Here is a 71497-nt window from a genome sequence, read left to right as displayed (position 1 = left end):
CCTCGCTGTTCCAGATCATAGCAAATACCATAAGACTGCACGTCACATGTCATACGTGGAGATGTTTACCTGTTGATTATAAGTGACAGCGGCCATTTGACGATGTAATCGAAGGAGAATGCCTCAAGGCCACTGAGAGCCACTTCAGTGGGGTCAGCGTTGATGATGGCTTTTTCCTGCTTGGTCTCTATGGCCAAGACGCGCAGAAGTTGAGTAATGACATCATGAGGCATCAGGTCTATCTGGAAAACAACAGGAACCACATGAACATTTTAATCTATTATAACTCCATACAGGTAGGAAAATGGCCCATTAACCTGACAGTTTGTGAATTTCGCACACTGTTTCCATGGTATATAAAAGCCCTGCAGTCATGTTGATGCCTAATAGTTGATGCTGTTGTGAAGAATATTAAATTACTTAAATTGGGTTTAGGTAGAGCTTTAGGCAGTGATAAATATTCTTAAATAATAGACCTTTAGATCATCTTTGAAGGGATCTGTGTTGGCCGTGCTCGTTCTCAGAGCCAGCTCCAGCAGTGCCTCTAAGCGAGAAGGGATAATGTCATCAACAGGTTTCTTCAGCTCCTCTTCAGTGAGGTCCATGAAGTGCACAAAGAAGTCTCCCTTGTCCATCAGAAAGTAGTGCTTAATGGACCTGAACACACAGACGACTGTTGATTTAGTACATTTAGTACAGCATCATAACATGTTATGGCTACATGTTCAAATTTTATAACAACATAATAAAATAATACGTTTAAACTGGAGCATGTTCACAGTATAGCCAGATGCTTTTTGGACTAAACTAAAAGATAACTAAAATATATGAAGCTCATCAACACGCAGAATGTTTACCTTAGTCGTGACACCAGCTCTTTCTCCTCCATAAGAAAGTTCAGGAGGACCTTACTGGCATAGTTGTAGGCTTTTTCAATTTGTTCCACATACGCCCTCTCTTTTAAAGTGTAGAGAACCTCTTTCGCATCCGGACAGGTCACATCTCGCCCACACTCCCTCACAACGTTCAGGTACTTCCCTGAGACAAGAGATGTGACAAGAAGCTCATATATACAGAAGAACGCTATATCTTGTGTCATTTAACACACAGTGATGTCTATCTCACCTGTACTTAGTATTTTATCTGCCATTTTTTGAAGGAAAGATGGGATTTTGTGCTGCACGATGGTATATCTCTGATCCCAATATTTGTCATTATAGTCCTCTTGGATCTTCTCTTTCTGAAGCTCGTGTTCCTCAACCATGAACTCACTTTAGAAACAATATATTTAGTTTAGTGTTCGATCAAATACTAATTTGACTTTGTATGATCAGCTGAAAAAGTTAGAAAGTGAGGTACAGTTGGATCACTTTAAAAAACAGTGATCCGAGTTGAGGCTGTTTTTATTTTTTGTACCCGTATGGATCTTTGATGATTCCCCGGTAGATCCACTTCTCCAGCATCTCGAAATAAGGGACACTGGCTGCTTTGGTCAGATAGAGGCACAGCTCTTGAGCCTGGCTGTCCCCAGTGAAGTTAAAGGTGCGGTCATGAAGCAGACTTAACGTTGAGCCACCCATGCAGTCTCCTTTATCCACTGAAGTGGCTGGGAAAAAAAAAGGTAGCTTTTAGCTGACACTCTGGACATATCACACACATCAACATACAAATATTATAAGCCAACAGTCTAATGCAAGCAAGTTTTATGGAGTGGCGATCATGCTTCAGAGCTAATCTAGACATTCATCATGACTACTGAACTTCTAATAATACTACAGGGTGTCCCAAAAGTCTCCTTATTTGGAGAAATGAACATTTATTAGCAAAATGTCTACTAATGTTTTTCATAAATAGCTGGATTGGGCAACTGTCAGTGGATCTTTGTGGATGTCCACTTCTCGGGTTGGTCAACAACACTTTCAGTCTTTATTGACAAATCAAAGAAGACTGGAAGTGGTGTTGGCCAACCGATTAGTGAACGTCCAAATAGAGAACGTTCAACCAACAGGGTGCTAGTTTATGGAGACTGGGACACCCCTTAAAAAGTCCACCCCATTTAAAAGACAGCATGAAAAAAAAACACATACTTTAATGACAACTGCATTAATGATGTTTTCAGAGAAGCCAATCCCATAATTATTGTCACCAAATGGTAGCTTAAAAATAACACGAGTGATAAAGTGCCGTTTTTGACTTTTCATATTGAAATGGAGGAACTAAACAGTGCTATATTTGTGATATTATGTTCAGAACTAAGGTCTCAGAATTGTAAATAACATTTTAGCCAAGTTTATTCGAATCGGGTTCAGATTTTAGAAAAGCCTTCATTACAAAGCTAGAATAACTCGATGCAACACATTTTTACCGATGGAGGCGAGAACCTCGATGGTGCGCATGGTGGGCTGGATGTAGAACCAGAGTTTCTGTAGCGACAGCATGCCCTGCCTGTGAAGATGCTCTAGCTGGGTCACCAGGATGAGATACTCTTTCATCAGTGTCCTCATGGCTGCAGTGAGCGCGTGGTTCACCTGTCCATACTCAAAGGAACACTTCTCCTCTGTGAAGCTGCCATCCAAAGCATCCAATTAGACACAATGCAGATCAAGAAATAATAACCAAATTGCTTCATGAGTCAGACTGATATTTTCACTAACCGTGTGACAGTGGAGTAACAGGACGCCACTGGTAATATTCGGTTCACAAGCTCCTTAATGGACATGTCTAGAGAAGGGTCTATTATAAAAGAGCGACTCTGTCTGCCGAGCACAGGTTGTGCTGTGATGTCTCTCCCATCTACTCCAATCAGTACATACAGCAGATCCTCAACCAGGGCTTGCTCCTGCACGGTCAGTGGCATTGTACCTGGAATCATACAGACAGCACATTTCCACATTAATGTAACACTATCAATAAAAACAACGCACTGGTAGCTCTGTGAGTCAGTCGCTAGAAGGTTGTAAGTTAAAGGTTAGGAATGTTAGAGAGTTAGATCTTTGTTCTGTACTATGTTTATTCTCGACACTATATTCAGCCACCCGGCACTGCCAAGCTGCCACTGTTTGGACCCTCTCTACTCTAGGGGGGCTGTATTGTGGTTCACCATGCTCTCTGTCCCCAGCTTCCTACAAAGACATGCAAAGATAAAAAAAAAAAAAAAAAAAAAAAAAAAAAAAGACTGCACTGTTAGCATACAGGGTGTTGGTTGGAAATTGGGCTACTGTTGGTCGAGGAAGGAGAAGGGTTCGTAGGCAGCGACAGAAAAGGAAAGGCAGGAGTATAGATCTGAGAATAGGGACATTTGGTGCAATGACAGGGAAATATAGAGAGCTGGCAGACATGATGAAGAGAAGGAAGGTAGATTTATTGTCTGTGCAGGAGAGCAGGTGGAAGGGGAGCAAAGCATTTAATATTGGAGGGGGATACAAACTGTTTTATTATGATGTAGATAGGAATGAGAAATGGGGTAGGAGTGATCCTGAAGGATGAGTTTGTGAGGAATGTTTTAGATTTAAAAAGAATTTTAGACAGAGTAATCAGTCTGAAGTTAGAAATTCAAGAGGAGGTGAATGTTGTTAGTGGTTATGCTCCACAAGTAGGCTGTAAGTAAGAAGAGAAGGAGAGATTCTGGGCTGAGTTAGATGTAGTGATGGAGCACATTCCCAAATAGGGGAGAGTATTGATTGTAGAAGAATTCAACAAGCATGTTAGTGAGAGAAACAGAGGTGATGAGATAGTGATGGTTAGGTTTGGTGTTAAAGCAAGGACCCTAGAAAGACAGATGAAGGTGGTGGACTTTGCTAAGTGGATGGAAATTTCTGTAGTTAACACGTATTTCCGGAAGCGAGTTGAACATGGTTACATACAAGAGTGGAGGTAGGAGTACGCAGGTAGACTACATTCTATGTAGACAAGGCAATCTGAGAGATTAGTGACTGCAAGGGTGGAGGTAGGACAGGGTGACCAGACAGCATTGGGTGGTGATGTGTAGAATGTCTCTGGTGGTCAGAAGAAGAAAAAAAAGGCGAGGAAAGCAAAAATAAGTGGTGGAAGTTGAAAAAGGAAAAATGTTGTGAGGAATTCAGACAGAGGCTGAGACAGGCTTTGGGTGGTCAGGAATGACCAGATGACTAGGAAACTACAGCAGAAGTGATAAGGGAGTTTCTATCTAGAATGTTTAACAGGTTTTTAGAGAGCGAGAAGATGCCTAAGGATTAGAGGAATATGGTCTGCTCTGGAAAGAAGAGGAATGAAAGTCAGACATAGTAAGACAATGCATGTGTATGAACAAGAGGTAGGGAAGAAGAACAGTGAGGTTACAGGGGGCTGAGGTCAAGAAGGTGCAGGATTTTAAGTATTAACCGTGCAGTGTGACAGGGAGTGTGGAAAAGAGGTGAAGAGGCGAGTGCAGGTGGGTTGGAGTGGGTGGAGAAAAGTGTCATGAGTGATGTGTGACAGTAAAATGTCAGCAAGAATCAAAGGAAAGGTGTAGAAGATAGTAGTGAGAGCAGCTCTGCTGTATGGGTTAGAGACTGTAGCAGTGAGGAAAAGACATGAGCCAGAGATTGAGGTAGCAGAGATGAGGATGTTGAGGTTTTCCTCAAGAGTGATGAGGATGGACAGGATTAGGAATGATCACATCAGAGAGACAGCTCAGGTTGTCTGTTTTGCAGATAAGGACAGAGAGGATAGATTAAGATGGTTTGGACACATACAGAGGAGGGAGATGGTTATATTGGTAGAAGGATGTTAGAGATGGAGCTGCCAGGTAAGAGGTCAAGAGGAAGGACAAAGAGGAGATATATAGATGTGTTGAATGAGGACATGAAGTTAACTGGTGCGAGAGAGGATGCCGAGGACAGAGTTGGAAGTTGGAATCAGATGATTTGCTGTGGTGACCCCTAACGGGAAAAGCCTAAAGTAGAAGATTTGTAATTATCAAAAGACCTATGATAAACATATAAATGAAAAGTGATTAACATGACTTATAATGCAATTAAAATAGTTATTTTCTTAGCTTTTTTATTTATTTATCCCTACCATTTTTACATGTTTTCTGGCCCAGAAATAAGCTCTGCCCCCAGTCAAAACAGGCGCTTGACACGTCACTAAAAGCAGACCCTTGAGACAGGTACAGATGGTTTCAACCCAGAGAGAACGTTTTTGATAGACAGAAATAAGATTAAAATCCCTGAGACCATCCTGCTTCTAATATTTACACAATCACTAGAAGTGTGGCCAACAGTCTTCATTTGTACCCAGCAAAATGTAGTAAATGGAGTAAACGGCCTCTATTAACTGTGCTGACAGACACCACTGTTGGGAAAAGTTGAAAGAATCTAAAATTAGATCTTGCAGTCCTGTTAAACGGTGCAGATTAAAATGGAGAATCCCTGATGGTGATCTTGTACTAATCGGTCTCAAAAGGAGCAAGTATTCTGGCTGGTGCTTTATTGTACGCTAAAATAATCTCCAGGAAAACAAACACAGAATATCCTGAATTTAGTGTTGCATATCAGAGTGTCTGTACAAATCAGACTCTAGCTGTAAAAGTGTCTAAACACAGAGCTTTATGAGATTACAATTCGTACCGATAGCTACGACTGGATCTCCTGTTGGTGCAGAGCTAGTGATGAAATCTCCGATCAGTGCAGGTCTGTCATACACCCAGTTTGGGAAGACGGGAATAGGTTGTGTGGGGTTCTTCTTGCTGTGTCTGTCTCTTAATAGCTTGCGGGTGACCTCAGCAGACTGCACACAGACAAGCAAAAAAATAAATGAATAAAGTAAAAAAAATATACAGTATGAATGAATAAGAAATATTTAAATTTCATGTCACAATAAATTCAAGACTTTATAATCATTTATAAGCAGTTACAGACGGTCTGTTCTTTAAAAGCACACACAAAAAAAGGGAATTATCCTGTTATATCATGACTGTTGCAAATAATAATTGAGACGAGTTTTTGTTATATCCTCATATCACGTTGCCTTTTAGCAAATGGCCAAAAGATTGTGAACAACTGCCTATAATGTATATGCTAAGCTTCCACAAACCACTATCACAAAGTTGGACAAAGAAAGGTTTTATAAAGACACTTTTGGAGTCAAGAGTCCTGGACTGAGCCCTGACCTCAACTCAATGAACACCTTTAGTATGAATAGGAACAACAACTGAACCATAAACCTCCTTCCCTGACAAGTACCTGATCTGACTAAAGATCTTCTAGCTGAATGAACACAAATCTCTTTGGAAAGCCTTCCCTGAAGAGTGGAGCTTATTATAACAGCAATAGGAGGATCAAATTAAAAGTATGTAAAGGGGTGATGGTCAGGTGTCCACAAACATTTAGCCATATAGTGTAGATCTGGTTAAACAGTTCATTATTAAAAGTTAAGGCACACACACTCACCTACAATAATAAGAAAAAAACCCAAAATGGATTTACACAGAAATTTGACGGAGCGATTTTCAATAAAAGCAAGACAGCAACCTCTGAGATCTAAACCTGCAACTGTATCACTGAAGCCATGGGAAAGGGAACAAGTGGCCATGGTGGAAGAAAATATCAGAAAACCTTGTTATTATAATCATCATCAAAGGTGTGGAAGAAGAAACTTCACAACACATTCAGCTTAAAAAAAAGAAAAAAAAGAAAAGGAGAATGAGACAGCATTTATATACAGAGTGCAAGCACTACACTGTAAAGCTCCCTAACTAGGCAACTTCCTTCTGAATGAATGGTCAGAGTATTATATTATAAATAACTACAATAACAATGTGTGTGTGTGTTGCGTATAACAATGAACTGTGTAACTGATTATTGGCACATCCAAAATAGACGACGTCAGTTTTTACAGTGATAAGAAACTGAAACGTATTCTTATTCATCAAAGAAACTTTCCAGAAATAAATATGGCATCACCTGTGGAACATTGGAGCTGGCTGTGACATTCCCGAGCTTTTTGCGCAGTTCCTCTAGCTCCTGCATTGACATCTTGCTACTAGTTGGGGGAATACTGAAAGATGTCGTGCTACTTGATGTCGTGTTCGCTGACGTGTCTGATCTCTCTTTAGCATTCTGCTGCAGAAATTTGAGAGTCTTGGGGGGGGGGGGGGGGAGAGAAAATAAGCAAATGTATAGTTATATGCTATTTTATTAGGCCAGTTTATAGATTATAAATCATTTAGTCAGATCAGCTTTCAAACATACTGTACCTCTTTATCTTCAGTGAGCTTTGAGAGAAGATAAAGCAGAGGATCCAAGTTGCGTGCATTTTTGGATTTTAGCTCTTCGTATTTCCTCAAAAAGTCCTCAGGGGTTTTAGAATGCTCTGCAAGCTTCACCTGCAAAAATGGGTGGGTTTAGTAGTTCCACTATGTGTTGCAGAGTTAAAATGCTCATCAGAGTCAGAATACGGACTGCCGGTGGTTGCTGGTGCTGTACTTTTATTGTTCTTCTGAGAATGTAGTGGTTATGATGCCACGGTCATGTCACAGACTGACACTGCTAATGCATTTACAGTGGAGTTTGAATGGACCATTTTTTTAACGATACCAAACACTCAGGTTTCAGTGTTGGCTCTGAAAAACCAAAAGAGCTTCTTTTCTCACTCAACGTTTAATAAAGGCATGCAAATATTAATGTGGCAAAGACTCAGCTATTCAGCAGGTCATCAAATGTCAGTACTGGTAATATAGAAAATTAAAGTGAAAACAGAGAAACATGAAGGAGAAAGAAGTATAAATTCTAAATAAAATTCATGCACTTAGGAGCTCGATGTTCTGGGGTCTGTGGTCCATTCCTGAGCTTAGGTCACTGGATGTCACATATTCGCCCTGTGTGTTGGATTTCACACGCAACCAAGTCTGGTGTTTGTACACTCACTGGTATGAATGTGTGTATGTATGGTTTTCCTGGCTCACACGCACACTCGCTCTCGCGTGCACACACTCTCTCTCACACGCACACACACTCTCTCTCACACGCACACACACTCTCTCTCACACGCACACACACTCTCTCTCACACGCGCACACACTCTCTCTCACACGCGCACACACTCTCTCTCACACGCACACACACTCTCTCTCACACGCACACACACTCTCTCTCACACGCGCACACACTCTCACCTCACACGCGCACACACTCTCACCTCACACGCGCACACACTCTCACCTCACACGCGCACACACTCTCTCTCACACGCACACACACTCTCTCTCACACGCACACACACTCTCTCTCACACGCACACACACTCTCTCTCACACGCGCACACACTCTCTCTCACACGCACACACACTCTCACACGCACACACACTCTCACACGCACACACACTCTCTCTCACACGCACACACACTCTCTCTCACGCGCACACACTCTCTCTCACACGCGCACACACTCTCTCTCACACGCACACACACTCTCTCTCACACGCACACACACACACACACACATGCAAACACTCACACACTCTCTCTCACATGCGCGCACACACTCTCGCACGCACACACTCGCACGCACGCACACACTCGCACGCACGCACACACTCGCAAACACGCGCGCACTCACTCGCAAGCACTCGTGCACTCTCTCTCACACATGCACTCTCTCTCACGCGCACACGCTCTCTCTCTCACGCACGCACTCTCGGACACGCGCACACACTCACGCGCACACACTCACGCGCACACACTCACGCGCACACACTCACGCGCACACACTCACGCGCACACACTCACGCGCACACACTCACGCAAACACACTCACGCAAACACACTCACGCAAACACACTCACGCAAACACACTCACGCAAACACACTCACGCAAACACGCGCGCACTCTCTGTCCCGCGCGCACTCTCTGTCCCGCGCGCACGCACTCTCTGTCCCGCGCGCACGCACTCTCTGTCCCGCGCGCACGCACTCTCTGTCCCGCGCGCACGCACTCTCTGTCACGCGCGCACGCACTCTCTGTCACGCGCGCACGCACTCTCTGTCACGCGCGCACGCACTCTCTGTCACGCGCGCACGCACTCTCTGTCACGCGCGCACGCACTCTCGGACACGCACTCTCGGACACGCACACACTCGCAAACGCGCACACGCACACTCGCAAACGCGCACACGCACACTCGCAAACGCGCGCACTCTCTCTCACGCGCGCACACTCGCTCACTCACGCGAACACACTGGTTCCCTCACGCGCGCACACTGGCTCACTCACGCGCGCACACTGGCTCACTCACGCGCGCACACTGGCTCACTCACGCGCGCACACTGGCTCACTCACGCGCGCACACTGGCTCACTCACGCGAGCACACTGGCTCACTCACGCGCGCACACTGGCTCACTCACGCGCGCACACTGGCTCACTCACGCGCGCACACTGGCTCACTCACGCGAGCACACTGGTTCACTCACGCGAGCACACTCGCTCACTCACGCGCGCATACTCGCTCACTCACGCGCGCACACTGGCTCACTCACGCGCGCACACTGGCTCACTCACGCGCGCACACTGGCTCACTCACGCGCGCACACTGGCTCACTCACGCGCGCACACTGGCTCACTCACGCGCGCACACTGGCTCACTCACGCGCGCACACTGGCTCACTCACGCGCGCACACTGGCTCACTCACGCGCGCACACTGGCTCACTCACGCGCGCACACTGGCTCACTCACGCGCGCACACTCGCTCACTCACGCGCGCACACTGGCTCACTCACGCGCGCACACTGGCTCACTCACGCGCGCACACTCGCTCACTCACGCGCGCACTCGCTCACTCACGCGCGCACACGCACTCTCGCACACGCACTCTCTCCGACACACTCTCACACACGCACTCTCTCCGACACTCTCTCGCGCGCACTCTCTCTCGCGCACTCTCTCTCGCGCACTCTCTCGCACGCACTCTCTCGCACGCACTCGCACACTCTCTCGCACACTCTCTCGCACGCACTCGCACACTCTCTCGCACGCACGCACACACTCTCTCACACGCACTCTCACACACACTCTCTCACACACTCTCTCACACACTCTCACACACTCTCTCACACACACACTCACACACACACACACTCACACACACACTCACTCACACACACACTCACTCACACACACACTCACTCACACACACACTCACTCACACACACACTCACTCACACACACACTCACTCACACACACACTCACTCACACACACACTCACTCACACACACACTCACTCACACACACACTCACTCACACACACACTCACTCACACACACACTCACTCACACACACACTCACACACACACTCACTCACACACACACTCACTCACACACACACTCACTCACACACACACTCACTCACACACACACTCACTCATATGCACACACTCTTACACACACACTGTCTCTCTCACACACACACACACACACACACACACACACACACACACACACACACACACACACACTCTCTCTCTCTCTCTTTCACACACTCTCTCTCTTTCACACACACACACACGCACGCACTCTCTCAGACACACTCTCGCACACGCACTCTCTCGCACACGCACTCTCTCGCACACACTCTCTCGCACGCACTCACTCTCTCTCTCATACGCACACACACTCTTACACACACACTGTCTCTCTCTCACACACACACACACACTCTCTCTCTTTCACACACTCTCTCTCTTTCATACACTCTCTCTCTCTCTCTTTCACACTCACACACACACACACACACACACACACACACACACACACACACACACACACTCACTCACACACACACACACACACACACACACACACTCTCACTCACTCACTCTCTCATATGCACACACTCTTACACACACACTGTCTCTCACACACACACACACACACTCTCTCTTTCACACACTCTCTCTCTTTCACACACACACACGCACTCTCTCAGACACACTCTCGCACACGCACTCTCTCAGACACACTCTCGCACACGCACTCTCTCAGACACACTCTCGCACACGCACTCTCTCGCACACACTCTCTCGCACGCACTCACTCTCTCTCTCATACGCACACACACTCTTACACACACACTGTCTCTCTCTCTCACACACACACACACACACACACACACACACACACACACACACACACACACTCTCTCTCTCTCTTTCACACACTCTCTCTCTTTCATACACTCTCTCTCTCTCTTTCACACACACACACACACACACACACACACACACACACACACACACACACACACACACTCTCTCTCTCTCTCTCTCTCTCTCTCTCTCTCACGGCAATTTAAGCCTATAAACCATTTGGGGGAAGAAACTGGACAACCCAGAGGAAACCCCGGAACCCTCCACCCCAGAAAGAGGGGGTATCTAAAGAGTTCCTACCTTAGCACTGTGTGAGGACACTGTTGTGGTAACATAAGGAGTTCTGTTCTTCTGCAGTAAGTCGATGTACACTTCAGCCCCATCACCTCCTCTGACATGAAGGAGGCTGAGCAACTCGTTCACATCATGATGTATCCGGAACTCACTCATGGCTTCACGTTATCCTTCCTGGAGTGACATAAAATTAAATAAGAAATTCGCCTACTTTTGTTTTGTTTTAGAAACTATTGCCACTGGCTAGTCGAATAAACACATCATCATAATACATTAACTACATTAGAGCATCAGTAAACTACAAGTTAACTAAGCAAAATCCAAAATAATTTCTGATTGTTTCCCCCCCTAAATTATATATATATATTTATATTCAGGTAATATCGTCGCAGTATTATTACACCGCTAGCTGGTTTGAACGTTACAGAGGCTGTAGCTACTAGCTAAACGGCTCTCTGCTCACTATTTCTGTGCACTACACGAGCATTAGGGCCTACATACTATCTAGTGCACTACATGTCCACTAGACATGCGTTTGGAACTTAACCGTAACCCAGCAACGTTTCCTAGCTACCAACCACCCACAGTACATTAAAGCAGATTTATACTATAACGCTGTGACTAGCAATTTGTAATTATTATTATTATTATGATTATTATTAGCAAAATGTTCATCTAAAGACACACAAAAGTGACGTTACCACAGTTGCGGGTATTTTTAACGACACTAACATAGCTAATGTGAAGTTGGAAACAAACAGCGCGATTTTTTTTAGACGGACGCGCCAAAACAACCCGCGTTACAAAATAAAAGTCTGTCTTCATTATACCGCCATCTCCGGTATATTTTATAATCTCGTAATTTTCCTTTCAAAAGTGACAGTAAGTTAATAAAGCGTCCTTCTCATATATAAACAAATAAAAAACGCTTATTGCTTAGTTGCATTAATATTAGTGATGCTTAGCTTTATCAATTATAGACATCTTCAGTTAAAGCCTATAAATATGTGATGATATACCAGTATGTGCTTGTAAACAGAAGCTGACTGATTATTTATCATCTGAGCAATGTTCTTTTATTTATTGAGCTAACCTGTGCTGAAGTCGGTTCAGGGGGATGTAAAAAAAAACAAAAAACATACCAACTGATAGACCTTTTGCTTGGAATATTCTTTGCACTGTTTTTACTAACAATATATTTTTTTTTTTGCCAACATACAAGTTTACATAGAGATGTTGGTCAAGCCAGGGATCTACTGGTCAGTATTCTGCCCCCGGGCAGGAACTTAAGCACCCCCACCCTGCTAGAAAATGAACCGATACATGCTACACAACACAGGAACAATACAATACAATACAATACAAACAGTACTACATTACATATCCATCATGCGATAATAGGCTCTGTGATAAGCAGAAGGGAGTCAAACTGTAAATGAGTTTCTTTTTTCCTTGCTCTTCACCTCGAAAACTCACACACTCACTCACTCATTTTCTACCGCTTTATCCGAACTACCTCGGGTCACCTCGAAAACTCATTAAGCAAATCATCCAGCTGTTTTCTTAGCTCCAGCTCAGTGACCAGTGCTGATGCCAGGTTGAATCTTATTTGGCCCATTGTAGTTTGGTGAACATTTTAATTCAGACACATTAGCGAAACATTAATCACTGGCCTCTTTTTATAATTGGCTCCTCTTTTCTTTTTATTGCAGCTATATGGGATATATTTTCACCTACATATCCAGCTCCTCTTAAAAACTCCAATTTAGACACCAATAACTTAAAAAAAATATTAATTTATTTTCATTTTGGCACTTTAATAATAAAAAAGTAAAAATAACTAGTTAAGGGTTTCTGGGTGATGACTTGAATGTTGTGTGAGCAATAAAATGCTTTGAATTTGAAGTCAGAGCTTATCGCATTTGTTTAACATCTAATCTGGGTAATCTGACCTAGAGGGCTGAATGAAAATCCACTGAATGATTTCAAGACACTGATTAATCATAATAAAGATGGGTGAAAGCCTGAAGCAGCTAAAATATACCATTGTCTCCACATCTCACCTGGCATTTGGGAAGTTCTCACACAATTAAATGTGTTAAATTTGGCGAGGTTGTTTAAGCTGTGCTGTTTCCATGAAAGTGAAGCAACAGCAGTCTGTGAGTAGAATACATTATAATATCTCTTTTGCAGCTGCCACCAGAGAAACACCTCATTCCTGGATAAATGACTCATAGTCAACGAGAAGAAAATGAAGCATCATGTCACAGATCCCATAAGAGGCCAGCAAATGTGATCGTCTATTCATACACCACTGTTATTTGTCTATAAGAGACTGACAGTAGAAGAAGTATAGTGCTGACAGCTTTGTTACATATCAAACAAATCTCAAGCTATTTGGTTAAAGCTGAATTGATAAAATGTCTGTAATATGGTGACTTGCTTATTTCCTATGATATTTTTATTGTTGCTAAAAATGCTCGATTTTGCAAAAATGTTGTGGAAAAGTACTTGAAATGGTGAAATTGCAAGCACACAAAGACACATAATTTACTTGCTATAAGAACTGTACTCATGTTCAGTGCATGTAAAACAAAGAGGGCTTTGGCTGAATGAGTGTTATGTTGTTGTGCACTATGAACACCTTGATCTGTAGTAACAAAATTTTGTTCTTATCTATACTGTGTATATGGAAAAATGACAATAAATTTGAGTTGACAATAAACTTGAGTTAACATGAATTGAGTTGACTTGAATCAAGTTGACTTGAGTTAGCTTGACTTGACATGAGTTGACTTCACTTGACTTTGCTTGATTTCACTTGAGTTACCTTGACTTGACTTGAGTTGCTGTAACTTGATTTGCGTTGACTTGACTTGAGTTGCCCCAAATCTGCAGAAAATCTGTATTAATTTCGAATTGTTCCAAGATCTTTAGAATATTGTTGAGTTTGCTTGGTTTTGTGTTCATTTCTATGATCGCCAAAACCATAAATCTCAGAGAGACTGACAACAGAATGGAAATGTGATGTAGGCCAATCACTGTAAACTGATAACACTTTTGCTTTTGTTTTAACATAGATAATAATTTAGGGCAACAAGAATGCTCCCTATATATACTGCCTCTATAATATATGTAGACTACCTTTAATAGATGCCTCAAATTATATCTTGGTCAACATTTTATATAACAGATACAGTAGTGTGGGATGTTTTCCTTTCATAGGTCCTGAACCTGTTCATACTAGGTAATTTAGTGCTTCCTTCCTGTTACATTTCCTGTAACATTCCCCCATGTTTTTTGTGTGCTATTAACCAGGAACACTATGAACTATAAGAAATTACTGCTAAAATGTTCCTCATCAATGTTTAAGCTCATATGCAGCACTCAGGATCATACTATGGTAACAATTTACAATAACAGTACATTAATATTCATGAACTAATACTTGAATTAATACTTATTTAATAAGGAACTCATTGTTTCTGTATTTTTCCCCACAGGCTACTACAATTTCATACACAAAGTGAAGTTGTGAGCAGGATTAAATGGGATTGCAAGAGAAGTGGATGAAGAATGACGCAAAACAGATTGGGATGAAATGATTGGAACGATAAGGAGGATCAGTGTAAATTATGAAAGTAATCCAGTGCCATCAAGTGATGTTTGTATGTGCAGCTCCATATGGCAATGTTTAATTCATATGTCCTAAAGGTGGTTGTTATCCATGACTGAATTCATAAGACTCAGGTCATAGGTAAGGTTAGCCCTTTACTAGCTCTTATATGATTAAGCAAGTACAAATCCAGGGATTAGCGTGTAAATGAATATTAATAACTGTTATTGTAAAGAAATATTGAGTGCGGCATATGAGTTTAGACACCAAGTAACACAACATAACATATAAGTGTGTGCAGTAGCTTAGTGGTTAAGGCGTTGGACTACTAGGTCATGAGTTTGAATCCCAGGTCCACCAAGCTGCCACTGCTGGGCCCTTGATCAAGGCCCTTAACCCTCAATTACTCAGTTGTATGTATAAATTGAAATAAAATCTAAGTCACTCTGGATAAGGGGGTCTGCTAAATGCCAGAAATGTAAAATGTAAACATAAGTAAGTACTCCATGATGCTGCACATAAAAAAGCCGTAATTTTTTTTTATCGTATATGAAAACAACATGAATGAATACAGGCTTTAACTCATCATTAGTTTGTAGCTAAATAAGCGTTAATTCAGGGATTAGTCACGTACTGTTGTAAAATGTTACTCATACTATGGAGTATTTTATTTCTGTATCTATATGATATGCTCCAGATAGATAGACAACTTCTTTATCTCAAACTTTCTTGATTTCTTTACTGCCATAGCAACATCTGTTGCAAATTAACTTCCAGTGTTCTTAATTTCACTAATGCACATGATTGCTTTTTCTTTCTCGCAGGAGACAAAATAAACAGCTTCGAGGAGTGTGAAGTAATAAAAATCGATGCCTGAGGGTTTGAACGTAGCACATGTTGCTGTTGACAGAACTATTAGATATTATTTGGCAGCTCATTTATTTCTCTCTTGATGAGTATGTCTCTCACGTAGCTATTTGTCACATTCACATAAGATTGGTGAAAGATGGTTTAAAAGGAAAGCGTTCCATTTGTCATGCTTGGGGTAAATTTCAGCCGATATTTAATTAGTGGGATGATAAGTGAGCACTGAAGGAATTCTCCCAGGGCATAACAATGACTTCTTTAGTTCTCTTATTAGTTCTCTGGAAGAACTAATTTAAATTTCCTTGCTAAATATGTACTTAATGTAGAAATATTGTCCAGAAATGAACACATTTTTGGCACACAATGTCAGTGTAGAAATGTACAACGGTAGTCCTTACATTCTAAGTATCTGAATGTCCAATTGATTTAGTACCTTAGGTGAAATTTGTGAAAAGAAGACGTGAACAGCTGGAGCTCTTCAAGTGTGCATGAAACAGTGACAAAAATAATGTCTTCAATCAGTCAGACAATGTGGATATAATAAATAGTATGTAAGGTAAATTGTTCAGAAAGTTTTTCTCTCTTAATTCAGTAAAGAGGTTCATAAAGAAAGTAAAATGTTAAACTTCCTAAATGAGAATAATATTTAGAACTGAAACAGAAGTGTTTTAGTGTTAACAAGAGTTTACACAAGTTCTAGTCTAAACGGAGTTTACTTACTGAGGGTTTCTTTGCTATTCACATGTTGAGGAAATGTTTTAAGCTCACAATACATCTTCATTTGGAAAGACTGTGTATACACGTTTTGCTCTCTGTAGGAAAATTGTCTGGTAGGAGAATCTAGAGGTTTACCCATGTGTAGATAAACGATGAGTTGAAAACCTAATCGAAATATTGGCTATGGTAAGACGTCCACAGAGTCTGAACTCCAGACTCAAGAAAATGGAATAAATGTATTACAAAGATTTTAAATTTAGAATTTAGACCTAAAAAAAATTCCTATTATACTATTATTAGAATGGTGTATAAGGAATGCTTAAAAATAAATTAAAATAGATTTTCATCCTTTCACATATACCGTCTAATACCCTCATTATCATCCATCATTATTAGGAAAATTAAACAGCTTCCAACACAAAAGGGACTGGTTAATTTAATTTAATTTCTGTTTAATTTATTCATGTATTCACTCGTTTAGAAAAGAATGACAATAATTACTGAGTTGATTGTAACTGGAAACAAGTTTTCTTTTCCTCTATGTGCCTGGTGCACTAACTTAATTATTTTTTTTGCGTCAAGAAAGGAAAAATACTAAATGCCTTTTTTAAGATAAATAATTGCAAATCTTGATTTGATCATTAATCAAAATTTCACCAATATGTCTTCATATAGGCATTCGGACTGCAATTATATGGATGTGCTTTCGGAAAACGTTCAATTGATTTACATGGCTGCTTTAGATTCATATTGAATTCGTTGACATTAATACTCTCCTTTTGGTGCTCAAACAATCTGCACTGATTTTCTGGGGTTGTGTTATGTTTAGTAAAAGGCCACATTATGAAACTCATTTCATTTGTATTTTTTTATTAGAATTTCAGAGTAAAATTTGACATCTACTCCTAAACGTTCAGTCAATATTAGATCTCTTTTAATTTTCCTTCTTCCTGGAGCTGACAGCAGGGTCTTATATCTAGCAGGCCTGTGGGTTATAAACCTGGAGAGGTCAAGAACACAAGGTACTTTCCTCTGTTTTAATTTATCTTAAAGAAGCTGAGCAGATGGTCTTCATCCTGAGCACCTTGTCTTTACATGTCTCAGACACAGGGATTCATTGTTTGACTAATGTTTGATGTAATCTTATAGCTTTGTGTGAGCCTTTGCAGAATTAAAAATATCTTAGTAAATAAGTTTCAGTGATATGCTAAAAAAGGCGAAAACGTTTGATATATAAATATCTATATAAATAATAAGTCCATTCTGTACCAGACAGCACAGTGAGACAATGTATCATGACTTAAAATTAAAGTAAACCTCTGTGGAAGGTTTGAAACCTGTCCAGCTTTTCTCAAAATCAGCAGCTATAAACAGTTATCCTGTGTTACTATGTAAAACCCCTGGACTACTGGGGGTTTAAAAAAATGATTTTTTCCCTTATGTGCATATATATATACACACACACACACACACACACACACACACACACACACACACACACACACACACACACACACACATACAGTGAATAATACATATATAATATATACAAGTTTAAAGCTGCAGTCATTACATAACTATAAAGAATGTACAGTTAGCCTACACAAGTGTTTATAATAACGTCTATATTTCATCTGCACTGTCAATCAAATCCCCACTCATTCCAACGGAGACATTTTGGTCCCAGTATTAACAAAAAACATATCATTTTAAATTGAGTGTGAATCAGATGGCATTAAAATATCACGATGAATAATATTTGAACTAAGAACAGAGACTTTTTTTTTAACTTACGAAATTTCCGCTATAATTGAAGAACCTCACAGGTTTGTCTTTAGGAACTTCATCATCTTCATCATCTTCATTATAAGGGTTCACGTGCGCAGATGAACAGCATATAGCCTACGCAGCGCCAGTGGGACTGGCAGCGCGTGCACACGCCTCCTCTCCGCGTGCACCAACTTTTTATTCACCTTTTAATGACAGGCGTACATTCACCTGTTTCTACCCCAGGGACAACCTTTATTAACAATGCAGGCAGACATTCCGGCTGTAGATACTGCATATGGACTAATCAACTTTTGGAGCAGCGTCGGTGAAAGCGCGCGCGCTGTGCGTTTATTTTTCTTTTCCCTGGTGCAGCTGGAGCTCCGGATGATGGCGATGGATAATTAATGACTAATTACGCGCTTGTGTTGTTACATGATGATGATAGGACATGCAGGATGCTCCTTTTCTATTTGTTTGCATGAGTGAAGCGTCCTGATCACCTGGTTTATTGGGATTTCCTTTGATTTTCCTAGTGGATCTTTGCAAAATAGACAAAACATGAATTTTTCAAGCATTTATGCCAAATTTGGACACCTCCTTCCGACCAACTTTTCTTTCTTAAGGCAGGACCATAATGGGAGTATCATTCATGATACAGTGCCTTTTGCTGCAGACTTTCTTTTTGCAGGACATGAACCTGGCACAATTGTCCTGATGGTCATGTATTTGGTGTCGTTTCTGATAGGATTTGTGGGGAACATTATGGCGCTCTTGGTCCTGACTCGAAGAAGGAACAGACTAGCTGGTGCCTCTACTACCAGAAAGCTGCTGATAAACTTGGCTGTTTGTGATATGATGGTGGTGTTTGTGTGTATGCCTGTGAACTTGGGTCACCAGGTGTACAATGCTTGGGTGTTTGGGGACTTTTTGTGTCGTACCGTGCCGTTCGTTCAGGCCGTGTCTGTGTCTGCGAGTGTCTTGAGCCTTGCTGTTATAAGCTTAAACCGATACTACAACGTTCACAGTCCGCTACGTGCACGATCCTTCTTCACTGGTAGGAAGATTGGTGCGATGATAGCCATGGTCTGGATGGTGTCGTCCAGCCTGTGTGCTCCGTTGGTCTTTACAAATGAGACCAAGATGCTTTCCTTGACAACGGATGGCTCACATGTGATAACGGTGTGTGTCGAGGCCTGGTCTAAAGTACGACTACGCCTAGGCTACAACTTTTTACTTTTCTGTGCTCTGTATGGATTTCCAGTTCTTTTCAACCTCATCATATGTTTTCTAACTACCTGGAAATTGTGGAGAACTGATGATCAGTTTAGTGCAGTTGCCATGTCAAGCTCAACTCGGTCAGCTGGATGGCAAAAGACGCGCAAGAAAATAGCCAAGATGGTGCTAGCCCTGGTGGTGCTTTTTACCCTCTCCTGGCTTCCTCTCTATGTAGTGGATATCTGGATTGACTTTAACATGCCAGAGCCTCTGGACAAAGAAGTTCCCAGCCACATTGAGCACAGTTGGGTGTTGCAGAGCCGACCTTTCGCGCAGTGGCTTGGCCTCACCAACTCAGCGCTCAACCCGCTATGCTATTGCTTTGTTGGCGACTTGTACAGGTCTGCAAAAAGGTTCAGAAGGAGCTACAGAGAGAAAATGGCGTCTGTTTTTAATACATCTCAGAGACAATCGTCCTCTGTGAACTCTGCCTTCAAACTTCAGTCTTGTTCATCATCCACTAAATACAGCACAGGAAAGCAGAGATGGACAAAACGCTACATTTTCAGGAACAGATTAAACAGAAGTAGAAGCATATCTACCATAAGTGCATGTGAGACTGTATTTGGTTGATGGATATACACCTGAATGCACAAAAACCCTGCAGTGTTCAGTATTGAAATCACTGTTGTTTCACTGAACTTTCTTTAATTCTTATTGCAGTGTTGTCTTTTCAGAAATATACAAATGAGCACTGTAACAAACCACAGTTCGAGAAAAAAATCTCTGAACTGGAAGCCATAGTTCAATATTGTAAGTGAGTTTATTTCATTTATATAAAAATAATCATGTATTTTTTTTTTTTTAATTTTGCTGGGCATGTTCATTTGTAAGGGAGTCAAATTGAGTCTAGTAGGAGTTTATTGTCATTTCTCTATGACGGTTATATACATCAGGACACAATGTTCCTCGGAAACATGATGCAGCACAGTGGCACAGAACACAGGACTGCAGTACACAAACTGCGAATTTATGACAGTATGAGCTGAGTATAGGCAATGCAATAAGACTGTGCCTATAGAATAACATAAAAGAAAAATGTTATCAGCGTCAACGTTTTTTGAATTTTACTTGTGCAATATTATTCAGGTGTTGAGACAGATGTAACCGTGTACCTAAATGGATGTAAATTGCTACTGGCTTGAATATTGTGTCTGTGAAAAGCAGCTTTTTAGTCTTTCTGCAATTATTTCAGCTTGAATAGAATGACTGAAAGGTTGTTTTTAGGAACATTGATCTAAATTCCTTTTAGCTATTGTGTTTATCTATGAATGTTCATTAAAAATCATTACGGGACAAAACACAAAATTACTGCATTGTACAAAGCATAATGAATTCTTTATGTATCTTCCAATTAGGAATTATTATAGAATTATTATAGAATGTGCATCACAAAGGATGCTGTCTGCTTCAAAACTGTTTCAAGATGAATTGCTATTGATTTTCTATATATTTTCTATAGCATACAGTTTAGATTCTATCTACTAAAGTGGCTTTGGAGTTTTTCTTCACTACCAAGTGAATTGTTCTTGACTGGCTGTTCCAGATATACATATTAAGCAGTGTTTAACTTCCTGAGACAGTAGAGCTTTACATATGTCAAACCTCCCTGATCTAACATTATTTTATATTAAAAAAACATGAACTACAGCATTAATAAACCATAAATAATGCTTAGAAATTCATAACGTATGCATTATTGATGTTGATTAAATGTTAACCCGGTACATCTTCGTTGTCGTTTCAGATATATATTATTAATAATCAATGATTAATAAATACAGGAAAATAATAGAATGTCATATTTAATCAGTGTAAACAAATTTATTACACCACAAGTCTGATATTAAATTAGTCAGGATGCTGTTTTTTAATTTTTTTTTTTCAGATAACACAGGATTTTATTGGCTTTTAGAAGATTAGATGAGATGCACTCGGGGCATCTCAGAGAGCAAACAAATGGGTTACCATTTACTTTAAAGATATTTGTGTGAATAAAACTGTTTTTGTTTATTTTTAATATTCCTTGGAAATATTACCCCGAACTAAGCTAGGTAAAAGTGCGTACTATCATCTGAGCCAATAAACATCACTTTGGAGTATGACATGACAAAGACATTTAATGCTGAACCCAAAAACATCAGTAAATGAAATTTTTTGGCCTCTGATTTTTTATTCTTTGTTCATGTTAGTTACATTTACGGCATTTGGCAGACACCCTTATTCAGAGCGACTTACATTATCTCATTTATTTTTTATACAGCTGAGCAATTGAGGGTCTTGCTCAGGGGCCCAACAGTGGCAGCTTGGTGGACCTGGGATTGAACTCACAACCTTCCGATTCTTAGCCCAACACCTTACATTTACATTTACATTTACAGCATTTGGCAGACGCCCTTATCCAGAGCGACGTACATAAGTGCTTAAATCTCTAAGACTGAATACATTAATGCTGGTTCACTAGGTTACATACTTAAGATACCATGAGTTTAAAACATTTGTTCAAAGTTACAATGAAAAAGTGTCAAAGGTTTTTTTTTTTTTTTTTTTTTTTTTAACCTTAACCTTTTTTTTTAACCTTAACCGCTAGGCTACCACATGCCCACTAACATATTAGTTAACCTAATAAAATGGGTTAACAAACTGAGGCAAATTCAAATGGCAAAAAAAGATGCTCTCTTAACTAGAGCAAAAGAATCATAAGAAAAAAAATATCCAGCGTGTCACTTAATGCAGTCATTCATCAGAAAGGATTTTCAACCGAGCTGTAAATGTTTTTTTTTTTTATTAATTAAGATTGTGTTACAATGTTGAATTACATCCTTGAGTCCTTTCCAAGCTTTTATGCCAAAATTTTTTGGCTTTGGTCATGTATGCCAGTATCCAGTTCATCTCGCTAACTGTTATTGCAGATGCTACAAACCTGGGAAGGCATGCAAATCAGTTAAACAATTAAAACCTGTACATTCATTTAAGAGTAAATTCTAAAAAGGACATTGGACCTTTGCGCACAGAAAAATTCATATGTTTGAAATTCAAATGATTTCTCTATCAAATGGGTTTGATCACATTAAACGAAGCTGGAATACTGAACTCTACATTCACTGGTATATATGGAGCAAAACGGTCAGAAAACCTGATGCCAGCTGGCAGAGAAGATAGTGGTGAAGACAGGGATTAACGCTGCTGCCGTGGGCATGTCAGTTGTGATGTGTGGTTTAATGCTGCTGCCCACCAATTCCTCAGCGGCAGAAATGTGAGTCGCTCAGTACAAATAAATCTCCCACTGTTGCACATCAGCACCACTTTTCTCTCCTTTCCATCTCTGTCAAACCTGCAATTCAGAAAGCTTTCCTGACTGCTCTATAGAATGGAAAATTACAGATCATAAGAAAATAAGGAGGTAGAAATTAAAGGTAAAAGGGAATCACACATCTCTGTTTTCTGTTTCTGTGTGAGTATTTATCTGCCAGTGTCACCAGTGCTCTATGGGTACGAGATGACGACCATGGAGAGTTTAGAATGAAGAGTGAACGGATAAGATTAATTTATATAATATTGAATACACTCATTTAAATACTTTTATTCAATTTTAAAATGTGCTGTTTGACATTGTGAATATTTTCTATTTTGAGAACATGCAAACTCCACACACACAAGGTGGAGGCGGAAATCGAACCCCCAACCCTGGAGGTGTGAGGCAAACGTGCTAACCACTAAGACACCTTGCCCCGCAATTGACCACATTACACTTAATGCAATGGCAGATGGAGTGGAACAAAAAAAGGTTTAGTGACCAATATTACAACAAATAGGATTTGTATGAATGCATAAATGTGCCGAAGCGAAATCACCTAAAAATTTCTCAAAAACTTTTTTTAACTGTACTTACTGTCTATAATACAAATACGTGAACACTTGAAAGTACTCATAATCCCGCTCATTCATTTATCCAATCAGCCAATCATGTGGCAGTAGCACATGCAGATACAGATCAAGAGCTTCAGTAAATGTTCCTGACAAACACGTGTGATCTCTGTGACTTTAACTGTGGCATGGTTGTTGAGATATGAGATAAGCCAGTTTGAGTATTTCAGAAACTGCTAATCTCCTGAGATTTTCACACACAACAGTCTCCAGTGTTTACACAGAATGGGGCAAAAAACATCCTGTGTGCTGAGGGTCTGAAGGCTGATACACCGTGTTGACGAATAATCTTAGAAGAAAATAACAAGAAGTCTATAGCCTCATATTCCTGTTTTTGGCTGACAAGAGTGGAACCTGATGTGATCTTCTGCTGTTGTAGGGCATCCACCTCAGTGTTTGATCTTTTGTGCATGTTAATATGTTTTCTGTTCACTACAGTTGTAAAGAAGGATTATTTGAGTTACTATATCCTTCTTGGCAGCTTGATCCAATCCTCAGACCTCTCTTATCATCAAGGTGTTTCCTCCAACAGAACTGTTTCTCACTCAATGTTTTTGTGTTTTTCACACCATTCTGTGTAATCTCTAGAGGCTGTTGTGCATGAAAATCCCAATTAAATTCAAGTCAGTCAAATTCGTACAGTGGACATTGTTGGACATGGACATGGACATAGTCACAAACCAGCTTTAGAGATATACAATTGTGTTACCAGGAACTTATGAGTCTATGAGCAGCTAATAAATATGAGCATCAGAGCCATTTTAGAAACCATTATAGTATGTGTTAAACTGACCATGACATACAAAGTGAACCTTCTCCATACTGCTGCCATGGTATTATTATCTATTATGTCAAAGTTGTACATGGTTTGAGAAAGTTTGGAATGGAAGAAAGGAAGAGTCCTGAACAGAACCTTGACCTTAAAGCCTCTGAACACTTTTGGGATGTACTGGAACACCAATTGCACCCCAGGCCTCCAAAGTCTTGAGGAAAGTCTTTCCAGAAGACTGAAGGATATTATCAAATCTGGAATGAGATGTGCAACAACAAGCACATAGAAGTGTAACAGTCACATGTCTAGAAACATTTGGCTATGTTGTGTATATATGTTGACAAAAAATATACATGTTCATCTGTATGCAGTGTCATGAGCATGTATGCTACGTCAGTGGATTGAGCTTCACCTTGCGACAAGGCAATACGACAAACATTTTATGATTGCAACCAAGGAGTTTTTCAAGCTACAAGAACAAATCACCTTTGATTTAAACTGTCATAAACTGAGCTGCATTTTACTCTCTGAAAGATTTAAGACAGCGTAAAAGCCTACACAGCATGAGAAAGCAGGAACTGAAAGCCATTTTATTTTGTAATAATAAAATTGTTCAGTTTTGTTTTTTGGTAAAGTGCTAGACTCCAAAAACAGTGTCTCTTTCCCAGTGCTTCCAGACTTCCTTCTTTTTTCATCCTCTCCATTAAGCGCCAGGGTTTTCCAATGGCTATAAAATGAGTGTGGTTTAAAAGCAGTTGCAATCAATTTAATATTATTAAATCCCAAATAAGGATATAAATCTATTTAAAAAAATGTTTGCTGGGGATACAAGCCAGTGACCTAGCATGCTGTGGAGGTTTTAGCAATAACATTATGTATAAATAAGCTCATGCCTCAGATGTAACATGTAATATGATATTTAGTTCTTTTCTTTTGCTTTTAGACTGAATTGGTCGGCACACCATGAGACTTCAAGCAATATGATTTAAGCCATTACGCAAAGCAAAACAGAATCAATGCTGTGACTATGTACTGTGATTTAAAGGTGCACTGAGATGACTTTGAAGATATTTCAATTCAGTAATTAGGAATAAAACACAATAGAGGAAAACTTACACAGCTTCTAATTTCAGAGTACAGATCTGCCATTAAACTGAATTCTGAAATTAGAAGCTGTGTAAGTTTTCCTCATGGGAATCCTGGTAGATTTTAAAAGTAACACCTACTTTTACAGCTTTTTATTTTGCCCTTTAATGTGGACTGTATTTCACTTATGTGTCTTTCACTTTTAGTCTTCTTGCCCCAGTTTACTCGGGTTCGAGAGGATCTAGTGCATGGAACAAAGTGCAGGATGATCAAACATTTCAATTACAGCCAAGTGTCACTTCACCTTCTCTTGACTCATGAGGTTTCAACAGCAAAATACAGTAGCTGGATTTCTATCTGCTTTTATATGTACATGAGGTGGACAAAATAACTGAAACCTGTAACTTATAGAAATTCCATTTGCATACTAAGCTATTTAGTATCAACTACATTTACAAAGCTCTAACAACCGGGACACTGCACAAATTTACATAAAGTACTATATGGCAGTGGAGGCTCAAGTGGTTAAGACTCTGGGTTGTTGATCAGATGGACGGGGTTCATATACAAAGTAAAGGATTTTGCTGTAATTCATTTGTGGTGATAATAAATGATTCAATGCCCAAATTTTATCATTGTTAATTGTTTTAAGAGAATAAAAATTCTGACTTAAGGGGAGTTTAAAAAGGTACAAATAGAAATTTTGTTCCACCTGACAGGTGAATTTACAGAGCTTGCAACTTTTACAACCTATTCTCTTGGACAGTTTTGGGTTCCTTTGGGTTCCTTCCTAAAAATCTATTCCCAAAATGTCTTTACACAGTGTTATAGGATGTCTTTGCATTATATAGGATGTCTTGTAGCATTAAGATCCCACTCTGGGACTAAAAAACAAACCTGTTCCAGCATGACAATGCATCTGTGCATAAAGTGAGCTCCATGAAGATATGGTTTGCCATTGTTGGAAGAGCTGGAACAGCTACTGCATCCCAATCCTCGTCTCCTAACATCATTGCCTTATTTCATTAATGCTCTTACGCACGAATCACCAAAGTCACAGTCCAACGTCTAGTGGACAGCCTTCACTAAAGACTGGAACCCATCCATGACTTTGAAATAGGACGAGTGTGATAGTCAGATGTCCATATACTTTTGGCCAAATAGTTTATATCATAGTATATCCATATATATATATGTGTGTTTTTTATTCACTTATTTGTGGCTCTCATTTTATTTTTGTGGGGTTCATATTCTTTATTTGGAAATTAAAAGCAGCAAAATACCAACATATTACTGAAATAATTTACATTCAAGAAACATAGTGTACCGGGTGTGTGTTTGTGTGGGGTGCGGACTGGCAGCTGAAGGGTATTTGGTTTTCAGCATTCTGGCAGACGATCCTGCAGCCTTAGCTGTCCTATAAATGTCATCTCTAAAGAGCTTAAACTCCTCTCATAATTTTTTTCTGTATTAGGGACACACACAAAAAGTCTTTCCGGCATGACATAAGCTCTCCTTAAACCCCTGTCAGTGGACACAAAATTAAAAGAGTAATAAAAGTCCTGATTTTATGCAGACGTCTTTTGAAAATGCACAATTATTTGAATTACTGAAGGCAATATTAAAAAATATATTAATATTTCTATTATTAATATTGAAGGCAATGTCAAAAAATATTTTAAAATATTTATAAAATCAAATAAAATGTAAAATAATCATTAACAAAAAAAAGGTTAACAATTTGGAGCAATTCAGGCTGTTCACATTTGTGTAGGAACATATTTAACATATACTGTAAGCAACAAAAGATGATTGCAATGTAAAACAGTGTAAGCAATGTAAGCAGCAGTACCAGATTTTACACAACTACAAGGTGAGTAAGTTTTATTTTGATTTCATATCATATATCAATAACAGGTAGACATGCTAAGCACATACCTAACACTTACTGTGTAGTTCTCAATGTTTAAAACCATGTTCATTGTTAAAATTGCTATACAAATAAAATTGAATTGAATATCATCTTATAAACCATTTTTATTGTTATTGTTATTTTATAATATATAAAAGTATATATTATTCTCTAATATTGTTTATTCTGTGATTTTGTATATGATCTAGTGACTTGGAACCATGCACCTAAACTCAACTTACTATCTGTGTGGCTTTTCAGCTGTTTATTTCATCAATCAATTATTTATTATGTCAAGAATTCTTTATATGAAAGATTAACTGGTGATAGCAAGCAACTCGATGCGTTGTGCCAATTGTATGAATATATTTGATACTTGTTTATCTCTCTCTCTCTCTCACACACACACACACACACACACACACACACACACACACACACACACACACACTTCATCTCTCTCTCTCTTTCCCTCTCTCTCTCTCTCTCTCTCTCTCTCTCTCTCTCTCTCTCTCTCTCTCTCTCTCTCACACACACACACACACACACACACTTCATCTCTCTCTCTCTTTCCCCCTCTCTCTCTCTCTCTCTCTCTCTCTCTCTCTCTCTCTCTCACACACACACACACACACACACACACACACACACACACACACACACACACTTCATCTCTCTCTCTCTCTCTCTCTCTCTCTCTCTCTCTCTCTCTCCCTCTTGTTTTTTTTTTTAAATTTTACTCAATTGTGTTTTCAGCAGTGGGTAAATAACTTGTGTACTGTACACATGGAAATCATTTAGACATTATATTTAAATAACCTTTGCATTAAAATGAAAGTAATTGATCAGAATTTAAATAATTTGAAATAAAAGGCTTTGGGCCAAAGCCAAAAGATGCTTTGCATGGTTTTTACTGAAGGACAATTTTAACAAGTCTAGCTTTAAAGGTTATTCATTCTCAGTCACAATTAACCCTCTTATTTATTTGTGTGCTTTATGAGAAATAAAATAAAAACATAAGCAGCTCTTTTTACAGTGAAAGAAAATGATAAATATTATACATTTCTGTTTGAATGACACATTTATTCTATATGTCAGAGAGTGGAGGCAGGAGGATGAAAGGACAAGCCTTTAATGGTTAACTCAATTCAGCAGACAAACTGTAGTCAGTTTTCAGACAGCGGTCAATTGATCAGACAGACAAATTAGTGAACCACAATCAACAAAAATGAAGACCAGGAGCAAGCATGACACATGGTGTCACAGCCCACAGAAATGCACACAGGAATTAGTAGTAGTAGTATTATAGTTTAGGCAGTAATAATATTAATAAAATTACTATTATTGTTATCATTATTATTATTAATAATAATGATAACAATAATAATAATAATAATTGCTATTATTATTATTATTATTATTATTATTATTATTATTATTATTATTATTATTATTATTATTGTAGCAGCAGCAGTAGTAGTATGAACCACTTTGCCTGCATATTATCAGGATCACTGTTGATCTTTAAAAGGAGCATAGTGTGTGTGTGTGTGTGTGTGTGTGTGTGTGTGTGTGTGTGTGTGTGTGTGTGTGTGTGTGTGTGTGTGTGTGTGTGTGTGTGTGTGTGTGTGTGTGTGTGTGTATGCACTGCAAGTTGCACTCTAGGTTGCCCATGACCCTATTTATGATAAATTCTACAAAATAATTACAAATCAAAGGGTAAGAATCAATAATTTATATAGCAATTTCTAAGATTTAGTTGATTCTCACACACACACCCTGAGCCAACCACTGATGTGAGTATGATCTGTAATAAGAGACAACCTGTACCCGTTACTCATCAAATTGCCCTATTTTTATCTGTAATTTTGGTAATTATATGAGCACAAATGAATCATGTTATCATTCTCTTAGTCACTGTGAGTCATGTAGGGCAAAATGTTAATCAAATCCACCCTGTCTCGTGAATATAACAGTGGAATTGGACCAGTTTAGGAGAAATACTGGGAATCTAATCTTAGTCTGCCCTCTATGTACAACAGGGACTGTCTCACAAGTAAATCCTTTCTGTTATATTGCAAATCCTGTTGTGATTCAGAACCAAAGATCAAAAATCAATGTGTCTGCAGAACTGCTAAGAGATGTTACATGGTATTAAGCATTAATGTTGGTAAAGGTTTTAATGTGAAAATGTAAAATATCAGTAAATGGGCTAAATCTCTCTCTATCTTTCATACATATCACTCAACCAAACTGAGCGGTAATGAGTCATTCTCAATGACCATGTTGGAGAACCATGCAGGAGAAACATGTGGAACAAGAGACCCTGAGATTTATTTCAGTGGGTTGGTGGTAACATCATGATGATTTCTATTTTCCCTTAGTTTACTGGTTGCTTCTCTGACCAATGCCCTCCTTACCTGACTTAGTCCATGACCTCCTTTAAGCAAACTTGCAGGCGTGGCATCTTTTTTTGACTTTCTAGTAATGAATTTAATGTTGCTTCATAGAATGTTTGTAAATGTTTAGCTTTTTTTTCTTCTTTTTTTCCCCCCTGATCCAAACTTTTCAAGAACTTTGCCTTGTTCTATTTTGAGACCTCTTGCCCTTGGTGATGCTGTTTATTTAGGCATTTCACCCAATAGCAGGAAATTCTGTATTTCTATAGAGTTTACGTGACACTTATGATGTGACTTCTGATTACACAAGAGCTCTTATGGCATGAATATACTGCAACTTCATAACTTAAGTTATTTTAGATAATATATCAGAATATACTGATTTCCTTCCACTTCAGTATTGCGGTATATTTTGTATAGCTTGATAGATTTCTTTTGCAGTTTGAACGCTACAATATTGTTAAAAGTCTTTTCTGAGTTGTAAAATAAAGGCACGAGGAAATGCATGGTGTTATTTATCTAGTTATTTCACCGTTCAACATAAGATATCAGGTCTTGCATGTGGGACATGGAGTGTTTCCTTTAATAAAATACCATGAGTCATTCCTGTTGTGTCTGTTACAGGATACCGCGTCATGTAGTGGGTCTGAATCCGTTCTCTAAATAGTGAGCCTAAATAGTGATCAACACGGATTAGTGCCCAAAACTCGATGGAGATCCAACACTCGATGGAGTGAGTCAGGGAAGTGTTCCTGGAATGAGTGTGTCTCGTATGAGTGTGTGTGTGTGTGTGTGTGTAATGTCCAGTTTCAGTCCTATAGCGGCTTGAGCACTCATATTATTACGTCACTACATTGGGGCGTGGTCTGCACCAGTGTGTATCTGTCTTCCTTGTTCTTATCTTAAAGAATAAACTATGCGCGTGCGTGTATGTACTTGAACCATGCGTTATATCGCTGTCATCGTCTGCTGTCTATGTGATTGGGGTAAGTCAATTATTTATTATGTCAAGAATTCTTTATATGAAAGATTAACTGGTGACAGCAAGCAACTCGATGCGTTGTGCCAATTGTATGAATATATTTGATACTTGTTTATCTCTCTCTCTCTCTCTCTCTCTCTCACACACACACACACACACACACACACACACACACACACACACACACACACACACACACACACACTTCATCTCTCTCTCTCTTTCTCTCTCTCTCTCTCTCTCTCTCTCTCTCTCTCTCTCTCTCTCTCTCACACACACACACACACACTTCATCTCTCTCTCTCTTTCCCTCTCTCTCTCTCTCTCTCTCTCTCTCTCACACACACACACACACACACACACACACACACACACACACACTTTCTCTCTCTCTCTCTCTCTCTCTCTCTCTCTCTCTCACACACACACACACACACACACACACACACACACACACACACACACACACACACACTCTCTCTCTCTCTCTCTCTCTCTCTCTCTCTCTCTCTCTCTCTCTCTCTAAAAGTTGAAGTTATCAAGCACAGTTTACAAAGTATGCAACACAATCTAAAGTTAACTGCTATGATACACTTTTTTCAGTCATGCTAAAGATTATATTCTTTACATGTTCAGTTTTTGCACTGTTGTGTATTTTCACATTAATGTAATACATTGTACTGTTTTACTGCATTATTACGCTACTACAGAGTGCAGGGGAAACGGGTGTGGTTATATTGAGGAATTGTAAAAAACAACAACAACAACAAAAAAACTTGACCATACTAACAAATGAAACTTTATAATAGTAATATAATTAATAGTAAATTATGAGTGCAAATCAATAAGATTTGAGAAGCCTGAAATGCAAGATGATATAAAATGTTTTCCCAAAAATGATGTGGTTTTGTGAATAATACGGACTTCTGTGAACAGGAAGCTTCACTGAGATCCCTTCAATGAGTCACGTAGAGCGGTATGATGTAGTCAGACCTCAGAGGCTCGGTGAGAGCAAGAAACAGGTAAGTAATTGTAAGGTTGTAAGTGGAATTGGGGTTTATGCAAGCAATCACACATCTGCTCACAAGCCTTTGTCATGCTCCTACAATCAAATTTTGTCTCCTAGGTCGTGGAATCACACAATCATGAAAAGTATCCTGAGAAACTCCTTTTTCAGCTGTTGTTGAATGGAAATAATCATACAGTTCACTTGCAAAAAAACAGGTAAAATAAGCGAACAAGCATACAAAGACAGTCTGCATTATTAATCCTCTAGGTGTTCCAGTTTTATTATATATATAACTCCTAGAACATACTGGACATATATGTATGATCAGTCTCCTAACCACTTGTAACCAAGTAAATGGTATTTAAATAAATCATAAATGTATTCTGTTTCTAATAATCGCAGACTTCTTATTGGACGTAATTACACTGAAATACACTATGAAGCAGATGGATCGACTGTGATCACTTCTCCAAAGCTTGAGGTAGGTTTACTTCTTTTATTTTTTTAACCTAAATCTAAACTAAGGCATATTAATGCTACAATTGTACACCTTCCAATGCGACTTTAGAGCTCATATTTTGTGTATTGTGTTTTTATTTATTGTCTCTTAGAAAGTATGATCATCTGAATGTGGATTCTTTTTTATGGATTATTTTGCAGGACCATTGTTATTATCATGGCCGTATAGACGGAATAGACGATTCATCAGTGAGTGTTGGAGTCTGCTCTGGCATGAGGTACAGTATGGTGATGCCATAACATGGGACATGTTAGACATAATGACACAAATATGAAGTTTGACGTTCGGTTTCTCTGTAGAGGTTTTGTCAGGGCTGAAGAGCAAATGTATCTGATCGAGCCCTTGGGTAATAGCACTGAAGGAGACCACGCCTTCTATAAGCGGGAACACCTGAGGAGGAAGAGGAGTGCTTATGGAGACTCCGGTATCACAGTTTATGACACAGAACCTCGAACAGAAGCCCTCTTCAAACGCAGCAGCATGGTATATGTTTCTAAATTTACTCCTCACATCACTGGGATTGTATTATGTACAGAAATCTGACTGTACTACCACAATATCTAAAGCGTTTAATCATCACTTTAGAACACGAAGACTGTATTTAATACCCAGAGATACGTGGAGCTGTTTCTTGTAGCTGACAACACTGAAGTAAGAGCTTTATTCAGCCACATGCAAAGGTTTTATTCCCATTTCTTTGGAATAACACAGTCACAATTGATGATTTACATCTCCTTGCAGTACAGAAGATTCAAGTCAAATGTTGATACAGTACGGGCAAGGATGTTAGAAGCCATAAATCATGTTGATAAGGTATTATTTTTTTTACTGTTCATGTCTGATGCAAGGGTGGAACACAATGCTGCTATCTGTCACTATCTGTATCTGTACCTGAACTTTCTCAAACTGGTCTCTGCTTTGCTCTAAAAATAAAACCATATTTATTTTAGGATTTATTTAAACCGAAACACGATAAAAATATGGTTTTATCTTTTTGAACTCAAAAAGACAAGAAAAAAAAAACAGAATACTGAGCTGCAATTTATTTAAATCCTGCAAGTTTTACATATTTCATCTCATAACTAAGATTATTCCTTCCACAGTTCTATCGTCGACACAATATCCGTGTGTTGCTGGTAGGTTTGGAGGTGTGGAATGTAGAAGATCAGTTTCTGGTCAGTGTAAATGATAATGAAACTCTCACCAGATTTATTCAGTGGCGACAGAAGCGACTTTCAAATATTGTCAAGCACGACAATGCACAACTTGTAACGTGAGTATGACACCCAGGAGTCTGGACCATAGTAATAATTGTTACACATAAGTCCTGTTTTATTCATTGTTTGCTAATGTTTCGTTTTTTGTTTTATGCAGGGGTGTTGATTTTTTGGATAAAACTGTGGGGCTGGCAAACAAATTTGCAATGTGCACTAAAGCCTCTGGAGGAATAAATCAGGTACTCCTAGGCCAGTTGTGTGTCTACCATTAAATACAATTCATGAAGAAATGATCTAGATCATAGAAGAAAATGAAAAAGATGCATTCTATATTCCTTCATTCCTCAGGATCATAGCACGAGTCCACTGGGCTTGGCTGCGACCATCGCACATGAGATGGGCCACAACATGGGCATGTCCCATGATGTCCGGGGCTGCACTTGTGGCCTTTCTGACTGCATCATGACTGAAGATATGAAGTAAGATGTGATCTTTTATTCATGCCAATCCATAATGAGCTGCTTAAATAATGAACAACTGTTCTGCTCTCTAAGTGTTATCTGTGTGTACATTCTTTGAGTTTTGGCAAACAAACTTGCATGCAAACTGTCTCTGTGTTGTTTATCATAGCTCAGCTGCATCAGTCTTCCCAGAGCTGTTTAGTGATTGCAGTCTGGATCAGCTGCAAATATTTCTGGAGAATGTCAACCCCATTTGCCTGCTGGACCGCCCCAGCTCAGACAAAATTTATGGTGGACCCGTCTGCGGCAACGCTTTTCTTGACCCTGGGGAGGAGTGTGACTGTGGGACAGAAGAAGTGAGCTGACTCTTAATTTTCTTTCCAGTGTATATAAAACCCTTATCATTTAAGTCAGTTAATATAGTCCAATATGGCTGAATTCTTTTTACATTCTTGTGCTAGTTTTGTATATAAAATGCATTCTTGTGGTGAGAACAATTCTTGATGTCTCACTTTGTGTAATATCCTGTTTCTGTTGCAGGAGTGTAACAACCCATGCTGCAATGCCAAAACCTGCAAATTTACAGAAGGATCTTTTTGTGCGCAGGGAGAGTGTTGTGAAAACTGCCAGGTAGAGTACAGTGTGATCTGCATCCCTCATAAAACTGAGTCAAAATTCAGTCAAATGCTGAAGGGTTGAAATGCATCCAAAGTCTATACATGGAGGGAAACCTGGGCATGAGGAGGGAATACATGCTTGATGGGAAGCCAGATCATCAGACACTTTCACACACACATTCGCACATAGCTGCAATTTATTTTTGTCAATTAACCTACTGGAATTTTCCCTCCAGTGCCAGCACTAGCCATTGGTGTCGAAAGGATAGGCATGGATATCATTGGGCCTCTTTCGAAATCAGCCAGGAGCCACAAATACATCCTAATCATCATGGATGACGCTACTAGATACCCCTGGGTGGTCCCATTTCGGAAGGCCAGCTCCCGTCAGGGAGATCGTCAGGGAGATCCACATCATCAGGGAGATCCTCTTGCTCTTTAGCAGGGTTCACATCTTGAAGGACCTTGATTTAATGGTGGATCTGTGTCGGTTGTTGCAGAACAACACCTAAGGACATTGGTCTACCACTCTCAAACAGATGTGCTAGCGGAGCGGATGAGTCAGACTCTCAAACAGATGATTTGGTGGGTGTTGGACGAGGAAGGATGGAATTAAGAGCTCCTCCTGCCCTACATTCTCTTTGCCATATAAGAGATACCAAATTCCTCTACCATATTCACCCCATTTGAACTGCTCAACCTCAAGATTTGAACCGTGGTTGAGAGGATGCCAAAATGTTACAGGATCATTGAGGAGTCCACCAATCCCTTGTCGAGCCCCATGTTTGTTGGTCCAAAGTCCAATGGCTTTTTGAGTCTGGGCAAATGACAAGTAGGACGAAGCCCCCTTCAGTATGTAAGAGATTGCACAGATAAAACAAGCCAAGTATTAAAGGTGGGGTGCACGATGTTTGAAAGCCAATGTTGACATTTGAAATCACCAAAACAAACAGGCCCCTAACCCAAATGGGTGTCACCCCTGTTTTGATAGCTCCCCCCTCCACACATACATACGTAACCCAGGCAACTATTATGGCAGAACCTGCTGGGGCAGCTGGCCAAGGGGATATTTTTATCAATAAATGAACTCAATGAGTAATACTATGGTAATACAAACGTGTTTTTGTAGTACTGTGTGTTGTACCGTGAAAGTTTTAGCTCTGTTTCATGTGGAAGACATTCAGTTCTCTCCAGCGCTGGAAAGCTGATCATATATTAACACAGGTCCTGCTTTTTGTCTTATTGTAAGCCTTTTTTTGCTTTTTGTTTTTATCCGCCATGTCAGTGTTTCAATCGCTTTCTGCTAATGTCACAATTGATGTTTAGTCATTGATTGTGTTTCCTTTTAACATGTCCCCTGATGTTTTGTTTCCTTTCTAGATTCAAGCAGCTGGCAGAGTGTGTAGAGCATCTGTGAATGATTGCGATCTGGATGAATACTGCACAGGAATGTCGGAAAAGTGTCCACAAGACAGCTTTAAAATGAATGGGATACCATGCAGAGACAGTTACTGCTACAACGGTCAGTGTCCAACTCTTCTCCAGCACTGCCAGAGACTGTGGGGAAAAGGTACCTATTCATATAACTTCTTTTAATAAAGTTTATTCACTATTACTGTTATATCATCATTCATTATTTTTTATTATAAGACCTGGTTGCTCTCAGAACCTAATGGTACTTGAAATCAATTCTTTATTGATTTCCCCCACTGGTTACTTGTGTCCCAGTGACGATGATAAGTTGTTTGTTCGATCCCTAGTCCAGACTTTTTGGATTTTCTCACATTCTCACTGTGTCCACATGGGTCTATGCTTTACTCCCACCTCCCAATAGCATACAGGTGAACTTATGAGTCTTAATTACCCTTGGGTGTGAATGTACATGTCCACTATGACATGTCACACAATGACACAATGACTGTCATCCAATGCAGGATGTACTCTTACATCAGGCCCAGTGAGTTCCTGCACCACCCTGAGCAGTATAAAGCGGTTGCTGAAGATAAATTCAAGTTCAAGAAGCTTTTATTGTCATTTCATCCATATATAGTTGTTGCAGTACACAGTGAAATGAGACAACGTTTCTCCAGGATCATGGTGCTACATAAAACAAAGACAGAACTATAAGGACTTAGTAAGTTAGTTCTAGCCACATTACCATTGTGACCAGGTTAATGAACACTAAGAAATTTGGTGCTCTTGTTGAATCAATGATGAATAAATAAATAAAATAGTGAATGGTCAGAAGATTTCTCGGGCAGTGCACCACAGTCACAATCTCACAAACTGACCCTTCCTGAAAAAGTCTGAGGATGTGGAACATGTGTATGTGCGTGCATTACAATATGGCAGAATATAGAGTTTGGACTGTGTAATATAATGTAATTCTGAACAAAGTTTACAGGTTGAATGTGCAATGGGCAGCTTGTAAAACTTAAAATCTGTAAACACACTTTCTGCACATGTAGCTTTCAAGATTCGACGCTAATTTGTGACGTACACCTTAATAATTTTCCTGATTTAATCTTTTATAATCTTTTCTTTTCTTTTTTAGATGCCAAAGTGGCTGAAAAAGTGTGCTTTTTTAGGAATACATTAGGGATGAGTGATTCGCACTGCGGACGGAGCAAGGATGGCTACAAACGCTGTGCAGAACAGTACGTTGAGACTACAGCTTACTATCAGCTTTTGATTTATAAATCTGTATTTACAAAACTGTATACAGTAAAAAAAAGTCTCAGAAATTCATTGAAATGTTCATTGAAAAGTCAGTGAAACATTTTCCCAGGTTGCCAGACATATTGTTAGAAATCTCTTTATTGTTTCACTGCTTTTCATTGTGAAGAGTGCAATCTTTTCTTACTTACAGAGATATGTACTGTGGAAGCATATTTTGCACTGGGGGTAATAATTTTCCCATTACTGGACTAAAAGCTCAGTTGAGCACAAACACTGGACATATATGCAACATAGCTGGGGAGAGATCTGAGGAAGACAACCTAAGCATGGTGCCTACAGGAGCATTGTGTGGCCAGAACAAAGTACGTGTTCCTTAATGTTGTGCCTGTGCTACTGTTTCTGTTTCTGGTATCATATTTGGAATAGTTTTGTCCTGCTTGTCTTCAGGTCTGCTTTGACAACATGTGCCAGGATGTCAAAGTGTACGGTGTGAGTGAAGACTGCTCACAGAAATGTAGTGGACATGGGGTGAGACTCTCAACTCTTTTTACCAGAGGCCAAAAAATTTAATTTGAACCTGTTTTATTGTGTCCATATTCATCACTGAATGTCTTATTCATGTCACACTCCACAGTGGTGTTTAGTTGCTCATATGAAAGTAGACACTTTGGGTTTTCAAAATGAAAAAGTATTTGTTTTCTATTTTGTGTAGTAGGGACAATATATTCATAGAAATGTTAAGTAAAAAAAATTGAAGCCATTATCTTCCATCGCTAGAATTCTGTCTGAAGTTATCCGTATAAGGTTTCCTGACTAATTTTATATCAGACTTGATGTCCCATAAGTCTGGGTTTGAGAAGGAAATAAATCTTATGTGTACAATGATAGGTATGTGATCATCGACAACAGTGTCACTGTGAGCCTGGTTGGGCTCCACCACACTGCAATGTCAAATTTGCAGACTTGCCTTCTGGTAAACTTTTAATTTTTAAACATTTTAAAAGATTAATTTAAACGTTAGACTGTGGGCATTAAATTATCCTACTGAATGCTTGTATTTGAATTGCAGCAAAAAATACGACAATGATCAGCATTTCAGTTGCAGCTGGAATCTTACTACTGCTGGCAGCTGCATTTGGAAGTTGGATTTATTGTAAAAAGAGAAAGGTTTCGAGGCATAAAACGTAAGTTCTTTTGTTAGCTGGCCAAGCACGGGATGCACTTATTTCCAGGGATTTCGGAACAGCGTCACAGATATTGCGTCATTGGGCAGAAATGGCCTATTTGATAATCTGACCCTAACCCTAACTGTAGTTTTTGGTTGTTTGTTTGTTTTCGAAAACAGCTTAACTGTAAGATGATAAAGCATAATAGATATAAAATATAAAATCTACCTGTATGACTTTTTTATCCTTCATTATCCATCATAGTATGCTCTTTTTTTTTTTGAAAGACTGCGTTTTTCCAAGACCTCCAGAAACACGCTGATTTTACATCGTGGTAACAAAACCCCTGGAATTTAGTGAATGCCGGCCAAGCACAGCGAAGTTTTTGTGATTGCAGATAGTTAACACAGGTTAAGTCTATATAACTCTTTGTTTTTTGTATCTAGAAAAGCTGACCCAGAACACTCAAATTCTCAATTTGAGAACAGTGAAGTAAAACATGTTCTTTTAAAGGACCGTCTTGAAATCAGCGAGCCTAGTTTTTTAAGTACGACCATGACCAGATCCGGTGTCCTACACACAGTCATGCCAATGCGGACAGCACCGCAAGTGAGTGCTCGGCCAGTCGGCCAGCTTCAGTAACCCAACACAATTACAGTGTATATATACTGCCCAAAATTCAGTACAGTTAATTTTTCTATCTTTCACAGCCTCCTGTTAAAAAGTCTGATCCAGAGCCACCTCAGACTGCGCCACCCATTTCTTTATCCACAGAAATGAAGCCTCTGCCTCCTTTAAAGTCTCAACATCCTGCTGATGTAAAACAGGTGAGCTGTTACACTGTGCAATATTGTTTACATACACATGGGTAAATCTTCACTTAATGGCTGCTTACGAAACCGAAAATTGCTCAGTGGGCACGGTGCCAACCCATCACAGGGCACAATCACACACACTATAAAGACAAACCCCTGAGGCACGGGTAGAACTCCACATACACACAGGGCTGAGGCAGGAATCAAACACCCAACACTGAGGCTGTAAGCCAAAAATGCTAACTGCTAAGCCCCCAATTCCACTGGCTGGGAACAAAGAGAACAAAATAGTTAGCCTTGTTCTCTGAGTAGGAGAGATTACATACTCTTTTACCCGTCAATCACAGCAACACTACGTCACCTCTGAACTCTGAAAAGGGTAGATAGCATTTTTTCCTCAAGTATGTTAGCTGCTTTGAAATAATGCTTCACGTGTCTCAGAGAAAGCATGTATTGTAGTCTTCACTCCACCTAATTGGTGATATAATGGGCTCATTACTGTTGGAAAATTTAAAAACTTTAATTGCTGTTTAAAACTGTGATGTTTGGTATTAAAACTGCAAAACGTTCACAGTTACAAGTTACTCCATGAAAATTGAGCTCACCATATGAACAATTGGTTGTATTTTTTTATTGTATTGTTCATTTTTTTGGTGAGTGTACATTATTTTGTATTGCAGGTGAACAGACCGCCCCGTCCTCCAGCAGTTCTGCTAAAGCCAACTGTAGGCTCTGGATCCTGGAAAAAATAAATCTATAATAACATCTGAGGTATTGAGAGAAATACTGTCTGGTTTATAAAGCATTGAGAATGTAGAGATCATTTAATCTGATGGAAAACAAAATGACCCATGTTGTGAGTCTTAATACTATAGTCCTGAATGCTTTTATACCGCCTTTTGGTCATCAGTTCTTTAAGTTGACTATTGAATTAAAGGCAGTGTGTTTTAGAGACTGAAAAAGAGGAAGTGAACCTTGCACAGCAGCCTCTGAACCTTCCAAGGATATGACTAGGAAAGGAATCATCACATAGATAAATAATGGCTTTTCAGTCTGTTGGGTGTACAGTATGTGTGACTAATAACACATCTGCACAATGGTGACACATCAGAACTGTGTCTCTATGTGGTCATGTCTTTTTTCCGCTCAATTAAACTTGAATTGTTAAGTATATTACAAATATGAAAATAAAAAATCTGTTCTCCATATTGTGGAATTACTGTATATAAATAACTACTTTAATAACTATATATAAATACTTTAAACCAAACCTGTACTTTTATTTTTAAGTATTAAATTTTCAGACACAAGTATAAAACATTTTTATATACAGCACTGAATGTATTTTATAGTCCTGCTAGGATTTTTTTGGAGGATTGTTGTGGATTTTTGAAAAAATTGTTTTTTTTTTCGGAAGACATGTAATTACTTTCTATGATAGCTGTATACATGTTCAAATTTTATGTGTTATTTATTATTTATAAGCATTGCATTCTTATAATAGAAATAAACTTTCCTTCTTCACATGGAGTGTCTGTACCAGTTTGTTTAGTGGTACATACCGTATTAGTACTTTTGTACCTTTCTCATGTCTCACATTGTGTTCCTAGGGCGTCATTCTGGTTGCGAAGCAGTCCTAGTCAAGGGGGTCCTAGGGTGGGGGGTGTTTGGCACTATTGAGCGGTTCCTGTCTCTTGTTGCACACAATTTGCTGAAGATAGGGGCCATGTTTCTCAGTCACCTCAGGCTTGCTCTTTGGGGATAAATACAAACACATTTAAATATATCTAATATTATCTTGAATTTTTATATTATATTAATCTTTATATTAACGTTTTTTTAATGTTTATGTTCTGTAAATCTGCTTTGAGACAATGTTCATTGTTAAAAGCGCTATACAAATAAGTTAGAATTTGAATTTGAATGCTGAATCACTTACTCCCACAGTTCAGGGGCTACCTATTATGGTGCACCTACATCAGTCCTCGATTAGTCTGGGCTTGAGCCATCTGTTCAGGTTGTCACATCAGATCTTGCTCTCTTCCCTTTTGGGTGGTACTCCTTGGGAGATGCCCGTTAGGAGGAACCGCCTCTCTCCGTTAAAGGGGGCGATTCTCTATCCCAGCGAGGTTTGAAACCGCTGAGTCTGGCCCCTGAAGGGGACCAGGTCCTATGCTGTACTTTGGTCTCCCAACTGAGGTAGTGAAGACTGTGTTGAGTTAATGGAACGGGAGAGACTATACATGCTGTGCCCAGTTTGAGCATCACTTAAGTACATGGCGTAAGTCCTCTTTCCTTTTCATCTGTTTTGCAGGCAGTGACAAATGCAATTCAGTGTCCAAGCAGAGCTTGTGCTGGGCAAAGGTGGATATCTCCCAATATATAATAAAATATGGTATACTATTAAACACTTGGGAGTCTCACACTTAGAATTGACTGAAGCTAACATTGAAACTTTTACCTAAAATGACGTACAGTTCAGGTGCATTTGTTATCTTCAGCACGTCATTTTACATAAAAGTGTCAACCAAATAATAGTGGTTAATAATTTATAATGTGTATTTTTGTTCACAACTACCAAACATTGTATTATAATAAAATGTAGAAAACATAGAGTATAATAAATTGAGATAAACATGGACATACTGTATAATATAATACATTTACATTTACAGTGTTTGGCAAAAGCCCTTATCTCTAGGTTCAATAGGTCAAATACTAAAAATACCATCAACAGAAAGAACATACAATACAACATAAAGCAAAATACGGCTATCTGTAATTTATTTATTTATTTCCTTTATGTGCAACTATATGAATCTGTGCGCAAGGTAGGAACAGGCTGACACTCTATAAAAAGTCCTTGCCTGAGTGTAGAAACCAACCATGAGTCTGAAAATACTGTACTCTAAAATTTCTACATTACTGCATCTTCATTGAAAATGATCTCAGATGAAAAATTATTAAATTTTTTAAACAAAAGATAAAATCAGAACAATGTTTCCAACAACATTAATTTCTACTTAATTAGTCAGCTCTTTTACAGTACATTTAAGCAGATAATGACTAACTTTATTAATAGTAACATATGCAGTGAAACGATCCACAGATCGATCAATCTGAGCTTGACAAACATGTGATGGAAAGCATTAACCTCAAAGTGTTTTTGATATTTAAAAAAAAATGACTAACACTAGAGCTTCGAGGTGACAAGGATGCATTCATGCAGGGACTCGAATCGTTAATATACCTATTAAATGGAATCATTTAGATGACTAATACTGTGAGGGTGGAATTCTCTGGAGCAATTTAGAAGAAAATTAGAGATATCCATTACCGATTTAAAGTAAAATAATGGTGACAAATCAAAGGAAAAAACATGTGCTTTAGTTGTGTTTTTTTGGGCCACTATGAGCTCAAATGAACAGCTTTAGTGTGCCTTTTTACATGTCTATAAAGGGACGAGGATGAAAGGATTAGCAAAAACATTTCAAATACTGTATGTGAATATGACAATTCAGCAAAACCAAATACAAACATTAGACTCTGATACAGTTAAAACATTTCTTTTGATTACAGTAAACATTCACTACAAACCATGAAACAATAGTCAAGGTTACATTGAATTGTCACTGGACTACATTACCCATCAGCCCCTGCATGCCACATTCTCAATAAACACACCTGGCCTGCATACAACTAAACAGTCTGTCCTGACAGGTTCATGCTGCCATCTGGTGCCACTATGTTAATCACAATAAAACACGAGAAAATCATGTTCTATTCCAAGATTCAAATACTTTTCCATATGATCAACTTCTCTGTTAATTTTCTCTTAACATTTCCATTGGTATATTCCTTATAACTCATTGCATAGTATTCATCCAATAACAGTGAATACAGTGTATTTAAGTAATTTAAATATAATTATGTTTAGTTATATTTTGTGTAATAATTGAAGATGAATTTTATGATTCATATTTCTGAAGATAATATTTTATGTATTTCTGGATATGTGTTACCATTGTAAAGATAACTAGTGCTGCTGAAAGGTTAAGGATGCACGTTGAATTTCACTGAGTTTTATTATATTATATATCTCTCGGAATAGTAGTTAAAAGAGCATCTATCATATGGTTAAGTGAAATGTATGCAGGGACCCTATACATATGATGAGTCATTTTTGGAGTCATTTTTCTTCTTTTTATAAGAATTGTATAAAATAATAATAATAATAATAATAATAATAATAATAATAATAATAATAATAATAATGCAGCTGATCCATGCAAACATTTATGTTAATATTTTCATTTTCTTACATTTTAGTGTTTCTTAGGATTGTTAGGATCTTTGCTACGTGCTTCATTCAAACCAGCAACATTATTTGGCAAACCCTGGATAGTCTTATTTAGCACTTTACCCCATTGACTGAGTTTTACTGTAAAAGTCTGTGAAAGGGGAATTTTATTGAAATGAATTAAGTGAATATATTGCGATGCTAAACGGCTTCAGTCAGTAAACAACTGTCGCTTCAGCAGCACTGAGCTACAGATAACAAACTCGAGTTGTTAGCTGATTGGCTGAGGAGCCGTTACATGATTGGCTCCGGCGACAAATGATTGACAATGTGCCCGCCTCCGATATTCCGCGACGTGACAGTAACGTCACGGGGGGATTTGATTCTGATTCGAATTCTGATTCTATGATGTTTATATTATAATTGTATTCTATTTTATACATTTACTGTATTTAACAGGTTACATGAAAGGTAAGCTCGAACAAACCTTACAATTATAAATAAAATCAGACATCCTTCACATGCCAAAGTTTAAGCATATAGGAATTCAAAAAGAATTCTGAGACAGAATAAATGCTTAAATATTTATGATCTGGTCGGTTATGTAATTATTAAAAACTCTGATTTGAAGCACTGAATCTGCTGAATTCCATGTGCTCTTTACAGATGAGTGAGAAGAAGAAAAAGAAACAGTGTGGAACAGCTGGAGCAGCTAAAGCGTCCATAATGAGCACAACATCTGACCATAGACCGAAATGTTTTAGGGATATTATGGACCTTGTTCTTCATCTGAGCGATGAGTACGCACAATCTTTGTCACTCAGTATCATTTCATTCAATTCATTTACACTTGAATAAATGGTTTGATTCTGATTTACTGTCTGTGTGTTTGTCTAAAGGGAATGGAAGGCTGTGAGCCACGGCATGACGAAGGAGGTAAGAGTGGGAGAATAACATTTTAATTTCCAGAATTTATCAGATGCCCTTATCCAGAGTGACTTACATTATCTCATTTTTATACAACTGAGCAATTGGGGGTTAGGGGCCTTGCTCAAGGGCCCGATTGGTAGCCCGACACCTTAACTACTAGGCAACCATACGCCCAATATAACAATAACAGAATAACAAATTAATGAATGGGATGTAAATGTTTTAGTTGGTTGATCTGGCTAATGAAGAGATGAATCAATTTACTGTGTAATACTCTATTCACTTTATTGATTTGGGAAACATTTAGATAGGTTCAGTCATGTTTTAAACCTGTTCAGTTATGTATTGTAGTGTTATTGACTGCTGTGTGAAGAGTTAACTGATTCTCATTTAAAACTTGGTTTTAACCACAGCAGAGTTCAGTTACTGGTTTTGTTTGGTTAAACAAATTGTAACGTCACTGATCATGTTTCATATTCAACAAGCGGATTTTCTTTCTTTTATTTCAAAAGTTCACAAGGGTGAAGTTTGCGGTTACGTGCACAAAAATCGTGACAATGGTGTCGTCTGTTATCGTTCGGCGTTTACTGAAGCCTCTCAGCAAAAGCTTCGGGATCGAAGCGATTGTCAAGGCAAATGACAAGCTGAAGGAAATGGAATCGGGCAAGGAAACGGAATTGGCTTCAGCTCAAAAGTAATCTTTACCAATCTTTTGCTCAAATTTCAACCTTAATTTCCCGATGATCACCTTTATTGCACTGTTTAATCAACCTTCTGACCAATAAGAATCCAGGATTTAGCAGCATTTTGAATGGCTAATCACATGGGTTTTCTGTGTTTTATAAGCAATTGGCTGTTTAAAAAGAGAAAATAAATTTAACATTGATTGTACTATTTTACTTATCTGTCTGATTTTGCCTTTGAAAAAAATATAAAAAAATCATGTTCTCTCTATCCATGTTTGTGTATAAAGATCCCCTATGGAAGCATCTGATTTCATCTGTCATCTCGCTAAGAGAATCGTCACAGAAATTAAAGGTGCAATGCTGGAGGCAATTCGGAGCGTGGCATCAGCACCACATGTGAACTTGGTAGAAGAAAATCAGTTCTCACAGATAGATGATCTCAGCATCACATGCACAAATGAGATCTGTGATAAGATTGTGGCCCTGTATCAGTCTAAAGATTTCAGCAGACCAGATGAAAAAAACACTTTATTAATGTCACTAAAGTCCCTCCTGAAAGTCCAGAAATTAATGAAGGGTTTGGAAGAAACTGTCTCCATGAGCAGGTCCTCTTCTTGGAATACCGTATCCACAGTTTCTCAGTTGACCTCCCCATTGTCTGAAGTGATGACTCCTGAATGTGCCTCATCACCTCCTCAACCTGAGGTCCCTTTCAGTGATCAGTTTGTGAGCAAAGCCTTAGAAATGATAACTGAAGTTCTTCTGAGAACGGATGAAAAGCTTGCCGTCTCAGTGTCATCCAAAACCTCTGTCCCTGCCTCCAGTGAGACAGAACTGAATTCCCTGATGGAGCTGGCCAAAAGCAAAGCCACGGAAATTCTGCAGAAATTATTTTTTTTGCTTCACAGTTGCATCGATGCTGACCAGTCTGTACCAGAACACGAGGCCTTCCTCGCTTATGCTCAAAAGATCCACATGGATATCCACAAGCGGGTGTTTACATACGTCAGTGAGCGGCAGCAAGCCGTTTCAGAGAAAAGCAAGATGGAATCTGATGTCGCTGCTAAACAGGTTCTAGATAAAGCCACCCAGGATGTAAGTGATATCCTGGAGAAGAGCTTAGCTTCACACATTTCCAAAGGAACAATCAGTGTGACAGGCTTGGGTTCCGGCACAGCGGCAGTAGATCTAGATCGAGTCGCTTCTGGTAGCATTAACAAGGTGATCAGTGGAGTATCTCAGGAGATTGGATTATCTAACATGGAGCACAAGCCTCTGCCTTCAGACCAGAACGGTCATTATGTTCCTCTGAGCCTTTTTACTGTGGCCCGCAATCAGTTGAAAGCTTTTTTCACTTCCTTCTCTAAAAGTGCTGCTGGAGATGACAAAAAGATAGATGTGTCAGCTGGCACTGGGGATGGCATAGCTCACGAGCAGGAAGTTGGCCCAGACTCTGTTCCAGAGAGAAGCATGTTACTCTCTATGCAATTTCCTCCTGAGCTCATTTACTTGTTTGTAGAGGAGTCCACTAAGGCTTTATTGCAAAACGTGCTAAATGTCTGGTCGAGTGATGGAAGTAATGGAAGTGATGGAAGTAATGGAAGTGATGGAAGTAATGGACGCTCAACTCAAACAGCTGAGGGTCAGGAGAAGAATAAGAGGCCTAGACATCGCTTTGTTGTGAAGGCTGACAGGCTAGTGGTCGTTAAGGTATGCAGGTCTTCTTCCCCTAAATGTTTTCTTGTGGTTCTGAGATTTTATTTGTTGTGAGTGATAATTGAATGGTTCAATGGTTTACATCAGTTACTCAATTTACAGCATCAGTCAAGTTATCTTAGATGTCCAGTTCTGTTTCCTGATTTGTCTTTTTATCTTCATAATTCTCAGTCTCCCAAAAAGCAGAGGAAGCGGCACAGAGATGCACTGGAACCGGTGGACCAGCCGAGCACCTCTGGTAAGTCTTTAAAACAAAATGAATCTGCAATAATTGACCATGTTTACCCTACTTGTGTTGTCATTTTGCTGTAACTCTGTTTCTTCTTATTCCCAGATTCACACAGAGTACCAAAGCCCTCGCGGTCGGTATTTGAAAGAGCACGCAGGGCACTGGGCAGGTTCTGCTGCCGCAACTCTAAAACCACTCCGTAAACTCATCACAGTTATCCTGTGTCCAGTGATTATTAATGAATTTATAGAAATATAACAGACATATAACCAAACAGAAAAAAACAAACAAAAATACCACTCCACCTACAATGATCAACACCCAGCAACTAACTAATCAAACAAATAAGTTAAAAAAAGTTTAAAAAAAAAAATCCGATTTTATTATTCTAATAATGTTGTCAGGAATGCCCGATTCAGACCCCAATGCAGTACGCATACAAGACCTCAAATTAAGATTCTTTAAGAGTCCAGAGATGGATGAAGGGTAAATAATGGGAATAGCACAGGTAGAGACACACAAACAGTCACAGAAGTGATGCTAGTCTGTAGTGCCGTGAGTTTGTGGTAAACTGCTAGCATCTTGCGATTTCTGCTGGATTCACTGCCGGCAAAGTATTCTGTAATGTAGAGTCTAAGGCAGAAGGTATAGTGTCCATATGCAGGTTTACTGAGTAAACACAGAGCATACAAATCCAAAATGGGTGCAAAAATAACGCTAACCCTAACCATAACCCTAACCCTAACCTAGAGGCAACCAAGTCCAAGAGAAAACAACACGAAAAAACTAGTAAAAAAAACAGAAACAGAATCAAATCACAGTAGGCAGAATTACGGTTTGGTAACATAGTGAAACTAACAATACTTAATAAACACCAGCAGCAGTGAGCACAAACAAGCAACAAAACTGTTGCAAATGCGATAGTAAACTGATGAAAGTTATGTTTATGTGGGCGACACAGGTAACGCGAGCAAAATGCTAATGTGCAAGTGGACCAACTATATCCACATGTGAATATGCTAGTGCATATATGTAAAAAATGAATATGATGTGTATTTGAGATGGAGATTAATTATTGCTGGGGTTTTTTGTTTGTTCTTCCATGGCAATATCATGTAATGTTTCCTGATTTTGTGCAGAGGATACAACTTTGCACTAAACACAACCTCAACATGCACAAATTGTAATCTTGCTGATTGAATTGTTTAAAATCGACGAGCTGGTAGGAAAGTTAATTTTTTTTCTATTTTGGATGAACAGGATGATTTCTGAACTGAACATTAAGTTTTATAAAAAAAAAAAAAAGAGTACTTTCAGTGTTGAAAGTCGATGTTTACGATTACAAACTGCACATTTTGTATACTTAAGTTTATACTGGACGAATTACAGTTTCCAATATTTGGGTATTTGAATGGGATATTTTGTTTTGAAAATATTTTTACTGTTATATTTTTTTAATTTATTGATTTCACAAAAGAAACTGACATAATTTTGAGTTTCAAAAGGGGTTTGTTTTGTTTATTCATGACGATTGTGTTATGTAAATGGCTCTTCAATTGTATTTAAGCTGTCAAACCGTTGAATCAATGTACCCAAAACAACAAAACAAAGGGCCAGAACACATATATTCACTGATTGAAAAGTTTGTCTGCGCTGAATATTCATTCACCTGCTGTGAGACATATAATGTAAGACATATAATTACATGTTGGTCTCTCTACAGTATATAGAACCAGCACATAGTTCTTTCTGGAATCAATAAAATAATTTGTAATCAATAAAACTATCAAAAACTTTAGATTAAATAAAAGATTAGATAAACAAGTAGATTATATATAAAAAAATCATACACAAAACCATCTGAAAAATATAACAGCCTAACATTACGTTTAATTTTGCTGAGAAACGTTTGTTCCAGGACTTTGTTGTCTGACAGACGACGATAAGAAATTAAATATCAGCCACTTTGTGTAGCCTAAAAGCTAGCAGAGATGCCTTCAGGCTGAAATGAATGCACCATGTTTAAAATTTAATTTAAAGGGGAAAGATGCATCAATTTCATAATCCTTTGGCTTGTGCTCTTTATTTAATAAAAGCTTTTATAGTAATACACACTTATTTTTTTTCAACCCTCAGTGTATCTTGTTCTTATCTCCATAGTAATCAGTTTAAACCATGAAAATTAAAATCAGAAGCTATTCAAATGCTCAAATCTTCCTAACGTAAGATGTTTATGTAGAGGTAACATATAGGATTTAAATTGGCACGGTGACTTAAATTACATTACCTGTCTTAATTTACTCAGGAACACCTTTAAAAATGACTTTTATTTTTACTTTTTATTTATTTATTTTTTATTTTTTCATCTGAATGGAACAGAAGCATGGAAACTACAAAGCTAATGAAATGAGATATGCCCAAAGTGAAAAAAAAAATGCACAGTAAAAGTCCTCGATGCCATCAGTGCCCCGTGGTCATTGATGCTGTCAGGTAAAACAGAGGATCCAATTTCTACTCCTTTAGAAATAAATAGATAAAGAGGTGGATAGAGTGCAGCTAGCCATGGGCAAAGATCAGCAGATTATTCCAAAGGAAACCAAATATAAATACAGCTGTGTAGAGAAAGAAAAGAGAAAAAGATGGAAAGAGAGAACATACAAGAGAAAGCAATAGCTGCAATGGCTGATTTTTACCAAGGGTTTGATCCTGAAGCTTACCTGAAGTACAATTACACACCACCACGAGCGGACTTCAGCCGAAGTGACAGCATCGTACCATGGAAGCTAAACTGCCTTCATAAAGCTTTCAGAGAGGGTAAGATGTTGTTTGTGTTGTTATTGGCTAAATGACTAAAAAATGTATATTTGAATGGATCATTACATAATTTTACTAAAAAATAAAGTAATTTTTATACTTTATATAACAGTGTATATATGTATATATATATATACGTATATATATATACATACACGTATGTATATATATACTTATATATATATATATATATATATACGTATATATACGTATGTATATATATGTGTGTGTTTTACATATATTACTATACACACTGACAACCCTCCTCAGTGTGAAGTGAGACAAGCTAGATACCAAGTAAAACTGTTTAAAATAATAGTTTGTGTATTCCACACTCCACAGATGCCATAAAAGGAGACATTCTTGTGGATGTTGGTTCTGGTCCAACTTTATATCAGGTGATGAGCGGATGTGAGAATTTTAGTCGAGTCATATTATCTGATTTTTTGGAAGTGAATCGGAATGAATTAGACAAATGGCTCAAGGATGGACAGAGCAACTTTGATTGGACCCCTTACCTGAAACATGTGTGTGAGCTGGAAGGACGCAGGTGAGACACGTTATGTTTTATTCACGTTTGCAGAATGTCTGACCCAGACACAGACTGATTCTCTTCACACTGGTCTTATTATTTTTATTGCTGTCATGTTCAGTAGGTTAATGTCTCAGGGTAATTAAGGCAGGCTTTCTCCTATAGTGGTCCTCACTATTCAGAAATCCAGAATTTAAAACTGTCCTCATATATGGAATTTAGAAGCTGACAAAACTATCAATTATGTCACAGTAAATAAAATGTTAATTATTTTCAATTGAATCTGGATTATGGAGTAGGATTTCCTTTTTAAAAAACTTTTTGTTTGAAATGTCTTTTTATGTAAATGAGGTCATTAACGTGTTACGGTTTGTATCTTCTGTTTTGACTCCATTCGGAAAAAACCTGAGTTTGGCCACTCAATAAGATCTTAAAATGATGTGTATTATTCAAATATATGGAACTCATATTCAAATATTTCCAAATTCCATATTATTTAATTTTTAGCTGTTTCTGTCCTTAATGACTAAAATACAGGAGCTGGAAAATAAAATATAAACACCTGGATTTAGACCATGATAATTAATTAGTATGGTGTATGGTCTCCTTTTGCAGCCGATACAGCATTAGTTTGTCTTAGGAATGATTGTCCTAACTGTAGCCAGAGGGATGTTTGAGCCATTTCTCTTGCAAAACAGTGGGCAGGTCACTATGTGATGTTGGTGGAGAAAAATGTTGAAATACTCGGTTTTCCAAAACACCCCAAAGTGGTTTTATATTATTCAGATCTGGTGACTGTGCAGGCCATGGGAGATGTTCAGCTTTACTTTATGTTCAATAAACCATTTTTTCTTTGTGTATTGGTGCCTGATCCTGATATATGACGCCGCTGTATTATAAAGATCAAATAAGCAGAGTCAAAAAAAAGCTATTGAAATGGAATATAACATGAAATGGAATTAGCTGTAGGGATGAGAGGAAAAATAAATACACAAAATATTTTAAAAAAATGCAGCGTATGAAAACAATACAATGACGTGTATTGTATTCATATTATTATGGCGATGTGAATAGACTATGTATAAAGTGTGTTTGTGTGCAATGTGTGTGCAGTTTTTAGTGCATAAAAAATGCAAAGTGACCTGTAACTGTCCAGTTAAGGTATTGGGTATAATGTGACAAGATTAGAAGAGTCCAAGCACTCTGTGTTCTCCTGGTTGAGGTTTGTATGGCCTGCAGGAAGAGGTTTCTCCTCATTGTTTATGTGTTTGCCTTCAAGAAGTGGCAAGTCAATTGTGAAGGTGGCTGAGGTCCTTCACTTCCTCCTGGCTTCTTCCTGGCTACTATATTCATGGTATGCTCAGCTGATAGCACCACCCTCTGGAGAGCCGTGTGTCCTGATTGGTGCTGATACCAAACCAGGCTGTGGAGTTTCCCATTAGGATGCTCTAAATGATGCAGATGTAGAAAGTTCTTAACACCTCAGATGGCAGTTTGAAGACTTTAATCATCTAAGGTGGTAAAGATGCTCCCAGGCCTTCTTCACCGGGATGTTGATGTGACAGGACCATAACAGACCCTGCATGAGGTGAACACATACACTACCACTGAAGAGTTTGAGATCACATGGACATCTCCTTGTTTTCCAGTTGTGCAGAGGGGCCTCCCACTCTGAATCTTTCTTTATAAATCAGCTGATTAATTTCATGTGCTAGTGACATGCCCATCTAGTAGAAGTAGTGGACCTAAGGAAAGCCATGATAATGCAGTCCCAACCAACACTGACCCACCCTGTGCTTCATTCTTGGCACACAACAGTCAAAGTGGTGAGCTTCTTTGGGGCTTCTCCATACTGTAAGGCTAGCAAATGTGGCAAGATAGTGAAGGTGGACTCCTCAGAGAACAATATATATTTAAAATATTCCACAGCCCAAGATTTCCACTGCTGGCACCACTGAAACTGACATTTGGCATTGGCAAGAGTGACCAAATGTTTGGCTATAGCAGCCTGACCATGAGTATTGAACCTATGGAGCTCCTAATTAACAGTTTTCATGGAAACAGGAGAGTCAATGTGTGCATTTAATTCTGCAGTAAATTTGGGCAGTTGTGTTTTTTTGGATATAATTCAGGTTAGTACCAGACATCTTTTTGAGACAACATCCGTTTGTGTGGACAAATAATCCTGATGGATGTGGTTGGCTCTTCACGGTGGTATGCCAATAGACCCTGGATACCGTGGCTATTGATACACAACAAATACTTGTTTTCCTCTTTTGAACTCTGATATGTCTCCCATTATGTTGTGTGGATTACTGTATTTTATGTACAGCTCTAAATTTACTCTCTAAATTCAACCTTCACATTCTGCTCTTACTTATGAAATGTGAAGATTGGTAACCAGGCTTCACAGATGTGAAAGCTCAAATACTATATGGGCCAGTGTTTCCGTTTTTTCCCAATGCCACCTTAGAATTTCTTGGTAGTAGGGTCACTTTGTACTTTATAATGCCAAGTATTTTAGCCTATCTTTTTTTTCTGTACACTGTGACTATTTTAAAACATACAATAACATGAATGTACCTAATGTTTTAATACAGTTCCTCAGCATGGCAGGAGAAAGCAGAGAGGCTTCGGTCGGTGGTGACTGACATTTTTCCTGTAAATGTTCACCGCCTGTTCCCATTTCCACCTGGATCCTTGAATGCTTCTAGCGCTGACTGCCTTGTGTCCTGTTTCTGCCTTGAAAGTGTGAGCCCTGACATTTCCTCGTTCACTCAAGCACTACGCAATCTGTCCAGCCTCCTGCGTAACGGTGGTCACCTTTTGCTCATTGGAGCTCTGGGGGAGAGCTTTTACATGGCAGCTCCTGATGTTCGGATTCCTGTTGTGCCACTGGATGAGGCCCAGGTTTGTGCGAGTCTGAATGCCAGTGGCTTCGATCTCCTGCAGCTCAGTGTGTATCGATTAACAGCAGACATGCTGGTTGGAGTGGATGACGTTAAAGGCGTGTTCTTTGCAAAAGCTAGGAAACAATAAAATCATTGTCAGTATCTTCTTCTTCTTTTGGCTTTTCCCTTCAGGGGTCACCACAGCGAATCATCTCTCTCCACCTATCCCTATCTTCTGCATCCTCAACACTTGCACCCACTAGCTTCATATCCTCATTAATTACATCCATATACCTCCTCTTTGGCCTTCCTCTTTGCATCCTGACTGGCAGCTCCATGTCCAACATTCTCCTACCAATATACTCACTCTCCCTCCTCTGAACATGTCCAAACAATCTTAATCTGGCCTCCCTAACTTTGTCTCCCAAACATCCAGCATGAGCTGTCCCTCTGATGTACTCGTTCCTAATCCTGTCCAATCTTGTCACTCCCAAAGAGAACTTCAACATCTTCAGCTCGGCTACCTCTAGCTCTGACTCCTGTCTCTTCTTCAATGACACTGCCTCTAAACCATACAGCATGCCTTCCCCTTGATTCTCGCTGATATTTTCCTATCACACAGAACTCCTGACACCTTTCTCCATCCACTCCAACCTGCCTGCACTCGCTTCTTTACTACTTTCCCACTCTCTCCATTACTCTGGACTGTTGACCCCAAGTACTTAAACTCCTGTACCTTCTTCACCTCTTCACCCTGTAACCTTACTGTTCCACTTCCCTCCCTTTCATTCACACAGTATAATAAACTATAAACCAAGCTTTGACTAAATAAACAAATTCTTTTCAGTAAAGTTCCTGGAAAATAAATAAACTTAAACTTTTATTTGAATTGTCTGACTTAAACACATGCTGCATTCAGTAATGCTGTTACTAAGTCATTTTATGTATAAATACAAACCACCTACTGGACTCTGCTTCATCCTCTATTACATAATACAATAATTAAATTGTACACTGAATGATAAACTCCTGGTCAGGTTACTGTACAAGTCACAGAAATGCATTCTGTCAGTTGATATAAAATTATTATTAGTATTCTATGTATCTCAAGTAAATGAATGAATAATCAAGAGTAAATTACCCTTTTGTCTGATTAATTATTGTGATCTCCAAAATGCATTTCAGTACACGTTCATGGTTATGAACTAGTTATGAAGACAAACAAACAATCATATCATTTAAGAAAAAAAGATGTGACGTGGTATTTCATAAAGTGTACATCAGACTTTTCTAGTGTCTAGATCTTATAGAATTAAACTGAATAAAACTGTCACTGTACACCTGTTTTCAAGATATATGCATGTTTGTGTGAACAAACATGTAATGTGCCAATATGTGAATGTCCCTGCTGAAAAGGTTTCCCCTGTATGAATCGAAATAAATAAAACTGAGAAGAATTTGAACGGATTGTTTATTCTTTTCTTAGTTCTACGTTTTTAGGCAAACCCTGCATGATTGCTCAGTTACAGTTTGTTTATCTATTTCAAGTTTTGTGTGAATTCATGCAAGAGCTCATTAGTTACAGATGTATGAGTAAATTAGTCTCCATATTCTTTAACCTGACTCGTTTTTATTTGTTTTAATCATTACTGAGGTCTGAGTACTGAGTACTGTGACAGATAGGTGAAGATAACTCAACATTGTTTATAAGAACCCAAGGAATCAGTTGAAAATAAGAATTTTGTTAGTGGCTCTTATGGTAAATAAAAAAATATGGGCCAAAACAAACATTTTAACACACTTTCAAATCTTTAGGATTGTAAAAGTGCCCTTTTGTGATTTATTTATTGTGATTTCGATTAAAAATGTGATTTATTGTGATTTCGATTTTGCAGTTAATTCTTAGATTTTTTATAGAAACTCAAAACCATTTTTAAACGTTCGAAGCTTTTATTTTGACAGGAATAAACCGGATGTAAAAGGTTACATGACCCTATACTTCCACCAAGGGTTGTGATTGCTTCCTGGAGTATTTATTATTTTTTTTACAAGCGTGTTCGAAAAGTATTTTTCTATACTGTTTTCCCTTTATTAAAAGGAAACTCTAAAATTAAATAAAGTGTAGGTCATGTCGCAGTGTGTGGCGTTACAGACGCGCTTAGCCTCGGTGTTGCAGGCTTTAATTCACTCTGTTATGGCGGAAATGTGCAAACTGCTCCAGGAAAGAACCGAGTTAATTTTAAACCTCCGGCTTTCTCAGGATCAGAGTATAAAGGTGAAGTTAAAAGAATTGATACAGACGGAAACGGAACAGAAAATGGTATGTTTACGTTTGCTTGTGATGACGCACGCAATGTTAAGCGCATACAAACGGTTGAATCGGATGAACCGGTTCACTGAACCGATTCGCATTCACGAGCGTAGACGGTGTCGATTCTCTGATTCTATGTAATCAAAATACTTCAGCACAAAACTTTCACCAAGTGTGAATTCTTTTTTTTTTTTTTTACCTTATAAATAGGTAAAGCATGGAACATGGATGACAATAATTCACTTAAATTAAAATACCTAACATAAAACTTATAATGTCATACATTTAAACAGTTTTTAACAGTCTTAAGTCATTTCTGCTATCATTTTTTTTATCCAGTTAAGTAAAAGAATTTATTAGTGCAACACAATTTATTATATAAGAGAATTTGTGTATCAGGCAATAATATTTTTTGTCATAATACTATTATTATAATATTATTATCATAATAATAACCAGTATTTTACAAATGAAACTACGACGCTGAAACAAAACAGTTTTTTATCCTGTGATTGTGCTGACTTTGTTCAGAATGTGGAGGAAGACTACTGTTAATTCATGAATGACGATGAAGAGGTGGATTATTAAGAAAAATAGCAGATATAAATAACAAAATTGCATCATAGGAGCCTATTAAATAATTTTCATATGTGAATTTCAGTTAAATTGTTATCCCTTTAAAGAAAACATCGACCCATGTCGGAACCAGATTTTTAACAGAATTGCGTATTCTTTTTTTTTCTTTAAAGAAACAGGTTGCCTCAATCATGGAAGTGTTGGGCAACGAGGCGCTTGGTAAAATCATCACACTTGTAGATGAAAAGAAGTTCTTGTTGGACCCAGAGAGCAAAACCTTCTCAGAGAATAGAGTAAAACATCCGGGAAGCATTCTGAACATTCTGTCAGCTGGAGGGCCGGGTACGTATTCACTGCTGCACACGTTACAGTACACACTCAATGTTTTACACTCATGCTGGGTTTTATTCTGCACAGATCACTGTATAAAACGGACTAAAGAACTTCATGGACTTCAGTCCAGTTGTTGAATATTTACAGGACGTGGATTCTGTTCAGAGTTAAACACAGACTCCTTTAACAGTAAAATATATTCCACTAACTTTTTCAGAACAGTTTTATTATATGAACATTATCTAACTCAGCAGTTCCCACATCCCAGCAGTCGCGAGGTGATTTCCAGAAACTTTATTTATTTTATATATATATATATATATATATATATATATATATATATATATTTCATAAGTATTTCCCTGAAGGAGATGCTCCCGACCAATATGCCTGGATAAGGTCATCATTCACTGTAACCACGGCAAATCATCTGGCTTCAGATACGAAAAATGTGCTGATAGAACTTTCAACCGTTCAAACCCTGAGGACGGCATTTGACGGCAAGACGCTGGATGTGTTCTGGGTTTCTGTCGCGCTGGAATATCCACGAAAGCCGCACTGGAATATCCACAAAAGCCGTGTTGGATGTACTCATGCAATTTGTCTCAACGTATTTATGCGAAAAGACATTCTCAGCGCTGACTTACATTAAGAATAAACACAGGTCACGGCTTAACGTGGAAGATCTCCAAAATTGAACCTAGAGTGAACCTGCTTTGCGACGCACACAGCGCCCATCCATCACATTTGGCGTTTTTTCTGAATACATTTACAATTACTATACAATTATACATGAAGTTATAATTGTTCGGGGGGGGGGGGGGGACGTCGTCAGCAGTCTAATCCTGGGGGTACGCATTCTGAAAAGTTTGGGAACCCCTGAACTAACTGTTCAGATATGAAACTCATCATATTAAGGTGTTACAGTCTGAATATTCGAGATGTGGATTGTTTATATCCCTGAACTTTTCACTTATAGACACATTGGTACAAAGTTACTGTTATTTATTGAGTTATTGATGTATTTGATAAAATCCAATTGTCCAGACAAACCAGCTTCTTATCACTGAGCAATTAAGTATGTGGGAGAGTCAAACAAAACCCTTTTTTTTTATTCCTTATTGCAAATAGGTGTCATGAAAGTGGATCGTTCCTCCATATAATCTCCATGTAGTTCAGGGCAAATGTTCAAGTCAAGAAGCTTTTATTGTCATTTCAATTATATATAGCTGTTGAAATACACAGTGAAATGAGACGTTTTTCCAGGATCATGAGTGTTTTGTTTGATGGTGCTACATCAAACAGACAAACAAAGAGCTAAGGACTTTAGTCAGTTAGTCCTAGCTACATAAAGTGCATCTGTACAACCTGGTGCAAACAGTGCAGGACAAGACAAAAGGACAGTGCAGGACAAAAGACAGTGCAAACAAAAAACACAAGACATTACATAAAAGCAGCACATGTTTAGTTCCTTCTAGGGAAAAAAGTAAAATTTTTATAATAGCTGTTTTATTTGACTAGTGTGAGTTTTTATGAGGGCTCTGAGTGTATGTTATTATAAAATATATCTTAATGAATGCCGTATTTGAATGTTTTTATGCAAACGTAATAATCACGATTAAATCACTGTAACACGTGCTGTTAGCGGCTAATTTGCTTGAAAATTTCTTTTAAACAGGAAGTCAGCGTGATGGCTTGTTTTACACAACAGCTAATAGAAGTGGACTTGTGCTCTGGCTCTGCCAGTCCCCGGTCTTTATCAACACTGCTGACAGTAGCTGAGCAGTCCAGTTAATTTGGAGGACACTGACAAGTTTAACGAGAGCCTTTCACCGACACTTATGTTCTTTAAAAAAGTAACTAAAAAATTACTTTTAACAGTAATGCATTACTTTTTGGTGTAAGTAATCAACAAAGTAATTGAGTTACTTTTTGAATGAAGTAACTAGTAACGGTGACTAGTTACTATTTCTTAGTAACTAGCACAACACTGATTATGGGGAATCTGTCCCTATGGTTGAGCACTTCGTTGTTCAGATACGAGCTCAGTTTCTCTCAGGACGCCAACGAGCAGTAGCGTTTAATTTCATCAAAACAAATCATTGCTTTTGTCTGAATTTCAGAAGAGGAACATTCCTACGACGGCTGTAGGAAAAACCCAGAGGCACCAGCAAGACACGAGGTAGGTGACTTTAAGTAGATATGAAGATAGATTTTCTTGTATGTAAACGTCTGTGTAAGACAAACGGAACTAAAAATTTCCACCAGTTTTACACACTTTTTCATATACTGATTTCAAACTCGTGTGCAGATGTTGCTCTTGTAAAGTGCAGAGCGTAATCCTGACACTTTTGATTCTGTTACGCCCTCAAAACAAGAGATCTTGTTAAAAATCTTGTCAACATAAAATTATTCAATAATATTAATCAGTTTGTTTAATATTAATGTTTGTTAGTGACATATGGGACCGCACAGACAGACCGTCCTTTCTTTTCATTTAAACCGAATGATCGTTTTATTTCTCTTAATTTCCGAGTTTGTCAATTTGTATTTCTTCATTTTTATATTCTTTAATCAATGGCAATAAAATAAAGCCACAGCTTTGCACCAAACGTTCTGGAAGGAGCTCGGCGACTGAGGAAATGTTTCTGATCTAGACTCTACAACTCTGTATGTCTCTCTGAGCTAAACACTGTAAACATCGAAATGTCATTCGGAAAAATACACCACTTAAACTTCTCAGTATCTCGCCGATATAACGGTGCAGGGATCCATGCAGATTCTATGATATGAAGTCGATCAGGACGAGGTTTACGTTAGTAAACCTTTTTATCTTGGAATTTACACACTTTCAGGAGTGAAACATAGAATACAAAGTTTTCACTAATAGATTAACAAGACAAGAACCGTTGGTGTGTGTTTGACTGTAAATATTTGCTCAGGCTGGAGACACAACGGAATGTCAGAGTCCCGAATCTCCTCTCACGCTTGCTGTGACGATTAAAGACGAAATCGGAAACATCGACCTGAAATCTCTTTTCGCAGGTGAGACTATTCTGTCTGAGTTTATCTCCCAAAATCGAGCAAAAATTAGAGCTAATTATTTTCTCACTGTTTGAGAACAATAACTCAATAATATGTCTTTAATGCCTCTAAATTTATTGTAATGATAAAAAAAAACATAATAATAACCCTTTATTATTCTGTACATTTTTTAAAATAAATGTAGCTCAAAATATTGTAGTCAAGTAAAATTTAAATAAATAATAAAAATCATTTTGAAAATAAGCGCAAGGAGAAAGAAAATCACAAATATAGGATTACATGTTTTAAAAATTGACAGAAAAATATGATGATTATTATTATAAATAAATAAATAGTAATTAAAGAAACTATAATTAACCAAAACAGAAGTATTTTCAGTGAAACACATGTTTTCCCCCTCATTACAGATCACCTGTACATGCCGTCAGAGGAAGTCAGGACACAAGCGGAGGGCAGTGAGGGTCATCAGGAAGTTGATAGCTTTGAGGAGAATTCTTTTATTTGTGCTGAGGGTGGGAAAACGTTTTTATCCATGAGCAGCCTCAGGTCACATCAACGGATTCACAGTGGAGAGAAACTGTTCGGCTGCACGCTCTGCGGAAAAGCCTTCGCTCACAAGCAGAGCCTCGTAGATCACCGTCGTGTTCATGCAGGTGAAAAATCCTTCAGCTGCACAGACTGCGGCAAATGCTTTGGCAAGGCTGCGCACCTCAGGACACACGCGACTGTCCACAGCGGAGAGAAGCCTTTCGGATGTGACGTGTGTGGCAAAAAGTTCAGCATCATGCAGAACCTGACCCGGCACCAACACACACACACAGGCCAGAAAAACTTCCCGTGTTCTGTGTGTGGCAAGAGCTTCACCCGAGCGAAGACGCTGATCACGCACCAGCTCATTCACACAGGACAGAAACCGCACTCTTGCGTGGTTTGCGGACGAGCCTTCAGACACCTAGCGAACCTGCGCAACCACGAGCGCATTCACACCGATTTGCGGCCGTACTCGTGTGACCTGTGCGGAAAGACGTTCCGCCACCCCGTGAACCTGAAGATCCATAAACGCATTCACACCGGGGAGAAGCCGTTCACGTGCAAAGAGTGCGGCAAGAGCTTCAGCCAGCAGAGCAGCCTCGTCTCTCACAGCCGCACGCATTCAGACCTGAAACCCTTCGGATGTAGCTACTGCAGCAAACGCTTCAACAACACCAACAGTCTGAAGCTGCACGAGCGCACTCACACGGGCGAGAAGCCATACAGCTGCGAGTTCTGTGGCAAATGCTTCAGTCAGGGCAGTCACCTCCGCACGCACAAACGCCACCTCCACGGAGGAGGCAAACAGTACATATGTGACAAGTGCGGAAAGCGCTACTCCGACCCGCGCAATCTCAAACTGCACAAGTGCGTGTACGCCACAGCATAGTCAGTTCTGTTAACCATCACAAAGTTTCCTACAGTAGGACATGCATAAAAAAACTGTTAATTTACAATAACTGCATATTACTATTTATATTAATACTATTTTGGATGACTGCAAATCATGTATAAACAATTTCAATGTTAAATAAAAATATAATACATTGTTCAATAAACACGTATGTTTACATCTGAAAAGAATTACAAAACCTTGTAAAGCATTTGGACATGCTTTATATTTGTGTCACTTTCGTACATGTTTTTTATTTATTTTATAGAATTTCTAATTAATTAGATAAATAAGAAGATGGTGTACAATTATGCTCTTATGTATGTACAGCGTGTGATTATCAGGACTGACACTTACCTAAAATACCAGATTGTTAGATTAGATCAGATTAATATCCAATTAGATCAGATTCGATGGTGTTTTTTTTTCTCCGATCCTCTTCACTAACATTTGCATGTCTGAGTATTTGAGCAGACGGATCAGAGATCTCAACATACACTGTAGAGCTAATAAACTTAGGTGACTGGCTACTCTTGTTGCTTAACATACACATATAAGACACCAGCGATGAGCTCTGCTAATTCAATCCAAACTTTATTTTTGTATGTATTGTTTTTGTACACATTTTCTATGGAAGCATGACGAAAAAACCTCCAATGAACCAAATAAGGAATCATTTGAGCTGATTGTTTGGATTTGTTTCTTTATCACGTCATACCTAATATATGTAGAAGAGACAAAATCTCACTTCAAATGAGACAGATTACATCTGGTACATGGCATTACACATCACACATATCAAACTTTACTTTGCTAATCTACTTGTTCACGGGGATGCATGTGGATCAAATCCGAGTGAAACATTTATTTTTTATTTTATTCAGTCACAGTGTAGAACTGCAGTACTATTTATACTGCACCAAACCTGCTCCAGAATTGGCTTTATTTTAAAAAGAACCAAACATCAAATCTTTTAGAAATCTGTAGCGACTGTCCTGTACTAGCTTCCTGATGACAAATCACTGATAACCATTGTTACCAAACACCAATCACTGATCACCATTGTTCCCAAACACCAATCACTGATCACCATCGTTCCCAAACATCAATAACCGATCACCAATGTTCTCAAACACCAATCACTGATCACCATCGTTCTCAAACACCCCTTACCGATCACCATTGTTCCCAAACACCAATCACTGATCACCATCGTTCTCAAACACCCCTTACCGATCACCATTGTTCCCAAACACCAATCACTGATCACCATCGTTCCCAAACATCAATAACCGATCACCAATGTTCTCAAACACCAATCACTGATCACCATCGTTCTCAAACACCCCTTACCGATCACCATTGTTCCCAAACACCAATCATTGATCACCATCGTTCCCAAACACCAATAACCGATCACCATCTTTCCCAAACACCAATCACTGATCACCATCGTTCCCAAACACCAATCATTGATCACCATCGTTCTCAAACACCAATCACCCATCACAGATCAGTGTTGTTTAGTCACCTGTGCATTTTGCTCTTGATTTAAAATTCTTGGTAATATTTACAGTCATAAAAGTGATCCATTACCTTGCGTAACCGTACCTGTTACAAGTACAGTATATCTATCACACACTGTTTCTCCGTCGTCTCACATGAACTGGAGCAGATCATACAACTATCTTAATAATTGTATCTTTTTTCATTTTATATACAAGTGCCAAGAAAACCGTTTGCGCCACCGATAAAACTTATTACTGTCAAGCTGAAGCGTTATGTACCATACTTTGGCCTGAAGTGTGTCGAATGCAGCCCTGCTCCTGTTTCAGCGTGTCGTTACTCACAGCTGTGATAGGGGGCGCTGTGGAGCTCTAGCCGGAGAGTGACGTCAGCATCAGCTGTGCCCTGATTCAGGGGCAAAAAAATCACTCCTCAGTCACACGACTGCAGCTCCCATATACACACAGCCGTTATTGAATAGTATATGTTTATAATTTGTGTAATATAGTGATATAATATCCAGTAACGCACATATAGCGACTGAAGCCCAGGAAAGTCTAAGAGCATCAGTGTGTTTATTTTCCGTCGAGTCACCCGTTCACTTTCAGCACATAAGGTAAGTCAGGAGAAAGAACATGTCTGCCGTTATAACTGTCTATCTCCTCCGGTTATAAAAACTCTCCACAGGACGTTATACTGTTAGCGTGTGAGCTAATCTGGACTTTGTTTACATCCGGACAGAAGCTAGCTCATCACTAAGCTATTAGCATCATTAGCTTGATGCACACGGTCGGCGTACCTTAGACCAATCTACTAACACTTTATTAGCGCTTTATTACAGGCGAAAAAGGTCTTATTTTTCTGTTAATGTTTCTTACGTGTCGATAAAACACCGATTATATATCTGGGGTGAAAATAATAATTGCTGTGTCACATCTCAGTAGCTAACTGTGCATAGAAGTCCCCTAGTGATGTCACAGACCCATTTCATTTACATGTCGATGGTTATCATTAAGCATGAACATTTGGGGTGTTTGAAGTGTTTTATTCCTCTTACACCTCAGCAGTTTATTCAGTAACGAATGACGTGAGTCTCAGTGGCATAAAAACTGCTGTGTTCTTCATCTGTGAAGCATTTCCAGGTTAGTAGCACAGTTTGTTTCAGTTGTCATGTTGTGTTTCATACTGCTCAGTTGGGTTCAGGTCTGCTGATTGACCTCCAGTCTAAAACCTTCTGCTTTTCCTCCTGATGAAGTCTTGTGTTCAGTACCAGTGTGTGTTTTGAACTGTTGTCTTTCTCCTTGATGACGTTCCTCTTTATTAACTTGGATGCAGATTTCTCTGGAAATTCTCAGACAGATTGTTTCTGTAGTCTTCTGAATTCATTCTGCTGATAATATTGTGAGCTCCATCATCAGTAAAGACTAGAGAGAATGTTCCAGAAGCAGACATGAACAACCTTGTTGTATCGTCTATGCTCAGTGTTTGTGTAGTGGCTCTGATGGAGTTTGTCTCGTTTCTCAGCTTTAACATGGTTTACTTTTCTCCCATAGACAGCTCTCTGGTCTTCATGTTGGTTTTTCCCTTTTAACAGCAAATGCAGTCTTAAGAGTGAAACCCATATACTCAGACCCAGAGTAAACATTCAAAACTGTTAAAACTGTCAATCTAACAGATCAAACCCGGACACCAACAAACACCTGTCACTCACATGCTCCTGTGCTTTTAAAGGGGACTGTATGTTAAATAAATAAATACCTTCTCACAAAATATCATTATTTTTTAATCAGATTGCTTTTTGTTACTGTAAATGAGCAGTTAGTATTGAAACGATAACGTCTTGGAAGCAAAGTAACGGGTGCTGATTGGAAAAGTGTATATCTTTTACAAGACTAAATCCAGCAAGTAGCAGATCTCAGACATATTCTGCTTTAACATGAGGCGGTGGCCTGAAAATGAGCTTTTTTATATTTTGATGAGAACTGATAAATCCCCAGAGCTTCATCTGACCTTGATGCTGATGATGTGTGTGCGCGTGCACTGGTAGCTTTCTTGTCTGTTGTGCTGGAGAGGAGATGAGCAGGATGATAAGTTGTGGTCCTGTGATGTTCCTGATGCTGTGTGTAGAGATAAGAGTGACGATGTGAAGCCCACCTCCCGCACACTGAGTGTATTGTGTTACGGAGGTTACGACAGTGCTAACGGAGATCGCGCGGTTATCCTACTGGAGCTGAGAGAAGTCCTTTTGCCGCATCATTCTTACTGTCAGCTTTATTTCATCTGTCCAGATGAATAGAAATAAAAACTCGAAAATAAACTTTAAATGTGATACACAAAGTAATCCAGTCATTTATTCAGTGCAGCTCTCTGTGTTATCTACTCTCACTTGATAACTTTTCAATCATTGAATTATGAATTTTAATATAATATCAATATTATAATAATTAAATATTTATTATATTCTAAATGAACGTTATTACAAAGCTGAGGTTTTGGGTATGTTGTGTTTTTAGCCATCTAAAGTATAATTTACAGTGTTTTAGTTATTAAAAAATTCAAGCTTAGCAGTGTTTAAAGCATAAATGATCAGGTGCCTGTATGAGCTGATACTCAAAGTACGCTTATCAAACCTTACATTCATGAACACTATGAAATCCACCACTGCTGACGTGTTAATGAAAGGAGTCTGTAACACCCCTGTGTCTGTTACAGCGCCTCAGCGTCTCAGGTGAAGGTGACACGATTCACTGGTGAAATCTTACCCTCTCAGGTCTGACAGCAGACTGTCTCCTGCTCCTCCTTCTCTCTGTGTACTAACACAACCACTGGCTGGAAAAGGGATTTGATCCAGATGTTCTCAGATGCCAGACGTCTGGCTGGTGGCTCTGTGACTCAGTCGTCCTGTCAGAATCCTCTAGTTTGTTGCAAAAGGCTTTCGTTATATTTGTTTTTTCCGATCTTCATCACCTCCATATAAATACGTTTTCAAATTCACAAGCACGTCATGATACACGTCAGATTATGACCAGCTTTGTTCAAGTTTTTTTTTTCCAGGTTCCTGTTTACAATGATGGTATATTTATGTAATGATGTCCAATGCTTTTTTCCTCATTTTTATTATTCTATTTTATTCTGATGATTTAGGATAAAAAAAAACAAAACAGAAGACTTTGTTACTATTGTGTTCGCTCATGTCTGATTAGTATTTAACATGAGCTTAAATGTGATTGGTTGATATTGAACACTTTTTTTAATAAAAACATTACAGTCTGCGACAGTCAGGAGACATATTGCACACCATCTCACGTTCCTAATTCTCCTCCACAGCCAATCAGAGCGCTAGAGAGAAACACGCCATGCTGTTAGTCCATCAGTCCATCAGTACACCACACTCTGCATGTCACTCTTACCCGTAATCCTCCTCCTCTAACTCAGATACAAGCGCACCATCAAAGGCTCCCCAAAGCTAAGGCTTGGACCGTTTTTTGGAGTAAAGCCAGAGCAGTTCTAGGTACAGAGACCAGCAGTGTTTAACTTTTAGAGTAATGAAGGCGTTTATGCTGCTATGTGGCTTAAAATCTGTTCCATTTTCAGATATACAGATATTGCATTAGTCATAAGTGTCTGTTAATCTTAGGACTATTATCATCATCAGCATCATCATCATGATCACACCCGAGCAGAACAGACTGATCTGTTGTGAGTTGTTTGGTAATAAAGGTGTGTCTGTGGTTGCACTTTAGTGACAAACGGCAGAACACACCCAGAAAAGCGCTTAACTTAGTCAAATGAGTGCAGCCGGTATGCAGGTGTGTCTCTGTTCTTGTTACAACCCCATCTGTCCTCAGCACACTCTACACAACCGTTTTAGGACAGAGGAGGTCAGTACCAACCGACATTACTTTCATTCTTTTTTCTCTTGAAGTGTCCTTTTTTTCTTCTGTAATACTACTAAGCTTCGATTTCTAAAAAGGTTTCACTGACCATCGGAGCGAACTCAAAAACCATGCGCTACTTCATCAACATATAAATATTTCATTGAGAATCTGAGCTGGTTGAAGTTATTTCCCACCTACGGTTACGCAATTTCCGAACGGTTACGAAAGGAAACTTTATAGCCTAAATACTCTGTAAAGTAATATTAGGATATAATTAGATATGTGTAGCGATAGATAAGTGTCTAATCCTGTTCACTCCATTCACTCCTGTACATTCCTGTCAGTGTTTTCACGTCAGCGCACGAATGTTAAAGTAGGTCTCAGTCAGTTCCCCTCGAGGCAAACGCGATATGTGGTTAGAGAGTCTTAATGTGTTGCCATAGAGATTTTATATGATGTTGCTTTAGGGTTTCCTGGCTATCCTTAATGCATGAAAAACAGCTTAACAAAGGTTATGTGGTTTCCTTCCTTCTGTAAAGCCGCATAAGTAACTTTTTGTCAGATGTAAGAGCTCTGAAATGAGTCACGCTTTGATCTTTGTAATGGGGATTTGTGCGATGCAGGAGTTGATGGTTTGTTCAAGGCTGTCTGTTACACAGAGTGAACTCTGCACCAGAAGATCACCCTTGCTGTAGCACTCACACTACACCACTTGAATCACTTGTGATCAGGTGTTTTTTGGGACGTATACGTGCTACGCAAACGCTCACAGTGAGGCTCACATGCTACAGCATTTTCACCTGAAGGGAACAATGATGAAATACACCTGATCACCATATCTACATTTCTGCACCATCACAAGCAACAATTCAGTTCAGTTTTATTTGTACAGAGCTTTTAACAGTGGAAATGGTCAAAAAGTAGCATTACAGTACGGTTATAGAACTTAAATTTAATTAGTCCTAATGACCAAGCCACAGGTGACGATCAAGGAAAAAAAAAATCCCAAATCCCCGAGACTACATGAGGAAGAAACCCTGCGAGGAACCAGACTCAAGAGGTGACACCAGATTATGTGATTATAAATACTTTCTCTTCTGTGTCTCTATACTGTAAAGTCAGACAGGGGTAATTGTGTTAAAAGGAACCTGTATGAAAATCATCAAAATCATGTCAGCTGTTTTTGGCTCAGCATAGATGAACATCTCATAAACCCATGATGATCTGTAGGCTGTTTACAGAGTATAGAGCCATCTTCAACAGCAGCGAGATATTTTCAGGTGTACTAGGCTTCAAGCAGAAGTCGAGCATCAGGATGGAACGAGCAGCTCTAGATAGCAGAAGGATGTCAGGAACAGAGAGAGAGAGAGAGACAGAATACATGTGTGTGATCATGTAGTGGCTGAGGACAATAGTGCAGGCATGGCCTTCCAAAAAGGCTAGTTATTACAGCATAACTAAAAGAGAGTCTGCTTTATCTAAGATAAAAACAAAGTTATTTTCAGCGCAATATTTTACTGGGAGCCAATGCAGTGTGGATAAGATCGGAGTGATGCGTTCTCTATATATTTTCTGGTTCCAGTTAGACACTAGCTGCTGCATTCTGGACTAACTGGATCTCGTTTATGCTCCTACTGGGACATCTAGACAGTAAAGCATTACAGTAATTCAACCAAAAGCATGAACTAATGTTTCTGCATAATGCAGTGACCATATTTCTTATCTTAGCAATATTTCTGAGATGAAAAAAGGCTGCCCTTGTGATATCATCTACATGAGCTTCAAATGAAAGGTTCTAGCCTATCAAGTAGAATAGTATAATCAGTGGTGTCAAAAGCTGTACTAAACTCAAGCAACACCAGCAAAGAGACACAACCCCGATCAGAGGCCAGATTTCATGAATGTTATTCCTATGTAGGTGTAAGCAGAACTGCTGTGCTACAACATTTTTAAAGACCATGGCAATAAAGTGTGATATTGGCTTATAGTCGGATAGCTGATGAGAGTAAAGGTCAGACCTGTATTCTTGAAAATTCTTACTGCATTGAGTTTCTGCTAGTGACGTAATTCTAAGAAAGTTCTTAGAAATCTGGGCGTTTCCCCTTTAAAAGAAAAGAGAAGATCCTAGTAACGATAAAAGTTTTTAATAAAGCATCTTAATCCTTAAAAGAGCTCATAAGGTCGAAAAGTGTTAGGAGCAGTGAGGAGGACTTTTAAGAGAAGTGTTTTACTTTAGCGGAGAACAAAATGGCTGAAAGGTGAAAAAGGAGATGTATTTTAAGCAATATCTAATAATGACAGTGAGTTAATAAGATCATTCAGATTAGATCGTGTAGGGATTATTTTTGTGACCAATCATATTAGAGATAACATCTACAACCCAGTGCGGAAATGTGTGTGTATATATCAGTTAGAGAGATGAAATGCCATAATTTGGCACTATGACATTTATGCTTCCGCGCTGTTTACGTTTACATTACATTTATTACATACAGATGTTGGTGCATCTCTAATACGATCTGTCAAGAATGTAATCTCTACACGATATACACTCAAATATCTTAACATAGAGGCAACGTGAAGGCTTGTAATAGACCACATTTTAAAAGTGTTCCCATTATTATATATATATATATATATATATATATATATATATATATATATATATATATATATATAGAGAGATAGAGATAGAGATGGAGAGAGAGAGATTTTCAAATCAACCAATCAGTCTTCAAAAGTATGTGTCTGACCTAGTAACAGGGTTAAGCCTCCTCTCTAAGATCGGATTTGTTATATTTTTCTTTCTCAATGTTGCTCTGTGATTGGTCTTGAATCCTTCTTAAGATAAGATTTCTAGTTAGAAATATTTAAGCTAAATTAGGAGCACTCTAATATTATTCTTAGCCTCTTTACGACTACGGACCCTGGTTTTTTTAGAGGTCAGGGTAGAATAGATTATTTCAATAAAGGACTGATCAATCTACATGTAATAAATCTCATACACAGACACAGTAGGACATGCAGTGAAACGCTTCTTATGTCTGTGCTTATATATAAAAATAGATTTGAAAGTCAGATAAAAATGTAAAGTAAAATAGAAACATTTTATTAGTGCAATTTTGCAAACTGTGTAAAAGTCCAGTTGAAGCAGTGGATGATGTGAGACAAGCCCAGAAAAGTCCAAGCACTGGGTGTTCTCCTGTTTCTCTCTATGTGGAAGCACTTCTCTGACTGTAACAGAGAGAAGAGAAGGTTGTTTGGATGGTTATGGCTTCTGATATTATCAGTTTGACCTGACTGTTTATCTTGTGTGATTTATATAGAATTTATATAGAAAAAATATATAGTATTGTTTATTGGTCATTTTTTTTTTGACACACACACACACACACACACACACACACACACACACACACACACACACACACACACACACACACACACACACACACACACACACACACACAGTAAGTGGAGGATTATGGGTAGTTTGCTGAAGGTTCCATTTATATCTCTACTGACCCACTGAAACACAGCTCACATGGCAGTGGTTTTTATGAACGGTCCTTCAGCTTTTAACTGCAGCTTTGACTAAAGTAGCAGATTGTAAACAGATCCAGTCTCCTGCCCCACCATTACTGTCATTCTGCCCCGCTACCCCCTCCAATCCCTCCACTACTGAGAGCCATCAGATCGGTAACATAGACAGTGTTTGAAGTTTCTGTTCATTCAAACAGAGATTAAAATTTTTTAGTACTCAGACTTTGATACTGTTTGGTTTTTATAACGTTCTCTCTTAATCTAAACGAATGAGTAATATTAGATTTTTTTAATGGTGAATTATTGTTAATTATTAAAGAACCAAAACACTTTGTATACATTTATAGTTACTTCTGATATTGTGTTATGTGTTATGGTGGTGAGCTGCATGTCTATCATATCTTGTCTATTTATCATAGAAAGATAAGAAATTTTTGGTTTTTGGAAAATTAATGCAAAAATATAACGATTATGTTATAAACCTTTGACCATGCATTCTTGCAATCTCGTCCTAATGAGAATCTTGAACAGTAGCGTTTAATTTTTTTTTACAGTAGTCACTTTTTTCTTTTTTCCAGTCTTTTTTGATTGTATGATCCCCATTGAGGGATATAAATGACGAACCGGTGTTTGTTCATTATCATTGGTACATCTCTAGCTTCCAGCGGTAATCAGTACCAAGCCATAGTCACAGGATAAGTGTCCTCTTCTTACAGTGAATGAAGGTCTTGTTCAATTTTGCCGCTGAAAACTACCAATAAGAACCATAGATTCTACTTTGTATTCAACAAAGTCAGAAAGTGACACAAAATAACACAGTATTTTACAGATTTCTTTATATACAGCCATCTTTTTGTATCTTCTTCTCACCTTTGGCCTACTGAACCACATATACAAGCTCTACAGCTATACCAAAGGACTGTTCTGATCATCTGGTACATCATTGTTCACTACGTATCTCTGCTAACTTGCCATATTGTTGCTCATTAAACCTCACTCACCACTCATGCACCACACTTGGTTGGGTTCTCCCTCTGAGTTCTCTCCTTAGTATATCTCTTGTCATTCAGGCAATTACTGAGCCTACAGTACATGTTGATATCACTATTAAATAGTTTCTTCCCATACTATGTTTGCTGTTGAATCTGCTGGACACTCTCTAAAATACTGCCCTAGAGCTGGGGTTGGGTTTCCCTTGCACACTCCTTCTTATTTATTTACACGGGTCAGATATCTCCAACTTTTCATGACACCGAGTGGTTAGCCATGCTGTAAGATTGAAGGTTACTGCAGCTGGTGTCTGAATGTCATAACAGCTGAAGACAGACACCTGTTCTGTGTATACTGACTATCTTAAGACTTAGATACTCAGTTGCCTGAATCTGTAATATGCACCAAAGCCTAAACAGCCAACTAGTCATAAATATCACAAACCCACAGCTCGGAATGTACTCTTTTGCACAGTATGGTCACAGATTTTGCTGAGAGCTGTGAAGCACAGATAAGCCAGGTAAGCTCTATGGAGATATTTGTGTTAAACTAGAACAAACATTCCAGTCTACAGACAAGCCTTAGGCACA

General features: G+C 38.7%; 7 protein-coding genes and 1 long non-coding RNA gene across 14 annotated transcripts in view; 7 read left to right on the top strand and 1 right to left on the bottom strand.

The window, feature by feature from the left end:
* The window catches only part of tubgcp2 (tubulin, gamma complex associated protein 2), a 16376-nt gene extending 4154 nt beyond the window's left edge, over nucleotides 1-12222 (bottom strand). Inside the window, exons 1-12 of one of the 3 annotated variants that reach the window (XM_027177596.2) lie at nucleotides 12099-12222; nucleotides 11404-11571; nucleotides 7217-7345; nucleotides 6924-7100; nucleotides 5589-5748; nucleotides 2655-2862; nucleotides 2366-2565; nucleotides 1417-1606; nucleotides 1126-1271; nucleotides 858-1038; nucleotides 477-657; nucleotides 70-242 (exon numbers count right to left, since the gene is read on the bottom strand). In XM_027177596.2, coding sequence (XP_027033397.2) covers nucleotides 70-242; nucleotides 477-657; nucleotides 858-1038; nucleotides 1126-1271; nucleotides 1417-1606; nucleotides 2366-2565; nucleotides 2655-2862; nucleotides 5589-5748; nucleotides 6924-7100; nucleotides 7217-7345; nucleotides 11404-11553 — 1895 coding nt within the window. In that variant the 5' untranslated portion in view covers nucleotides 11554-11571; nucleotides 12099-12222. Of the gene's footprint in view, nucleotides 1-69; nucleotides 243-476; nucleotides 658-857; nucleotides 1039-1125; nucleotides 1272-1416; nucleotides 1607-2365; nucleotides 2566-2654; nucleotides 2863-5588; nucleotides 5749-6923; nucleotides 7101-7216; nucleotides 7346-11403; nucleotides 11572-11798; nucleotides 11925-12098 lie in introns of those variants that run through there. The other 2 variants (XM_047817312.1, XM_047817311.1) reach the window with 2 other exon arrangements.
* On the top strand, nucleotides 12211-14122 carry LOC125145327. The gene is made up of 2 exons (XR_007143691.1): nucleotides 12211-12279; nucleotides 13591-14122. It is a non-coding gene; the product is annotated as an uncharacterized LOC125145327 (long non-coding RNA).
* A 4292-nt stretch (nucleotides 14123-18414) lies between these two features.
* On the top strand, nucleotides 18415-21360 carry LOC113662619 (gastrin/cholecystokinin type B receptor). Its single transcript, XM_027177597.2, has one exon. It carries the CDS (start codon nucleotides 18926-18928, stop codon nucleotides 20213-20215), a length of 1290 nt encoding a protein of 429 aa, XP_027033398.2. The 5' UTR covers nucleotides 18415-18925; the 3' UTR covers nucleotides 20216-21360.
* Nucleotides 21361-30469: 9109 nt separating this feature from the next.
* Nucleotides 30470-40728, top strand: adam8b (ADAM metallopeptidase domain 8b). The gene is made up of 22 exons (XM_027177763.2): nucleotides 30470-30724; nucleotides 31657-31742; nucleotides 31847-31944; nucleotides 32132-32210; nucleotides 32390-32466; nucleotides 32549-32732; nucleotides 32835-32900; nucleotides 32991-33062; nucleotides 33353-33522; nucleotides 33624-33705; nucleotides 33815-33945; nucleotides 34097-34283; nucleotides 34468-34557; nucleotides 35925-36114; nucleotides 37099-37201; nucleotides 37414-37585; nucleotides 37671-37751; nucleotides 38112-38196; nucleotides 38293-38407; nucleotides 38836-38998; nucleotides 39100-39216; nucleotides 39885-40728. Exons 1-22 carry the CDS (start codon nucleotides 30682-30684, stop codon nucleotides 39954-39956), a joined length of 2463 nt encoding a protein of 820 aa, XP_027033564.1. The 5' UTR covers nucleotides 30470-30681; the 3' UTR covers nucleotides 39957-40728.
* Nucleotides 40729-43837: 3109 nt separating this feature from the next.
* LOC113662505 lies at nucleotides 43838-47370 on the top strand. Its single transcript, XM_027177394.2, has 7 exons — nucleotides 43838-43975; nucleotides 44171-44304; nucleotides 44404-44440; nucleotides 44947-45128; nucleotides 45408-46830; nucleotides 47008-47074; nucleotides 47171-47370. Exons 2-7 carry the CDS (start codon nucleotides 44171-44173, stop codon nucleotides 47266-47268), a joined length of 1941 nt encoding a protein of 646 aa, XP_027033195.2. The 5' UTR covers nucleotides 43838-43975; the 3' UTR covers nucleotides 47269-47370.
* Nucleotides 47371-49565: 2195 nt separating this feature from the next.
* Nucleotides 49566-53588, top strand: LOC113662506 (phenylethanolamine N-methyltransferase). Its single transcript, XM_027177395.2, has 3 exons — nucleotides 49566-49879; nucleotides 50222-50429; nucleotides 53012-53588. The coding sequence occupies exons 1-3, from the start codon at nucleotides 49705-49707 to the stop codon at nucleotides 53448-53450; spliced, it is 822 nt and encodes a 273-aa protein (XP_027033196.1). The 5' UTR covers nucleotides 49566-49704; the 3' UTR covers nucleotides 53451-53588.
* Nucleotides 53589-55267: 1679 nt separating this feature from the next.
* On the top strand, nucleotides 55268-61156 carry si:ch211-207i20.2 (uncharacterized protein LOC568537 homolog). The gene is made up of 5 exons (XM_027177393.2): nucleotides 55268-55622; nucleotides 56363-56531; nucleotides 58646-58704; nucleotides 59465-59567; nucleotides 59975-61156. Exons 1-5 carry the CDS (start codon nucleotides 55431-55433, stop codon nucleotides 60985-60987), a joined length of 1536 nt encoding a protein of 511 aa, XP_027033194.1. The 5' UTR covers nucleotides 55268-55430; the 3' UTR covers nucleotides 60988-61156.
* A 1707-nt stretch (nucleotides 61157-62863) lies between these two features.
* Nucleotides 62864-71497, top strand: part of ccser2b (coiled-coil serine-rich protein 2b) — a 51753-nt gene continuing 43119 nt past the window's right edge. For 2 of the 5 annotated variants that reach the window (XM_047817306.1, XM_047817305.1), the window contains exon 1: nucleotides 62865-63112. The gene's annotated coding sequence lies outside the window, so the exon portion shown is untranslated. Of the gene's footprint in view, nucleotides 63113-71497 lie in introns of all 5 variants that reach the window. The other 3 variants (XM_047817307.1, XM_047817304.1, XM_027177522.2) reach the window with 3 other exon arrangements.

This window comes from Tachysurus fulvidraco, chromosome 8 (genome assembly GCF_022655615.1).
Source record: "Tachysurus fulvidraco isolate hzauxx_2018 chromosome 8, HZAU_PFXX_2.0, whole genome shotgun sequence".
NCBI classification, from domain to species: domain Eukaryota; kingdom Metazoa; phylum Chordata; class Actinopteri; order Siluriformes; family Bagridae; genus Tachysurus; species Tachysurus fulvidraco.
The sequence above is the reverse complement of the archived record's forward strand: the minus strand, read 5'-3'. Positions and strand labels throughout refer to the sequence as shown.

Excerpts from the sequence above, each read along its gene's own strand:
- LOC113662505 (XM_027177394.2), top strand. The coding sequence starts at position 44,171 with ATGAGTGAGAAGAAGAAAAAGAAACAGTGTGGAACAGCTGGAGCAGCT. Across the intron at positions 44,305-44,403 it reads GTTCTTCATCTGAGCGATGA|GGAATGGAAGGCTGTGAGCC; the intron begins GTACGCACAATC and ends GTTTGTCTAAAG. Across the intron at positions 45,129-45,407 it reads GAATTGGCTTCAGCTCAAAA|ATCCCCTATGGAAGCATCTG; the intron begins GTAATCTTTACC and ends TTGTGTATAAAG.
- adam8b (XM_027177763.2), top strand. The coding sequence starts at position 30,682 with ATGCGTTATATCGCTGTCATCGTCTGCTGTCTATGTGATTGGG. Across the intron at positions 31,945-32,131 it reads GTTCACTTGCAAAAAAACAG|ACTTCTTATTGGACGTAATT; the intron begins GTAAAATAAGCG and ends TAATAATCGCAG. Across the intron at positions 37,752-38,111 it reads AGAAATGTAGTGGACATGGG|GTATGTGATCATCGACAACA; the intron begins GTGAGACTCTCA and ends GTACAATGATAG.
- LOC113662506 (XM_027177395.2), top strand. The coding sequence starts at position 49,705 with ATGGAAAGAGAGAACATACAAGAGAAAGCAATAGCTGCAATGGCTGAT. Across the intron at positions 49,880-50,221 it reads TCATAAAGCTTTCAGAGAGG|ATGCCATAAAAGGAGACATT; the intron begins GTAAGATGTTGT and ends CACACTCCACAG. Across the intron at positions 50,430-53,011 it reads TGTGAGCTGGAAGGACGCAG|TTCCTCAGCATGGCAGGAGA; the intron begins GTGAGACACGTT and ends GTTTTAATACAG.
- LOC113662619 (XM_027177597.2), top strand. The coding sequence starts at position 18,926 with ATGAATTTTTCAAGCATTTATGCCAAATTTGGACACCTCCTTCCGACC.
- si:ch211-207i20.2 (XM_027177393.2), top strand. The coding sequence starts at position 55,431 with ATGTCGCAGTGTGTGGCGTTACAGACGCGCTTAGCCTCGGTGTTGCAG. Across the intron at positions 58,705-59,464 it reads AGGCACCAGCAAGACACGAG|GCTGGAGACACAACGGAATG; the intron begins GTAGGTGACTTT and ends ATATTTGCTCAG. Across the intron at positions 59,568-59,974 it reads CCTGAAATCTCTTTTCGCAG|ATCACCTGTACATGCCGTCA; the intron begins GTGAGACTATTC and ends CCCTCATTACAG.